Here is a 72,089-nt window from a genome sequence, read left to right on the forward strand (position 1 = left end):
TATCGACGAAATCGAAAAAAGAGATGCGATTTGGAATCTTAACTCTAAGGATTATTCAAATAAAATATTAAAAAGAAGGTCTTGGGAAGAACTAGTTTTAATTTTTTGCAAAAATGATGATTCCGAAGAAAAAAAGAAAAATTTGGGTAAGTTGTTTTTTAATTAGTTTTATTTATTTAAAATAAGTTTTATAAAATCATCACCTATTACACCATTTTATCTTGCCAATCTAATTTACCTTCAGTAACAAAATAATTTGTGAATTTAGTTCGAATATTATCTACTTCATGGATTGCTCGTCCACTGTTAGTTGGATTCACATTAGGTAATGGCGCTGGATTGATCATATCATCCTGATTTATACCATCTCTCATCCTTACCAAGTTATGTAAAACACAAATAGCTTTGACGATATCAACAGCAAAATCTATCTTCACGTCTATTGGCCGGTGTAAGATACGCCACTTGTTACACATTATGCCAAATGTACATTCGACATACCTTCGTGCTAAAGAAAGGCGGTAGTTAAATATTTTTTTTTCTTTTGACAACATTTTACCACCATAGGGTCTCATCAAATTTTTAGTCATAGCGAAAGCCTCGTCAGCTACAATTACGTATGGTAGTTTAAATGCATCGCTCTCATTATTTGTGATAGATCTAGGCTCTGGTAAGTTCAACGAATTTTCTGAGAGTTTTTTGAATAATGACGTTTCCTTGAAAACACCCGAATCACTGTCTTTTCCGTAAGCTCCAACGTCTATCCATATGAAGCAATAGTTAGCATCACATAAAGCCATTAAAACTAATGAGAAAAAGTGTTTATAATTGTAATACATTGATCCTGATTCTGGTGGCTGTATTAAACGAACGTGTTTGCCGTCCAACGCTCCAACACAATTTGGAAAATATGCTTTATTTTCAAATTGTATAGATATTTGTGTCCAGATTTCTTTTGTTGGTGGACTCATGACCAAAGTTTTTAAATTTCTCCAAAAAACTTGGCACACTTGCTTAATTATACCCGATATCGTAGACTTGCCAATTTTATAACCATATTGTAACTCTGCAAATGAAGAACCAGTTGCTAGGTACCTGTAACATAATAGTTATTTAAGATACACGTGCATAAAGTAGATCTTTACCGAATAAGTGCTACAGTGAAAACACAAGCATAGCGAGTGTTTACAGTGTGGCACGCGAGCATAAAGTGCATATGCTCACGTGCCACGATAAATATTCCATTTCTATTCCTACTCCTATTCCTCGTCAAATTCCTATTCCCATACCTATTCCTACCCCTACTTACTCCTATTCCTACTCCTATTCCTATTCCTAATTCTATGTCTATGTCTATTTCTTTTAAGGAAATCTTTACTGAATAAGTGCTACAAAGAAAACACATTCATAGCGAGTGTTTACAGTGTGGCACGTGAGCCTAAAGTGCACAAAGTACAATTTGCATAAAGTACGAGTAGGTCATAAGGACTCTTTATGCACCCGTATCGTACAACATTTTTCAATAGTTTTGCAATGAAAACTAATAATTAATTATTTACTTTCTAGGATCGATTTTGCAAAAAAAATGGAAAAATTTACGAGATGCCTATGTAAAAGAACTTAAGAAAACAAAACATTTGAAGTCTGGTTCCTCAGCATCAACACCATCTTCATTTTCGTATTTCCAAAGATTGTCATTTCTTAAACAAGTTGTCCAGAAACGAAAAACTGACAACAGCCTTGATGTTGCGGAAGTTACAGAGAATCCTGATTTGGATAGTGCAGTTAACAGCAGCGGCGTTCAAGCTTCAACAGAAAATGTGCCCCGGAAAAAATTCAAACTTCACCCTGCCGATGAACATTTTGCAAATCTTTTACAACAAAGCATAAATACTCGAAATAATAATGCAGCAGAAAAGAAAGATGACGATGAAGATAAATTATTTTGTCTTTCATTGGTTAGGGAAATAAAAAAAGTTCCTGAAAACCGGCGTTTAAAACTGAAAATTGAAATTTATAATTTATTAGAACGATACCAAGCTACACGAGCACAGCCACTTGAAGATTTTAACTACCCGTCTACTTCATATAGCTCACAACGACCACCCAGAAACTATCATGCTTCATTTCAAAGTTCTCAATATAGCAACCCAATGCAGTACTCTGATAGAGAATCAACACAATATGGCTATACAACTAGTTCATACACTTCACCTCCCACAAGTTCATCGCAAGCAACATCACCCCCGGGTGATGTTACTTGTGACCCGTCATACGAAGATTCTCAAGAATTAGATCTGTTCAATTAAACTAAAAGTTAATTTGCCAAGAAGCCTCGCTCATAATTTCTTATTTTTTATAATTTTTACTGTGATTATGATTAATAAACAGTTAACTTACCGCAATGTTACAATGAGTTTTTCTTTTGGTGATATGCAATATCTTACAGCATTTTCACTGGATTTTAAATCATTTTCAATGAAATCGTATAAAAAATCAAAGGTTGCAACTGACATACGGAAATAATTAAAAAAAATTTCTTCATGTAACCTCAACTTAGGGTATAAGGTGACAAACAGGCTTGAAGAAAGTCTGTCACTTAATATTGGATGCACCCAGTATCGCCTTTGTCGTCTTCTGCGACGTCTCAGTCTTCTATATAAAATCCACAAGCAAATTGCCTCCTCCACGTCCATTGTATATCAATGTTAATGCCAGACTGGCGCTCGTATATACCCTGTCATGTGAACTCTCACATCGCGCGTCGGCGCGCGGTGCCGCGCGGCCATATGAACTTAGCTTTATTTAAAAAACATCTGCAGTTCATACTGATTCCAAAAAGGTATAACAATATTACATTTTACAAAAAAAATAACTTAATAACCAATTTTAGACTCCAATTGCGAGAAACATTTAAGCGCTATCTATTCTGAGAATTATTTTGTTATCGAGAGAGAGATAACACAATATGCTATCTCTTTCTCGCTCAGGTACCTTTTTCGTTTACGGGGTCCTATTGGCCGACGCCTATGATCCCCACACCCTAATTTTTCAAATTATTCTTAGTTTCATCAGAGACTTGCTCATAGCTCGTAGCTGCACACGTGTTTTTTACTTCGCTACCATTACGACTCTTTTTTTTGGTGACTGACGCTTGAATTGGACCTTGTTTGTCTTTGTGATTTGGATACTGTTTGCCCGGATTTTATAAAATGCCTAATACCTATACTCCTCGTGAATATGCTGAGATGTATTTTATTTACGGTCTGTGTAATGCAAACGCTCGGCAAGCAGCCCGTACGTATCGTGAGCGCTATCCTAATCGCGACCGCTATCCGGATCATCGAATTTTTCTCCGTGTAAATAACGCGTATTTAGAAGGCAGAATTCCCGGAGCTGCAAACAACGTGGGAAGACCTAGAAGAGTCGATGAACTTCAAATACTGGCCGAAGTGACAGAAGAACCTTCTACGAGTGTTCGTCGTATTTCAAGACGTACTGGTATAGCAAAAACAACAGTACATCGCATTTTAAAAAGAAACAGTTTATACCCTTATCATATTCAACGAGTGCAGGCACTATTACCTGCTGATTATCAACGGAGGATAGATTTTTGTGCAGAGATGCTTCGCCGATGCCGACAAGATCCACTATTTTTCAATTCAATATTATGGAGCGATGAATCGTGTTTTAAAAGAGTTGGAGTGTTTAACATTCATAATTTACATGAATGGGCTGTTGTGAATCCACGTATTGTACGAGAAGATAGATTCCAGCACCAGTTTGGAGTCAATTTGTGGGCTGGAATCTTAGATGGTAAACTTATTGGTCCATTTGAGCTCCCACCGAGGCTTAATGGTGCTCGGTACTTGCAATTTTTAAGAAATGACTTAAGTAATTTATTAGCAAATGTACCACAGGAGGTATGTGAGAGGATGTGGTTACAGCATGATGGCGCACCCGCTCATTATTGCAGACAAGTGAGGGAATATTTAAACGAGTCTTACCCAAGTAGGTGGATTGGACGAGGAGGTACAATCCCATGGCCAGCTCGATCACCTGATCTTAATCCATTGGATTATTTTTTATGGGGATATTTTAAAGAATCCGTATATGAAACCGTTAACGATAACGAAAGACAGCTAAGACAAAAACTGAATGTGGTGAGTGAAAAAGTCAAAAATAATGAAAGGGCGTTAAAAAGTTTAAAAAGAAATTTTATAAGAAGATGCCGGCTATGCCTTAGAGTAAGAGGAAGACATTTCGAACATTTATTATAAGAAATAAATAAAAAAATTCTAACTATTTACTTTTGTTTTATTGTAAATTCCGCCAAGAAATTGCTATCTAATGTTGATTTAAAATAATTATTGTCTTTTATTGTTTCACAATAATGATTAATTATACCTTTTTGGAATCAGTATGAACTGCAGATGTTTTTTAAATAATGGTCCGCAAGGCTGTCATACATTTTTTTTGCACTAGCTTGCTTCAAACATCACGTTGCAAATTTAGTTATTTGATATTTGCGCATGTTTTGGTTTTTAATTTTTAATTTGGCAATATTTATTCACAAAAATGGATTTAATTGTGAAGACACATGTTTCCTCAGCCACCTTAAGTTAAGAAACAGGGCAAAATAAAAATAAAAAATATTTTTTTTCAACTTTTGTGTTGATAAGGGTAGAATTTTCAAAATAATGCTTAAAAAATCATATCTTTTGAACTACTGGCCCTAGAACAGTAAAATTTGGTGTTTTCGATAGATGATGACCACCCCTATCACGGGTATCCCGTTGGTCCACTGATTACGGGACACCCTGTAGTCGCAGCCCTTCTAACAAAAGATTTTATCACAAAACTAAAAATTTCACAGATTTTTTCAAATAGACAGTTTTTTCTCCTTTGAAGATGGTAAAATTGACTTATGAGGTGTTGTTAGCTAAGGGAGGTTAAAGAGCTTTGGTCGAATTGAAAAATGTGATTTGGTTGATAAGTTCAGTGCCAGTTACGTTTCTTGCAATAGTAATTTTAGTGTATGACTTCAATTCTATGGTGTCAAGATCAGAATTTATTCATAATTCCATGCTAAACCTACCAGTGAATCCATTAAATTTGTGTCACACACATTCGTTCTCCTGGCTAACAAACTGAGTTACAATAAGTATATGCATACTGTCTGCTTTTCTCTCACACAGATCAATCTTCACACCACTCCACTAATGTACCACTAGGGCAAGTCTCTTAGTTGATCTCTCTATGACTTGACCTTTGCTGCAAATATCAATATTATATCGACTTTGTCGTTAAAACAAGTGAGCGACCAAATTTAATGAAACGAAACAAAAAGGCCTATACTTTCAATGTATTCTGGTCATACAACAAACAAGAATTTTGAAGTTAAGCATTAGCATCTACCTAATAGCTGGTACCCTGGACCAGACATCCTTATTATCTTCCTAAGAAAAAGAAGACAAACCGAGACAATGATTTTTTCCACAATTATTTATTACCTAAACCTTTTATAACATTTCGCCCCTTTAATGCTTTCAGCAATGGGTACAACAATTATTCATCACATTTTAAATGTTGTTTTTAATTTTGGATATTATGTGAACAATTCTTGATAAACAGCTTTTTAAAAGTTCCGATACCTCAAATTTGTTTGTTTGTTTCAAATAAACTAACACCGAAGTTGTTTAAAGTGACCAATAAGACATTGTCATTGTTATTACATCTGTGTTTGCAAGGCATATTCCACCATGCCTGCTACCCTCTTTACCCGCCCGCGCGATCCATAAATGCCACACATCACACAAATGCGTTAATATGAATCACGTGACCAGTTTAGTGTTCTTAACCCATTTTGATCCAAACCACAATCATGTGGTTTGGATCATTTTTCTGGAATTACGTCCAATTGTTATCCGAAACTTCTTGTCTAGTAGTATACATAGAAGTCATTGGCATTAATCTATGAACATGGAGTCGTTCGAATGATAAGTACCAATAATACTGGAAAGAGGTTCGACAAAAACCAAACATGATTCAAGAAACAAATAGCAAACGAACCACATATGAGTTATGACCACACTAAAGCAGAAGTCGGAACACTGAATAATACCGGGTGGTTAAATTTTACGGGACGTTGATGCATGTGAACTATATCTGTTTTTTTCTGCATTTCATTTAACATTTCTCAATTTCCGACTAACTCAATTTGAACCATGGAAAGATACACAATCGAGCAAAGTTATTCAGGCTTATTGTGAAAACGGGCGTTCAAATCAAAATCAATCATATCGTGCACTTCGTGGTTTTTTCGGTCAATTTAATAGTTAAAATGTGCGTACAATCGGAAAAATCGTGCATAAATTTGAGCAAACCTGGTCTGTAGGAGATTTGAAAACACCAGTGCATGCTCGTACAGCTCGTACAGCAGAAAATATTGCTGCTGTTCGCGAGAGTGATAGGCTGAAGAGCCTTCCACAACTTGTCTCTGTGCCCAAAAACTGCACCTCTCACGCTTCTCGTTGATGAGCATTATGCATAAAGACTTGCATTTACACGCTTAGAATGTGCAATTGAATCAAGAACTAAAGCATCTTGACCATTCCAAACGTCATCAATGGTCAGAATGATGGCAAGAAATGGCAAAAGCGGATGATCAATTTTCGAAGAAAATCATCTTCAGTGATGAGGCACATTTTCACCTCAGTGGATTCGTCAATAAGCAGAATTGCCAAATTTGGGCGAAGAGTGATTGTCGAAAAACCAAAGCACCCACAAAGAGTGACTGTTTGGTGCGGTTTATGGGCTGGCCGTATTTTTTCCAAAATGAGGCCGGTCAGGCAGTTACTGTGAATGGTGTTCGCTATCGTGAGATGATAACGAACTTTTTATGGCCCGAATTGGAAGTTATGGATGTGGACGATACGTGGTTTCAACAGCACAGTGCCAGTTGCCGTACAGTTAACGAAACAATGGCTCTTTTGCGCGACAAATTCAATGGCAGTGTTATCTCACGTGGTGGCGATGTCAATTGGCCGCCAAGATCATGTGATTTGATACCGTTGGACTTCTTTCTTTGGGGTTGTTTGAAAGAAAAGGTGTACGTCGATAACCAGCAACAATTATAGACCCGGCATAGACCCTCAATTATGCCTCAGCGTCATCGAAAATTTCGACCATCGGATGGAGGTCTGCCGTGTGCCATTTGGCCTATATTTTGTTCCAAACAAAATTGAACCACACCATTTTATCATAATAAAAAGAAATAACGATAATTTCCTAAATAATTTGTGTTTTATTCTTATTCTTTTATGTTAGTACTGATATTGATATGTCATATGAGACATCATAAAAATTAACCAAATGGTAAATACCAACTTCCTAGTTATAGCAACAAAACTAGCCCTAAGTCGAAAAATCCATGAAGCAAATCTATCAGTAGTCAACAACTAACCATTGTATATTATTACCCTCGACATGTCCAAACATGTTTGGACATGTCGAGAGAATGAATGAGGAACGATTGACGAAGAAAGTGTATAAGGCCAGTGTGAATGAAAGTGTTAGAAGGGGTACACCTAGGCGGACGTTTCAACATCAAATCAGGGACGTCTTGAAAAAAGGCCAGGTCAAGAGTACCCTAAACCAGAGAGCATGTATGAAAGGAATAATGAATGTGGACGAAGCGAAACAAGTATGTAAGGATCGTAGCAAGTGGAATGAAGTGGTCTCTGCCTACCCCTACGGGAAAGAGGCGTGATTTTATGTATCTATGTATGTATGTATCAATACTCTACAGAGTATATTATACCATGTGCAACTAAGATCCCATTTCACCAAACGAGAAAAAAATTTATTCCAAGGATGAAGCTTGTATTTACTCTCAGATAACTATTTACACAAATAAAATTTGAAAACAAAAAACCTGCAAGTTGAACAAAGCATACAAGATTTTATGACGATACGTCACTCGAACGGTTAGCTCAGTTGGCAGAGCACTGGCACTGAGCACCAGAGGTTGAAGGTCTTTCATACAATTTTGGTTTCAAGTTTTATTTGTGTTGTATTAATCAAGATGTGAGGGTTATCATTATCACTTTAAAAAACATAACGAATTGTTTAGATTAACAAGAGCGACCTCTCAAGTCAATTTTGTAATATGCAAATATTGGGGTTGAGCAGGTTATTAACTGTAAAGTAGATCCTGTAGACAAAGCCACAACCTGAGAGTTGGACAAAGCATACAAGATTTTATGACAATATGACACTCGAACGGTTAGCACAGTTGGCAGAGCACTGGCACTGAGCACCAGAGGTAGTGGGTTCGAGTCCAGCATTGTTTATAAAATGTTGATTTCAAATTTTATGTGTGTATTAATCCTAGAAGTGAGGATTATCACTTTAATACATAACAAACCATTTCACCAACTACTTATCCTAAGAATACCAAAGTTATGCACGAGTCACCACCAATTTTGAAAGGATAACTGGCTTACTCTGTTATTACTGTCAAATTTTTATGCCAGCCATATGTGAGCAACTATTGATTGTGCATATTGAATTGCAATTCAGAGGAAATATTAAAAGAATGCAGCGTTTGAGAAGAATTTTATGGGAACGGTGAAATTTATAGTTAAGCTGAACATTAGGGCAATATTAGACAGTTCATTTTTGCTTTCATTTTCTGTCTTTCATCAATGAAGCATCGAAAATGTATGTCAATTCATTCCTTTATGATGAAACCCACTAAATACCTGATCATCAGTCTTTCCTCAGTCATTTCTCATTGGAAAATTAATGATAAATGAAGTGTGTAAACAGCGCCACTCATTTGTTACACTGCAAGCTTTAATGCCTATATTGTTTTAGTTTGCCAAATAATATGGTTTTTATAAGGTGTGATAAGCACATGGTAATATTCCTAGAATATTTTAAGTGCCATAATGTCTTTGGAATCACCGTTTGGCAAACTAGAAAGATCGCAAGAACCACAAGAATGTGATTTCATGGTTGAAATCTGATTGAAATAAAGAAGGTGTCATCGGATATAAAACTGAACAATCTGATACATTGTGAGACGTGTGTTAAAACAAAAAGTTGTTCACTAGTCATCATTCACCGACAATCATCAAAAGTGATTGATTTTTGTTCAACCGTCTAATATCTGCAATGCCTTTACCACATTATTTTGAAATGTCCGCGAAAAGAATTACTGACAAAATGATGATGTTTAGATTTTGTTTATCTAAAGCAGCATACAATTTACTATTAAAATTGGACATCAATTGGAATTAGTATCTAAGAGGTAAGTACAAGATAGCTATAATATAGACATAGGTGGATTAATGTTGACTTGACATTTTATTCAACAACAATAAGTTGTATAAATTTTACTATGTGAATAGAAAATGTTATTACTTTTTATCAATGATAATAATATCAATCTAGCCAGATAGCCAGGAGAAATGGAGCAAAATTGTTACAAATTGGTATCCAAGAGGTTGCACACGGAGCCAGAGGAGACCTCGAACAAGATGGGAGGGTGAACTCAAACTCACAGGGGGTCCGAACTGGAGAAAAGTGACCCACAACAGACTCCAATAGAAAGAGCTAGAGGAGGCCTTTGCCAAGAGCCATACTGAGTTAAGAGACGAACTCTAACTCTGAATAAAAAGGGCTTAATAGATAATAGAAATAATATTAAGGTTTGGATTTGACCAATTATAGTACAAATAATAGATTTACAGTTTGCTTTCACCTCATTATACAGTTTATTAATATGAGGCTGTTTGTTCTTTCAGAAACTATTCTACATCCCCTATTGACCAACTCTTATCCACCTTAGGACTTTATGCGACCAACAACACAGAAATAACAACTGGCGACTTCAAACGGCTTAGTGTATCAACAGCATATAGAATAATTCACAAAGTTAACTTTGTGAATTATTCTATGTGCATTATTACACAACGAAATACGAATATATAAAATTTCCTACTACAATACAAGAAATAAGGCAAGAACAAATATTTTTTTATAAAATAGCCAAATATCTTAGAACAATAGGAGCTATGGACTGCATTTAAGTTCGGATAATATCACGAGGCTGAAATTTACAGAAATAGACAAGGTTATTTTAATAAGAATGTCCAGACTATTTGCAATGCATGGAGATTGTCGACATTATGGCAAGATGGCCGGGCTCGAGCCATGACAAAAAGGGGTCTGTAACCAGATCGAGAAATAACATTTTTTCCTATAACAGGCAGTTGGCACACCGCTTTCTATCAGACATTTTTTAAAACAGTAAACAAAACAACACAAAGCAAACTGAACGAAGATAAAAGACCAAGCAGGCAGCAGCACGAATTTACAGACAGTTTGGATGAATTTATGAAAAGGAAAGAGAATTTGAACACTACGTTCATGAAAAGTAGCACAGAATATGTGTGACACAGTTCAACTTCAAACTTCAAACTGGTTCAAACAGACGACTAAATTATAAGGTTCTGTTAAGCTCTTAGAATAATTACACTATGCCATACTGTAATCAGAAACGACAAGCCTATTTAATTTGTCTGTACTCTGTATTCAAACTTCGTTTGTTTATCACTTCACAGAACTTCACCTGTAACATGCCACAGATAAAAGAAACACTAATCAAAGAATAGTTAATACACTCAAGTAACTTTTTGGGTTTACAAATTAGTGAAACGTACTAACGTTTAATTAACGTTCTGAGAGTAAATTAGAATATTGACAGTATAGAAGTACGTGCCCCTTTTAGAGAGCAATACAATGCAACAATTACCACTAACGGAATCATACGACACAATGTCACATACTCAACAGATGATTGGGAATGCAAATGAATTAAACACAATAATGAAAAACATTTGATAATTATTAGGATCATAACATTACAAAAATAATTTCATTAAAATCACGATTGTCTCTTAAAATGTTGTGTGAATACTACAGTCAGAACTCTAAAAATTATCAGGAATAATATTGTGTTATTTTTTATTTCTAATCGCGTTTATTTATTTTCTTTCGTAAATACGCATCTCTAAGTAACTGTCGTTCAACCTGATTACGAGAACCGTCCACTTTGCATTTTCTTATAAATGTCTTCTGCCGAGTACTTTTCTACCATTTGGAAATTAGCTGTTATAACCCCAATATTTAAGATCAGACTCTAAAAATTATATCGTATATTACCGTCCCATTTCTATATTTTCTACTCTACCCAAAGTCTTCAGAAATTAATACATCACTAACTTTATTCGTCCTTAAAACACAATCTGTCGGCTTTGGTAAACGTTAGTCAACTTTGGCTAATCTTCTTTTTTTTTGTCGATTATTTATGTAATCGATCGTTATTATTAATCGTAAAAAACAAAACAAATTTTATGAAACCGTTTGATAAAGTATTTCGTATTATACGATGATAACTTAAAAATATATTTAAACATACCTTATCCTACTAGTATTACGGTTACCCAAGACGACCTTAGTAGATTAGACCAGTACAGACTGTATACGTAACAAATTGTTCTTAGCATACAAGAATTGTAAACACTCAAATTGAATCATTCAAATCGGACCAGTAGTACCAGAGATTAGCGCGTTCAAACAAACAAACACTGCAGCTTTATAATATTAGTATAGATAAGCGTGAAATAAAAATTAATATTATGCCATTCTTGACCCTAAATATCTAATGTCACTTAAATTATTATTTGTCACTTATATTATTAAACTGGAGTGCAGGCGTGGTTTAAACGGAAGCGGCATATAGTTGAGATTATTGTTTTATTATGTTTTGTTATTTTATTTTGAGAACTACCACTATTAAATTAAATACTGTTTTTTTATGAATTTGTCAGTAATATTTCAGAACATCAATAATTATTAATAAAATATGCTCCATGTTGTTTTAATGAAATTGTTTCACAGCAGAACTGTCAAACCGTGTGTCAATAAATTCTCTCATAGAAAATATGTCCATACAAAACAAATATTGGAAAGAAAAAATAATTATGGGTCCCAAATTGAAATAAAAACTATCCTGCCTCTCAAAATGGCCTAACTGTACTCCATGGAGTAATCCCCATTAAAAATCCGTTCATTAGTTTAGGAGTTCACTGGAAATAACATCAACACTGGAATTATATATATTATGATTATCTACCAACAGAATACACATAGAGTTATTTTTAAGACTATACATATAGAGTTATTTTTATATGGAAAAGTAGGACAAACGAGCTTATGGGACGGTGTATCTGGTGTTAAGTGATCACCGCCACCCACATTCATTTGCACCATCAGAGGAATCCCAGGAGCGTTGCCGGCATTTAAGGAAGGTGTACTTTTTTTGAAGGTACCCATGTCGTATCGTACCGGAAACAAGGTGTGGAATGAACTTCCTTGTGCGGAAAAATATACTTGTGCCTACGGCACAAGGAAGTGTACTGTACGTAGAAGAAAGCTCCTTGAAAATTGCTCTGTGGAGGACTGCCACACTTCCAGATGGTGAGGATGATATCCTAATTTGTGGCGTGTCATACGAAGGTGAAATTCTGCGGCAGGAATCAGGTGAAACAGCTCTTCAGAACACTCCTAGTGATAGTTAATGCGGTAGAAGACACACAATGAAGCTCGTCATGAAATGAGCGACGTCTCTACACAACGCCAAATGATCCAGCCGTTCACAAAGCCAGTCAGAAGTCCCTGTCAATTCCAGCTGCTCTGCGTTGCAAGCGGTCAAATGGATCGGAGCTGATATTGGAATGTTCATATAAACGCTTCTTTACCTAAATAAATATAGCTAATTAATAATACGAGAGCACCAATTTAGTCGAGTCAAGTCATTAACTTAACATAAGATTGTAAGAAGGATTTTGTTGTTTAATTTTTTTATGCTGCAGGCAGTCGTTGTGAGAGGACGTGTATATATTATTATAGTGTTATAAAATAATTTTACTTTTATCTCAAACATCTTAACTAAACAACTTAATTTCGAGTGCGTACTGCAATAACCGTGTTTCGTTGTGCTACCTAAAGTGCTTATTAATCAACCATTAGAGTAAAAGAAACGCAGTTAAAATCTGGCACCGATGCATCTACCTGAGAGATTATAAAGGTGCGTATTAAGTACTTAGCGGGATGATAAGCAGGGCAATAAAAAACTTATCAAAAAAAATGAGTGTCTCTAATTCTCCTACTAAAAAGTTATCAGAGAAGATGATATCAACGGGAAATAACAGCAGTTCCCAACCTGATCTGTCTAAGCTTCTATTAGACGTAGCTGACCCGGTATCAAGAAATGTCTCATTGCGAAAAAGAAAAGCACTTGATAATGACTTTTTAGCCAACTCAACACATTTAAGAATGATGTTCTAGATATACTAAAAGCATCTAGCAGACGTCATAACGAGAGTATCACTACAGTAAGTGAGAATACTACCTCCATCCGAGAACAGTTACAGGACATCAAAACCACAACAGAACACCTACTCACTGAAAATAAGAAATTAAAATCGGAAATGGTAACATTAAAAAATACAGTAAAGCTCAGCGAAGAAAAAATTTCTGAACTACAAACTGAAATCTCAGAAATAAAGACGTGCTTTCAAACAAACTTACAATTGCAATCTCCAGTAGTAAGTTCTTATAACGATGTAATAACGGAAATTCAAGAACGTGTAGAGCGAAGTAAAAATGTAGTAATATTTGGTATCCCCGAACAGCACCTGGAAAGCCGGGAAGCAAGACAAGAGGTCGATAGTTCTAAGGTAGACGAAATCTTAAAATGTATTTGCCCTGATCATTTACCAAATGTCAAGAAAATCCTACGTCTTGGAAAATATAATAATAAAAAAGGACGACCGTTAAAAGTATGTTTTACATCAGAAGAAACGGCTTAATTAATACTACGTAACAAAAACTCTATCAACTTAGAAGGAGTCCGAATCTATTTCGATCAAACTCCGCAACAGATAAAATACTTAACAGAACTTAAAAATAAACTCAAAATACGACAGGAGAATGGTGAAGAGCACCTAACTATTAAATATATCCAAGGAAATCCAAAAATTATTAAACAAGCATCAAAAAACTAAATAAAGACCAAGAATCAACAGATCTAGATATCAATACATACGAAATAACTAATAATTATGCCGACGTCACAATCACAAACAAAACATTAAAATTTCTATACGCAAACGCTCGAAGCTTAGTAAAGCCTGGTCAACACGATGAACTTAGATGTATCATAGAAAGTTTTAAAGCAACATTGAATGTTATCATTATAACTGAGACATGGATTAAAAATGAACTAGACGCTCAGAGACTTACCAGCCTTACCAAGTTACAATCACTACTATAACCATAGAACTACAACTGTAGGCACATATACGTGCACAAAAATTTAAAACAGGAATTTCTAGATGATGAATGTGAAGACTTAAACCACTTTCTATGGATTCATTTGAAAAATCTCTCTCTAGACATTGGGGTCATATATAAACAACCTTCCTCAAATGTGAAAAAGTTTTTGGAGACCTAAATCTAAATCTACTCAGTAAAACTCCATCAAAGAATATAAGATAGTACTAAAGGAAAATGGTATGAGAGTATTGAATAAAATTGACAAAGATCACTGCACACGCAAAACAGAAACCACTGCAACGTTATTAGATCATGTGTGTACCAGCTTAAAAAATAACACTTTCCATATGGCTCTCATCGAAAGTTCTTTTTCAGATCACAAACAAATTTATCTTGAAGTAAAGAGAGTCAAACCTGAAGCAAATAAATGAGTACAGTATGAAGCCGTTAATTATAAACAATTATTTTTCACATTAAAAGACATGACTGAGACTAATCTGTATAAAGACTTTAACTTATTAGAGTCTACTCTATTAAAAGCAATATCACAAAACAAGGCAACGAAAATTAAAGTTCAAAATCAACCCCAGAAAGATTTGATTATCAAGGATTTGATTGCTTCTATAAACAAAAGAAATATTCTCTGGCATCAACTAAAGCCTTCTCCTGAAGACAAAGAACTAAAACAAAATTTCTTGCAGGAAAGGAGCTCGGTACATGTTGCTATACAAACTACGAAAAATCAGTACTACTATGACGCTTTCAATAAGTGTGAGAAAAATCCATTAAAAATGTGGCCACTTATAAATAATTTAGCACATAATAAAATAAAAAAAAACCTAATAACACCTGCAAAACTAGGTACTCCTTCAGGCCAAATTACAGAAAGTAAAGATATATGCGAATATTTTAATACATATTTTTTCTAATATTGGAGCTGAGCTAGCTGGCCAAATTCCTCAAAAATATCATGCAACTCAAAAGATTTTAACGGCTGATAATACTTTACAAAATGACTCAGCCCTACATAAACTGAAAATTGCCACTAAAACAAACTAAAAACAACTAAAGTAAACGAGGTAGAAAAAATAATAAATAATTTGGACTCAAACACAAGTTCTGGTATAGACAAAATTACAACTAAAACCATAAAATGCGTTAAATCTTTAATAGTAGAAAGTCTCACTCATTGTATAAATAAGTGCTTTACTGACGGCCATTTTCCCGATTCTTTAAAAATTACATAAGGCAGGAAGTAAAACCAATCCGAGCAACTACAGACCAATATCAGTACTACCTATATTATCAAAAATATTTGAAAGAATTTTACATAATCGCTTAAACGAGTACCTTTCATCTAAAAATTTCTTATTTAAAAAACAATATGGTTTCCGGCCTAAATCAAATACTGTTACTTCGGCAAAAGATTTAATTACATCATTAAAACTCAGCATAGATCAGAAACATATAATTCTTGGTATATTCATCGATTTAAAAAAGGTGTTTGACACTGTTAGCGATGAAAAACTTTTAACTAAATTAAAATCTATAGGAATAACTGGATCGGCCTATGAAATCTTTCAGTCATACCTCTCAAATCGATACCAAATAACGAAATTAGGAGATACCCAGAGCAGTCCCCAATTAGTAACTTATGGCGTTCCACAAGGTTCAATTATTGGACCGTTATTATTTTTAATTTACATAAATGATATTCATGAAATCGGTTTACAAGGAGATATAACATTATACGCTGATGACACAAGATTATTCTACACGGGTCAATAAATAAATACCATAGTAAAAAAACCACAACATGACCTTGATCTCCTACATTAATGGTTGCAAACAAATTTACTAACCATAAATACAAGCAAAATAAATTATATTATATTCGCTGCAAAAAATAAATAAATTGGTTATTACAACCCATTGACTATAAACGGTCAAGTTATTAAAAATGTTAACAAAGAGAAATACTTGGGATTAATTCTTGACCCTCAATTAAAGTGGAAACCGAATATAGAAAGTGTACGGAGCAAACTTATATCCCTAACAGGAGCGCTTCGTGGAATGGCCCGATGCCTCCCAAAAAAGGTGCGGTATTTAATATATAAATCCATGATAAATTCACATATAGAATATTTAGTAGAAATTTGGGGGAACGGCGGAAAAAACTAACTTACAAAGCTTACAAATAAGTCAAAATACAATTATTAAAACTTTGTTTCGATACAACTACCTAACTCCTACTGTTCAAATATATCGGGAAACAAAATTAATGAATTTAAATCAAATATATAAATATAACACATGTATTCTCATAAGAAAAATTTTAACTAAGGATTTACATACACAAATTACATTCACAAAAAGAATAAATATTCAAAAAATTCTAACAAGACAAGCCCTCAATATTTGCTTAATAAAACCTAGAATAAAATATGGAACGAGAAATATAATGTACGAAGGGGCAAAATTGTATAACAACCTACCAAAAGATATTAAAGAATTACAATCATTAAATGTTTTTAAAAAAAACCTTAAAACACCACATTTTGAAGGATTTCTCATAACTTATTTTGTTAGACCGCTTCCGGCTATGACTATGAACGAGACCTTAAACAAATACCCTCATAGCTGTCATTATAACAAATAATAAAATAGTGTAGGTATTTTATTCATTACTGTAAACATTTATTTTATACGTTACCCACCTATTTCGTTATTAATGTATCTACCTAATTAGTATTTATTGTAACTCTGTGTAATTATTGTAACTTTAAATATAACGTCTTAAATTGTGTATAGTATATAACGATTTGCCGCTCAATATATGTATCATGTTAGTTTAAGTATCTCAGTAAGTGAATTTGTATTCTTTTTGAGATAATAAATATTCTGAAATCAAAAAAAAAAATGCAGCTTCGGATTTACTTGGCATCTTGGCAATGGCAACACTAATTTCGTTCTGGGTAAAGCAGCCATTTTGTGGTGTCCCTGTTGCATTTACTTGAACTTTAAAGTATTTTCGTCTATTTTACATGGAAGCATAACTTTTGTTGTGATTTGCAAGTTTATTTTGATTTTTCATTTTTCAAGTTGAAAATGGAGCAAGATGTTGATGAATATATAACTATATGCAGCTTATGCTTGAGTTCGGGACGTACTCTGATTTCATTAAATTGTTCATCGTCTTTATATTCAATATTCCGATTATTAATGAGCGAGTTCGTAGGAGAAGAGGTAAGTTTTAATTTTTCACGATCACACAGCAGAAAAATAAACAATACACCCAAAATTTCAGTTTCAGTAAAGAACTTACATACTTTCCTTTTATTATCCATTAACAAAAAAATACTTCAAAGCGCAACTCGAATTTATTGATAAAAATTATTTTATTTTTTAATGCTTTCCAAAGTGCATTTCAGGCACTTTGCCTTAGATCGAAACGTTATAAGTTATATATTCAATATATATATATATAGACTAGCTATTTATTTTACAAGATTTAGCTGCTTGTTCTAGTACTTTTGGGTAGAAATTATTCTGACCATAAAAGTCCTGGTTTTCTGTTAAATTCTTTGTATATGAGACTTATCCAGCGGACCTTGCAAGGTTTCATATAGGCACCTTCTATATGTTGACAGCAATAGTAACGGACAAGTAACAAAAGAAGGACTCCACACCGTGATATTCGCAAGTGAAGCACCTTTATGGTAGTGTGTGTGCGGTTACGGGGTATACCAGTTACACAATTTTTTCTCCCTTAAATAATCATATATCCACAAATACTATTATATTATTGTTTTTACACATTTTCACAATGCATGACAGCATTTTTTAAATACATTAATGCGACACAAACGGATCTGTTACAGACAATGGCAAATCTCATAATAACGGCTGATTGGCTTGTATTAGTGTGGGGCTATGTATTTACACGTTAACCAACTTATTTTGGTGCCTCACTGTTCTGCAGCCATTTTCAATAACCTATCTATCCTTAGTTTAACTTACTAGAGGTAGACAAATCGAGGTAGAGATAGCATTGGACTATAACTATATTGGACATAACTATGGATAGATAAGATTTTGTCATTAAATGGTGACAGCAATGTATCCGTAAAGATGGATAGGTTATTGAAAATGGCTGTTAGTAATTGAGATTTATATGATTTATGGCTGACAATTTAGTTCATAGAGTGTGCACTTATTACTGTATGTAGAATTATGTGCTGATTCAAACTGAAAAACTGATTGCATTGAGAGATCACTAGTGTTTCCGGTGGATTACAAGATTCAGGTATTAATCAGTTATGTAACAGAGCACCTGCAGTGTGATTTCATGAACAAACATGAATGTTTTTTTAATTATTTTACATACCAACAGCATACAATAATTTTCAATAAAAGTCTAATAGTAACTAAAAGCCAATTAAAAGTTCTCTTGGATAGCAAATGTTTGGTTATTAGTTATTGGCATCTGTTAAAAATTTTAAATGATATTACCACAATTGGACGTAGTTCCTGAAAAACTTTCCAAGCGACAAACATTTTTTTTTATGGAATAGGAGGACAAACATGCGTATGGGTCACCTGTTGTTAAGTGATCACCACCGCCCACAATCTCCCGCAACACCAGAGGAATCACAGGAGCCTTCCCGGCCTTTGAGGAAGGTGTACGCGCTTTTTTTGAAGGTACCCATGTCGTATTGTCCTGGAAACACCGTACAAGGAAACTCATTCCACAGCTTTGTAGTATGTGGAAGAAAGCTCCTTGAAAACCGCACTGAGAAGGACCGTCTAACATCCAGATGGTGAGGATGATATCCTAACATCACATTTTATGGAATTCGTGTTTAAAGTTGAATAAATATTAGTGTATTGTATGTTGTCATTCAAAGAGTGACAGTATGGCTGCCATGTTTTGTCAGTCCGTATTAAATTAATTCTGGTCACATGATTCATTAATATGAATCAATTTTCTGTTCTTAACTCAATTTTGACATGATTGTGGTTTGGAATGTTTTTCTGGAATTACATCCAATTCATCAAACTCTTGTCATATTACATGCTCACAAAACAAAAAAAATATAAATTCATAAGATACCAGTAGGCTTAAAATAATGAAAGCTCTAGAACTTAATATCTTGTGAGATTTTTCTTAGAGAATATTTACACTAACATTTGTGTACATACTTGGAAATCGAAGATGGCTACCACATACTATTAAAAATGTTTGCACGTACTCTTTTGCATATCCCACTACCTAGGACTTAGTGCTAAATCTGGATCTTATTTAAACAGTACAATTTAAACAGTGGAACCATCAAAGCTCTTGCTGTGCTGCTATGTGGCTGAAAAAAAGGGAAAATAGAGGTATTCTTCACTTCTGGGATTCACTATATGACCCAAATAGCCCAATGGTTAGTGACCCTGACTTCTAAGCTAGAGGTCCCGGGTTCGAATCCCGGTAGGTGCAATCATTTATATGTATTTATGTATGTTTAAGTAAGTATATTGTATTAAATATATCGTTGTCTTGTACCCATAGTACAGGCTATGCCTAGTTTAGGGCTAGATAATTTGTGTATAAGTGTCTCAATATTATATAATGCAAGTTAAAGAACAATGGCGAAGTTTCATACTACAAAATATTTGAAATTGAATGGAAGTGTCTCAAGAACTGACGTGTACTAATTAATTCTCTATAATTTTCTGCATCTACTGACATTATTCATTTTTAATTTGGATCCGGGATAATGGAGAAATAAATGATTATTTTGTTTGAGTTTTTAGGTTAGGTTTTTATTTTTATTACTTTACCGTTCTAACTATATTATACTTATCTATTATATTCCAACTAACATGTTCCAACAACAATAACACTGAATAACACCAATTCCAAAAATCTTTAAGGATAGGAACTAGTAACCATAGGCAAATAGTTAGTAAATACCTAATTCCTAATGTCTACGGTACTGTCTACAACTCTATTATGATAAAATGGAAACCTGTTAGGTACTTGATGCAATGGTAATATAGTTTATTTGCAACAAACCAGAGTTGGTTGTCCATAGCTTTATAAGTAATTTTATAAGAGGGAAGTCAAATGCGCAATCCATAGTCGTAGGTACTTCTAAAGTGTGCCTAACCTACGCCCGAATTTAAGGCTCGGGTCGACTTTAACTAAGTACTTCCATTTTTTATAATCTTAAAAAACTGGTAAAATAAGTACCTAGTTTTCTAATGTCTTTTTCTAAATCCAAGATCTTATTTTGTAGAAGTAGGTAGCAGTAAATTAAACAAGCAAAATATTTTATTTTGTTTATTGTTATAAAAACAGCGTACGTTAGACCAAATCGTGGGGCATATCATAGTCCGGTAATGGAGAGCAGAAGTAGTTCAAAATGAGGTTCAGAATTTAAAACGAGAGAAAGATATTATTCAAGTCCAAAACCAAGCCAGGTAAAATAGAAACTACTTATTAAAAAAAGAAAGCACAAAACAACACAACAGCGGTAACTATAATTGATAGGTATTATTAGTATTAGGTAGATCATTGGTGACAGGTATAGAAATTAGAAACTCATTGATCACTTGCTGTCAGTCATATTGACACATAGCTTTCCTTGATCTAACCTAAAATGGATGTGATTTCATAGTTGTGACAGCATATAATGTGAAAATGAAATAAGTATTTTATTTATTTCTCCCGTTCCTTTTGCAATACAATTTTATCCAACAAGTCAATTTATCTACGAAGTTTTTTTTTGTAACTATCCTAACATTAGACGGTTATTCCTATAGTCAGGTAAAATTTCGCCATTGTTCTTTGTAACTTATGAGGGAATCAAACCAGCTACCTCTCGGTTGCCATCCGAGCGCTCTTCTAAACAATTTGAAAGAGTGAGATCTGAACTCAATTTCCTAATATGCAATTATTCGGGTTGAGCAGTTTATGAACTGTAAAGTATAATTGTAGACATGGGAATTTTTAATAATTTTACCCAACAAGACATCTCAAATGTGATCACTTTATTTATGAATTTAAAAATGATGATTTCTATTTATCCAATAAGAAATTCATGGTGCTTTCTAAAAGCACAGTACCAATTAGTATCAGGAGAATTTACTTGGCATTATGGCAATACGATTTTGTTTAATGACATACTTAATACCTTAAAAAGCATTAGTTTTTCTAGAGTTTGTAAGCACTCATAAACACTAAATTGCAAGAAGAGACTGCTTGATATACTCAACTCGCCAAAAACTAAGGGTATGTTCCGATATGCACTTCGACCACTGTACAGTGTGACATCAATTTAGTATACCGTGAAGCCGTTCCTTTATAGCCAGTTATACTGGTTACTATTTAAAACGGAACGCAATCCCTTATACTGTCAGCCGTATTTTTTGACGCAGCATTCAAATGAGTGTATTAAAGTTTTCTAGTTCATTAAAAAAAACTTGTTGGAGTACTGTCAAATTAAAAAAATAATTAATATTTTAGGTACTCGAGTGGTTTTGACTGATCACGTGATCAAAGTACTGCGAGTACCTTACCTCGAAAACGCCAGTGCTCACAGTAGAATATGACGGCGATTTATGACGTCATATATTTACCTAGAGTACTGCGGCAGTCCATAACGGAACGAATTTTTCTATAGTGATAGCACTGTGTAGTGCTCGCAGTGCATATCGGAACATACCCTAAATTTCTTTATGATTTTTCACAGAATATAAATTACCTATATGCTTGTAATAAAGTGTCATATAAATATTTCAAACATAAAATTGTATTGAGTGTTTTAACAATAAGTTTCTCTATATTTTAAGTTTTAACCATATCAATTTTGTTTGTAAGTTTTGTGTGCATTCTTTTTGTGATTTTTAATAAATATTCTTTTGACAATTAAAAAAAAATAAGTCTTATAAATGTGAAAAATGATTTTGTTACAGGTAATTGCCAGTTTTTTGCAGATGAATATATTTATATGTTGGGAATGTATGGCGATGCTGAAAAGAGTTGGCAGATTCAGGAAACAGGTGCAAAATGCACAGCAACATTTGAAAATATTTTCAATGAATAACTCGCAAGAGGTAATATTTATTTGATTTTATTTTATATCTATGTACAAAGGTTCTTAGGTTATCTAAGGGCTACATTTCCCCGGACACCACGGTGGCGCAACCGTACCGAACTAGACGCAATACAGTACCAGAGTCATGCCACCAAATTGGTTCCGCAACCAATCGGACAGCAGGTTAATAACTACCTATAGTATATATTTTGATGGTAGTGGTGACTGGATGCGCCACCATGGCGTCCGTAAGCTAACAAACTAAACACCATAGAGAGTCATGACGCGTCCGAGCGATCTACCGTTGAAAAGCCAGCTTGCTCTTGATGTTGAGTAGTAAGGTCAGGGTGGCTAATTCCGGCATAGTTTTTTTTCACCTTATATTGGAATGCCCATTTCCGATAAATGTTTTGATTTAGGATCAACGTTATGGTTCAATGAAAATGATAATGCTTTAAAGTTTCAAATACCGTGATCTATCTATATATATATATAATGAAACTATCACTAGTACTAGAATATACAACTTTTTTTAAAACTTGAACAGTGGACGGATTTTCCCTTCGAAATCGGGAAAATCCGTCACACTAGAAGTATTTATTGAAATCCTTTGTAGTTTCACGGAAGCACGTAATAAAGACATGCGTTATCAGAAAACAGTCAATTCTGTGCTTAAGGATCTTATAAATAAGATCTATGTAATGTTACATAAATAAAAATCATTTTCGGGGGCAATTTCGGCATATCTTAACAAGCTGTGGTTGTCAACATTTTTAGGTAGTTTAGTTTGGTTAGGTATAGGTATTAGTAGTAGTGTAGTCTAGGAGCTGGACTGTCTCGACATTCACATGATGATGAAGTCTATGTTGATGAGCTTCAACGCATTTTTGAATTATTTTATCAACGAACTCGATGTTAGGGTCCCGATGGAGATCGCTGTTTTGAATGTACCAAGGTGCGAATATAACTTACCTAACTTGTAAATAATAAAATAAATGAATATATAACTCGGCCAAACAAATGAATCAAAAGCCACCAAATTATTATGTAATACTAGGCGAACCCGCGACTACGTTCACGAAAATTAATGTGCATTTATATGATTTTTTTTTATTAAAACCATAACCTTTTGGACAACAAATACCCTTAATGTTGTTCCAGACTACGATGAAGATATTCGTGAAAGTTTTATGAAAGTCTGTCAAGTAGTTCCAGAGATTAGCGTGTAAATTTTTATTTAATTATTGTACTTATGTGTTCATCTACACTCCTTTCTCTACTCCTACCTTCTTAATAAAAAATAGCACACATTTGGTATCGAAAATAGTTTTATTTAAGTAACAATCTTTTAACCTAAAAATAACAAATGGTATTTACCTACTTAGTCTTATAAAAGTTAACAATCAGTCTGATTATAGAAACTATAAAATCAACAAAATATTAAATGAAAAGTATCAAAGATAAACAATATCAAAAACAAAACATTTAAAATAGAACGAAAACTAATTAAGTAAACATAACGGTCGCTTAGCGACTAAAATAATTCGGTAAGTCAAAATTTGTATTACTTATAGAAATTTTTAAACTGTGTCGAGACTGCATACTGTACTCGGCATGTAGTACTTACTACTATCATAATTTTAGATAACTATTTACTGTCATGTACCTACTTGAAGTATTAGTATGTTGTTTGAATATGTTCTTTTAATGAAAATAGAGCTCATCGTCTTCACAATAAAAAATGAAGGCATTTAAAATTTGTTCATCATTATGTAAACTGACCTTTTTGACGATTGATCCATCGGGCACATTATCTAGATCTATTCTTTTAGCCATTTTAAACAAAAGCTTAGGACTTTTAATAGTTTTATAAAATTTGACAGAATAATAAATCTCTTCACCTTGAATATAATTATTTTCTATAATGGCAACATAGTATGTCCACTTATTCCTGTTATAGTACCGTACTAAAACATGGTCATTTATAGAATATAAGTATTCAGGTGTCTTGAGTTTTGTATCATTTTTATAAACGTTACGCTTATTTCTTAAGTTGATTCTTAAACTACTATTTTTAGCCTTACTTTTTTCAGTCTCTTCGTTGCTTTCGGTTTTTGAGACCTGATTTTGTGAGTTATGTGATTGACTCTCAAAATCAGGTACTTTAATTAACGTATCTGAATAAACATCGTCATCATATACATAATCAGAACTTACACTAGAACTAGATCGAGAAATTTGTTTTTCTCGTTTTATTATTTTCGCGTGCTTGCTATGGTCCAAACTCTTGTCATTCTTCTCTAGGTGAGGTATTTTATTTTCTTTTCCTTTGCTCTTTTTGCCAATTCCTTTTCCTTTAACTGTTGTTACTATTTTCTTTGCAGGAATCTGAATTGAAGTAGTGTTAGTATTAATAATTTTAGTTTTCTTTGCAGATTTTAATCCTGAAGGTCCTGGTTTTATATCCTCATGTGGTGTCGTTGCGGCTTTTATAATTACGTTGGATGTAATTTTAACTTTAGGGGTATCAAGTTCGTGATTTTCAAAACAATCAGGCATATCCTGGCTATTTATTGCGGTAAAAGGTTTTGACTGAGAGCTGTCCCTTGCTAAATTACTTAAGAGAACTACGCTATCTGTATTTTTCTTCACCAGATTTGACTGTATTTTTCTTTTTATATTTTTTTTACTATTTTCTTCATCAATTTTGAACTTGACCACGTCGTCGTGACTTCTGCACCTGATGCCACTTTTCGTCTTTTTGGTTTGGAAATATTTTCGCTGCGTTGAACTTTTTGGAGAAGTAGCTCTTCAAAAGAGATTGTATTATTCTCTGCTTAATCATTGGATAAATTTATTTGTTTTTCATTACTACAAAATTGGTTATTGATACTGTTAAGAGTGATGCATAATAACGTCTGAGGATCCTTTCTCAACTGATTATGTGGGTTTAAAACATTATGTTGCCAACGTTTTAGTTGTAATGGATCGAATAGCCGTTCTTCAATTTCATTTCGATTTGTTGGATAGATGCCTGCCTTTCTGAACCCATTTCGTAAAATTTGAGGATTTATGTTGGTCCATATTGATCCAATCAATCTGGAGAAATCCTTTTTTGGCAATGGTTTACCAATATTTAGCCTTTGCCACTGGACTAACATTATATCCCATTGATCCTTAAATGATTTCATGACTGAAACATCCAGTGGTTGTAAGACGTGACTGGTATGGGCCGGTATTTTTAATATCGTCACGTTAGCTCTGCGAGCTTCTTGTATGATATTTAAGCCAACATGCGTAGAGTGGCCGTCATAAATTAAAAGTGCTGGACGTTAGTTTGCCTAACGTAGGCAAAAAAGTTTTTTTAAAAAATGCTTCGAAGACTTCAGACTCCATCCAGCCATTCTTAGTAGCGGCATATGGTGTGCCCGGATAAGCGTCTGGAGAAGTCCACTCATCCCATACGTTTTTACCTTTAAAAATAATGAGTGGTGGTGTTTTTTGTCCAGCCGCACTAGCACCTAGAAGAACCGTTGTATTATCTTTTCCCGGCGTTGCAATGACCCTTGTAGCTGCGTAGCCTCTCACACCAATAGTTTTTGTTTTTGATGGGTCTTTCGAGAAGCTTGTCTCGTCCAAGTTCCAGATCAGATGAGGTTTATCTTGTAAATCTAATTCTTTTATAGTTTTTTCTAAGAGATCAAAATATGGATAAACTATATACGGATCTATGGCAGTTTTACGAGCATACTCCACAGCTTGGGGTTATTTAATCGATAAATTATGGCGTTTTGAAAGAAACCAATCTTTGCCTGGTGTCCCATTTTTGAATGACTTTATACAAATTTAGTTTTAGAAAGATACATTATTTACTTTTATGTATTCTCCAACCATATCTAACACTTCTGCTCTTGTCAATCCAAAGACATAAGTTTCCATAGTATGAAGACAGGATGCCAGACTCATTTCAACTTCGGAAGATAGAATGGTTTTCCGCCCAATCATATTAGAGCTTCTTTTTTTATGTACGTGATCCATTATTGTCATTCTTGGTATTTTGTATATTTGTGCAGCTTTATAACCACTTAACGTGCCATTACGCACTGCCAAGACGGCTTCACGTAGTTGAGTTTTATCATAATCACCTCTATTTGTATGTCTTTTATATTTACATACCATTATGAATGACTGTGACGATGATGATATGAATTGAAACAATTTAATCAATACAAATTAAGATTCAGCGAATATATAATTTTAAATTTAGTACACATACAAGAACTATTTTTGATCTTCAGAATAACAAAATAAGGTTTCATTAATCGATTGTGGTAGCGATTCTTCTATAACTGTTGCAAATATTACATGAAATATATTATCTTTCAAATGAACTTTCTTTGAACTCTAAGTATGTACCATAGAAATCAGAATAAATTTCTTATTATTCCGATTTCTATGGTATGAACCTACCTAGTATCTATGACGAATATTCATTGGTTCACTTTTAAATTTACAATTCGTCATGTGACGATTTAGCCCCTTTCAAAGTAGACGGAATTAAGCACTTAACGATTTTGTGGTTATAAATTTGTAAAGTTGAATAAATCCAATAATTTGCAGCGTTATCTCGCAAAATAATACACGAAACCTTTACAAGTACGCTCAACTATATATATTGAAGTCATTTGATATTGTAAGTAACATAATTTAAACTTACCTTAGAACATACGGCAGTGTATTGACACTCACATTTCACTTTGAAAAATCAACTGAACTTTGAACACTGTTTTACCCGTTTTTATAGCGACTAGCACCATCTAGGAAATTTTGTTAGAAGTCAATAGCAATGTTGTTTTACCGACACGTTTACAAACGCTACAGCTCGACTATAACGAACATAATTTCAAGTAGACGGCTTCACCCCATAGACGGAATATGCCACCCTGACCTTATAAATTATATTTGTGTATATTCTATTTTTTTTTTATCTAAGTCGGATCTGCGATCAGTCACAAGACTATAAGCGGATGAGTTGGGTGAGTATGACGTTTAGACGAAGAGACCAGTGTCTCATCTGCCTTCCTATAACACATCCTTCCTTTTCAGCCTTTTCGTCGCTCTGGGACGGATTAGGAGATCATTAGCCAGGGTATTTGGGTGAACCGAGAGGCGATCAGCGTATTTCCTTTTGAATTTATCAATTTCCGACTGAACACTGGGAACGCCAAGATATTGTTGGATCTCGTCATTTCTGGAAAACCATGGGGCACTTGTGATGGTACGCAGGATGTTGTTTTGCACACGTTGGATGAGCATGATGTTGCTTTTGCTAGCAGAGCCCCACAGTGGGCTTCAATACAGCATTGTAGATTAGAAGCTTATTGTCAGTAGACAGGACAGAGTTTTTACCCATGAGCCAGTGAAGGTTTCGGAACCTATGATTAATTTCATCCCGTTTCTTCTTTATGTGAGAAATCCAGGTAAATCTTTAGGTATCAGGTATTTCACTTTCTCAGAATCTGGTAGAACATCAGAGCCAAGTTTGACAGGAGGGCAATTTCCCCTTCTCAACGAGAAGGTGATGTGGTTCGATTTTTGAGCACTTGCCCGAATGCGCCATTTATTCATCCATGCATGGGTCTCGTCTAAAAGTTGTTGGAGCTTATTACTAGCCTGTGCTGGGTCTTCATCGCTTGCAAGGTAGGCTACATCATCGGCATATGTTGCTACGGTGACGTCTTCAGATACCGGTAAGTCTGAAGTAAATATGCTATACATTACGGACCAGTACTGAACCCTGTGGAACGCCGGCTTCAATTTTTCGTAGCGTAGATCTGGCATCTCTCTGTTTCACTTGGAAAAGCCTGTCTTCCAGGTAGGACTTGATGATGAGGTAGAGAGAGTGTGGAAGTTTGTCTTTAACTTTGCACAATAGCCCTTTGTGCCAGACTCTGTCAAATGCTTGGTGAACGTCTAAAAATGCCGCAGAGCAGAAAAGTTTCATTTCAAAGCAGCGTCTGATCTCGTGATGAACCCGATGCATCTGCTCAATTGTCGAGTGCTGTTTCCGAAACCCGAACTGGTGCTTTGGAATGATGTTGCAGTTTACCATGAGTTCATTCAAGCGGACTAAAAATATTTTTTCCCATAATTTTGATATCACTGGAGTTAAACTTATTGGTCGGAATGATGAAGCTTCATGAGGAGGTTTTCCAACTTTGTGAATCATAATAATTTCCGATACTTTCCAGATTATGGGAAAATATGAAGTTCTCATGGTAGCATTAAAGAGTGAGGCAAGAAATGTTATGCATTTTCTGGGAAGATTTTTAAGAACTGTGGGAGTAATTAAATCAAATCCAGGTGCCTTATTGGAATTCAGTCGTCTAATCTCATACGCGATTTCCTTTGGAGATGTGGGTCGGAGAGGCAGGCATAGCTGGAGATCTTGTCCAAGTACTTTATCAATCTCAGATTCATCTCCACCATCATTCACCTTGCATACATTTTCAAGATAATTGGCAAATACTTCTGCTTTCTCAGCGTCCGTTCGAGCCCATGAGTTTGATTGTTTGAGGGGAGCGTGATGTTCTTGCGGCTTTGCAAAGGATTTAGCAGCTTTCCAAAGCGACGTTTCGCCCTTTCCCTGAGGTGACAATCTTTCGAGAGTATTTCGGAATGAAGAATTTGCCTGATCTTGCAATAGCTTCTTTAGCTGTTTTGCTGCTCGGTTGAAGGCGGTTTTATCTGCAGGATGGCGAGATTGATGCCAGATTCTTCGTAGTCTTCGTTTCTCTCTAAGGCTTTCTTTAATATCTGCTGATTGTAGTGACATCTTTGGAAGGCGAGTGGAGACTGGTGACTTTTTCCACGCCGATACTTGGATCAGGTTTGTGAGGTACAAGCAAGCATTGTCAATATCCTCCGGAGTTTTCATAGGAACATTTAACTGGATATATTCGTCCAAGAAATTACGAAAGCCATGCCAGTCAGTTTTTCCACTAGATAAGGAGTCAGATGGCTCGGCATGAATGACTGAAGTACTTAAGGTGAGGATTACCGGCGTATGATCAGATGAACCGTCAAGGCTCGATTCTACAGTGGAGTAAAGATGGCTGATCCCCTTGGTTACAAAGAAGTCCAACAAATCTGGAGTCTTGTTAATATCTGTTGGCCAGCTCGTCGGTTCTCCCGAGGATATTGGAGTGAGGTGGAGACTATCAAAGCAGCTTTTAAGCGCTCGGCCTCTAGGAAGAGTCATGCGAGAACCCCAATATGTATGCTTAGCGTTCCAGTCCCCTCCTGATATGAATTTGGTTCCAAGGTGAGAAAAGTAGTCTTGAAACATTTGATAGGTTATTTTATGCTTAGGTGGGCAGTAAACGGCGGACAATGTAATCGGACCTGCTCCGTCATCAAGTCTTATGGTAGTAGCCTGAATATGTTGGGTAGAGTATGCCTCCAGCACGGTATGTTTAAGGTTTGATCTTATCACTATTGCGGTGCCCGCATGAGCTTTGCCTATGTCAGGATGAGGCGTAAAGTAGATGTTGAAATCCTTCATTCGGTAGAGACTATTTTTTGAGGAATGTGACTCGGAGATAAGAACTATGTCAAGATTATTATTTTTAATTACTTCTTATTAATGTATTATCGTATATTTTTTTAAGTAATGATTGATATATTTTTTTATGAAAATAAGGGACGAGACCATCAGGACGTTCAGCTCATGGTAATTGATACGCCCTGCCCATTACATTGCAGTGCCGCTCAGAATTCTTGAAAACCCCAAAAATTCTGAGCGACGCTACAGCTGCGCTCGTCACCTTGAGACATAAGATGTTAAGTTTCATTTGCCCAGTAATTTCACTAGCTACGGTGCCCTTCAGACCGAAACACAGTAATGCTTACACATTACAAATAGGCGCCGTTGTGGTACCCATAATCTAGCCGGCATCCTGTGCAAAGGAGCCTCCCACTGGTAAATATGATATGCTTATTGGTCTGTAGTTTTGTAGGTCTATTTTTGACTTGCACCATGTTTCATCTTCTGCGGTATGGACTCTGTCGAAAATTCATTCTTAATAGAGTAAGAGCCCGTGAACCCCAGACCTACGTTATTTTATAAAAGCTGAAAGTTTGTCAGCGCATGCTCCCAACACTGATAAGAACGATGGACCATTATGGTGTTTGGGTTGCAGTGGCTTTGGCAGGTAAACGGTAGTAAAAGTGTGTAAAAAACCGATCTAAATACATCAAATAATAACTGCGATTTTTCGGTATTACCTTTAGAATATTATTAATAATAACGTTATTCATTGCCAGACACTTAACATCGTGTCAACCCCTTGCCAGACACTTAATGTTCATGAAATTATAATTTTACTTACGTCATAGTATAAAAGCTGATTTTATATATAATACTTGGTTAATAAGTAGATGATGTTTCCTCATTAGCCAGCACTTTTGATAGTTCTAACCCCTTGCCAGACAAGCATGTAGGGTAGCTGTAGGAGAGCGCGAGGCAGTACGCATATGGGTGAGTGCGAGTGAGATGGCGAGTTAAGTCTACCGCGGTCCCTCACTGCGCAGTTGTTATTTCTACTCCGCATGTATTCTTTAGTACTCAATACTTGTTTACATCAGCTAAAATAATGTTATATACTATCTTCTAGTAATATTAATTTAATATTCATTATTAATTAACAATATAAAATATTTGAATGATATACGATATGATACGTAGATTATATGTATACAATGTATTTTACACACCTTTAGTTCCGTTTACCTGCCAAAGCCACTGTAACCCAAACTCCATAATGGTCTATCGCTCTTCTGTGTTTGGAGCATGCGCTGTCAAACTTTCAGCTTTTATAAAATAACGTAGGTCTGGGGTTTACGGGCTCTTAGACTATAACCTTTTAAATGTGATTAAGGGTTTATTTTTCGGTTATTGTTAGTAAGTCTTGTTTTTGTATACGTTAAAACACAGCTATAACAAAAATGATATAAGTGCGATTCAGTGGGAGGCTTCTTTGCAGAGGATGCGGGCTAGATTATGGGTACCACAACGGCACCTATTTCTGCCGTAAAGCAGTCATGTGTAAGCATTATTTTTATGTTTCGGTACGAAGCGCGCCGTTGCTAGTGAAATTACTGGGCAAATGAGACTTAATATCTTATGTCTCAAGGTGACGCGCGCGCAATTGTAGTGCTGTATGTATGCTTAGAATTTTTGGGTTTTCAAGAATCCTGAGTGGCACTGCATTGTAATGGGCAGGTCTTATCAATTACCATCAGCTCAACGTCCTGCTCGTCTTGTCCCTTATTATCATAAAAAAAGATTCAAATGATACGCATATTAATGCAAACGGTACTGATATTTTGAAGTATGTCAGGATCTGACGTCATTAAAATGGCGGCCTGCACCTTATCAATTTGCGGGATTTATTAGAAAAGTTTGGGTGAACTCGTATTATCTGATGATGATAGTCAATCAATATTTGAAATTACTGACTCGATCACAGACAGACATTCCGTTTTTTAAATACTATACCTATAATTTAAGACGATCCAAATAGCCGAATGGTTAGTGACCCTGACTAATCTAGAGGTCCGGGGTTCGAATCCCGGTAGGTGCAATGATTTATATTATGGTGAATATGGATGTTTGTTTCGGGTCATGGATGTTTATATGTATTTATGTATGTTTAAGTAAGTATATTGTATTAAATATATCGCCGTCTTGTACCAATAGTACAGGCTATGCCTAGTTTGGGGCAAGATAATTTGTGTAAAAGTGTCTCAATAGAAATAAAATCACCTTTACTATAGTTACAGAGTCTAGACCATACCTACATGTCCCAATCTCTGTCGTCACTCGAATGCGTCGTAAAACGAAACTACGACAGGGTGTTTGTAGACACAAATGAACAAGTAGAATGGACGTCACACTATATAGCTATAACCCCGCAGGATGTTAAGAACGAAAGCTTTGATGTGAGCACTATACAGGAGGCTGTTAGCTACATGGACGACCAAATTATTGGAGGTTTGTAATTTACAAAAAAAAAAGTGCGTGTGTACTTATGTATGCACGCAAGAAGTTATACTTCTTTGGCCCGCGGACTAGTAAAAAATAAGTACTCCGTGTCACCTTACATAACAGTATAGCACCGAAACAAGCCGATTAACGTGTAAATACATAGCCCCACGCACACACTTACACTACTACAGGCCGATAGGCGGCCATTATGAGAATTGTCATCGTCTGTGACAGATCAGTTTGCGTCTCAATTATTTTTTTTTTAAAATGCCGTCGTGCGTTATGATAAAGTGTAAAAACAATGCTATATAAGTATTTGTGGCCATAAATGATTATTTAATGGAGAAAAAATTGTGTAACTGGTATGGTATGGGTGTGTAATGGTACCCCGTCACCGCACACACACTAGCATAACGGTGCTTCACTTGCTAATATCATGGCGCGGAGTCCTTATTTTACTCGTCCGTGATTTACAACCTTCACGCTGCAATGGTTCGAAATGACCAGAGGGATGCAACTTTCGCACATTGGCACTGCCATCTATATTATTAGGTACGCTGCAAATTCATCACGATGGCGATCATTTTACATACATTAAAGATAGATAGATGGAGCTAGTGATAGAAAAAAACTCACTTAAGTTTCTTATTAAAACAAAACTTGAATATCGTATGGTAATCAAACTAATTAGAGGTGTGTCATTGAAGGTTTTTAAATTAATTTAACTGTTTTTTGTCAATGGTCAACAGGTTGAAAAAACTGTTAACTCGTCAACGGGTTTTGTAAAATCGGTTAATTCATTTATTAATAATTTAGGTTTTAGGTTTTCATTACGTCAATATAATATCAAGTCAACGTTTTCGTTCGCAAATTCGTCAACTATTTTGAATTAAGCTGTTTTAGTGAGGCATTCAATTTCTTCATTTATTGTGAGTTACGGGCGAAGACGTTGATTGAATTTATTAGCTTATTATGTTCAACAGGTTTTTTCGTTGAAGGAAACAGTTAATTCGTTAACGAATATAAAACTGTTAATAAATACAGTTTATTGATTTAACAACCACCTCTAAAACTAATATGACACCTATAAGAATTTCCATCCACAAGTAAAGAACAATCTACAATATTAGTCAATTTCGCGATTTGCAATCAATTTAATACAACAAAAGACTAAAGAGTATAAACATAATGAGCGCCATCTAGCGAAGGTAGTCGGTACCCTACTAGCGTAAATTATTTTTACTAAAAATAATGCAGCGCCATCTCTTAGCCTGGGCACACTGATTTTACATAATAAAAACATCAGTGGCACATCTATATCTGGTATATAGTGTATTATCTATAGAAATGACTAGAGACGCGGCGCACGGTGTTCGGATGCCGCGTACGTCGTCAAAACGCCAGTGTCGTCGTATGAAAGAGACCAGAACAATACGTTCAGAAATACACATAAACTAGCTGACTCGACAGAGGTTGTTCTGTATATAATAAAAAATATACTGTTTGATAGGAATTTGCCAATAATATTTCAAAACATCAATAATTATTTCGTAAAATATTCTGTTGTTTGTTATAATGAAATTGTTTCACAGCGGAACTGTCAAACCGTGCGTCATTAAATTCTCTCCACACAAATATGTCCATACAAAACAAATATTGAAAATAAAAATAATTTTGGGTCCCAAATCGAAATAAAAACTATCCTATCTCTCAGGTTGGACCAAACTGCGCTCGATGAAGTAATCCCCATTAAAATCCGTTAATTAGTTTAGGAGTCCATTGCGGACAAACAACGTGTCACGTAATTTATATATATTAAGATACTAGCTGACCCGGCAAACCTTGTATTGCCATATAAATTTCAGATTTCGTTTCTACTTACCTACTTCACGCTTATTTTATATTTTAGATAATTCACACTATAGTTTTATAAATTACAGCCTTTGAGTTATTCTGGTGTGTAAGCTTTATTATTATAATGTTTCATCAAAATCCATTCAGTAGTTTTTGCGTTAAAGAGGTACAAACATACATCCAGACATACAAACTTTCACATTTATAATATTAGTAGGATACATATAAATATACAGAAATATACTTATTCATGGTTTACACTTTACAGTGCCCGGAACGCGTTGCGGTATACTGTTATTATTCACTTCGTGGATCAATGATACTAATTTAATTTGTATGTTTCATGCTTGCCTTATGAATTTGAATCTTCTTGATTGCAACACATTCATTTCAAAGTACTCAACAACTTGTTTTTTTTTTAGTCCCCGAATTGGTGTTAAAGAATCCATTGACCGGTGTTATGTCGCACATAGTTGTCGGTACGGATCCAATAGTGTCGTCTTCTCAGAATATTAAAGCGGAATCTAATGACTACATAATTAGGTGAGTTTATATTATTATTTTTGAGAAATTTGCAAGAAAATTAGCTTTATAACAGAACACCGTTTAACTATACCAGTGGGAGTTATACTTTGCACAGGAAGACTATGGGTACCACAACGGCGCCTATTTCTGCAGTGAAGCAGTAATGTGTAAGCATTATTGTGGTTTAGTCTGAAGGTCGCCGTAGCTAGTGAAATTACTGGGCAAACGAGACTAGACATCTTATGTCTCAAGGTGACGAGCGCAGTTGTACTGCATTGTAATAAAATATGTAGCACTAGAATTAAGTACAAAGAGTTTTCGTGGCAACAAAAGTAACAGTATACAATGATTACAAAGTCATTAAATATAAAAAATATTAATTAAAGTATTTTTTTTATGTACGGCTACTTTTATTATTTATTTATTCATTTAGGCAATAAACAAATTACACTCTTTACATGCTTAAACTTAAAATATGTTAATTCACTTATAAGCTACCACAGCATTCATAATTTTTACTACGTTTATAAGACAGTACATTTTAACAATTTAAAAACTAAAATGTATAAATGTCGTAATATATAATCGAAATATGAAACCAAGGTTTCTATGACACATGTATGTATGTATTGAGCAAGCGGAATGAATAAATAAATGTTCTGCGATTTGGCCAGTGAGTTATATGATCTACAGAGCCTAGAAATAGATGCATTTTGATCCAGATTAGTCCTAGATTGTGGTACTACAAACAACGAATAGGCATTTTTTCTTATTAATTTTGGAGGAACAATTATTTTGAATTTTGATAACAAGTTTGGAGAATCTATTTTACCGCTAAAAGTATTGTGTGAAAACAAAAGATCTATCACTTTCCTTATTATCCAGTAAGTACATTATGGTTAGGTAATAAGTACTACAGTGCCTACCTTGCCAGAGAACCGATACACGCCCTTGGCACCTCATTTTTTTTATGAATATAAGGGAGGAGACGAGCAGGACGTTCAGCTGATGGTAATTGATGCGCCCTGCCCATTACAATGCAGTGCCGCTCAGGATTCTTGAAAAAACCCAAAAAATCTGAGCGGTACTACAACTGCGCTCCTCACCTTGAGACATAAGATGTTAAGTCTCTTTTGCCCAGTAATTTGACTAGCTACGGCGCCCTTCAGACCGAAACACAGCAATGCTTACACATTATTGATTCACGGCAGAAATAGGTGCCGTTGTGGTACCCATAATCTAGCCGGCATCCTGTGCAAAGAAGCCTCCCACAGCATTCTTGGATTCCACCATTGACTAATATTAGTATATTCTAAGTCAGTGGTCGGCAAACTTATGAGCCAAAGAGCCAATTATGAACATTACAACAATTAAAAAAAAATTGGGAGCCAAATCTGCTTGTTTAGTCATTTTTTATTTCACTAAATAAGTAATACACTAAGTAAAACTAAATGTGCTTGCATCTCCTTGGAAAGTATTAGTAAATCAGGTTTGTTTGTATGTGTAATGTTAGGTAAGCATGATTCCAAGCTCTCATTCTCTCTCACCACTTGCGTTGTGAACTAAGATCACATTTTTCCGTCTCCCATATTTCCAATTCAACGCAAAGTCGTTCGAATATAAAGCGCCATATCTCATTGTGTTTTGAATCCAGCAATCATATTTCAAAGCTACTTTTGTGCCAGAGCCGCACTCGAGAAGCCAAAGAGCCGAATACGGCTCTGGAGCCGCATTTTGCCGACCACTGTCCTAACTCTATGGATTCCACTGCTGGTGACGAACAATTTGAAAATATTTTAATTTTAAATTTCAGCACAATCTCATACAAGGAGCCAGAGAAGCCTATTCAAGTTCAAAAGCAGCCGACAGATGATTTCATGGACTTGAAATGTGGATATAGTATGGAATATATGTCAGAAGAGAATATGCTGGCTTGTAGGTAGGAGAGCTTTCTTCATGTGAAATCTTTCCTTACAAATGTAATATGTAATATTCAAGTCTTACATAATTTATATGTCTATAGGTACATATAGAGACACTTAAGCTTAGTGTGCGTGACAAGCTACGTCTTACACTCGCGTTTTGTTTGACACTATGTGTAAGTGTGCGTGATTTGTTCGAAATAGTAGTTCTAAACTCAATTTCTTTCGACGTTTTCACAGCTGTCATAGTCTCTCTAGATGTATAAATGATCTAAGATTCGAGTTTGCTTCTAATTAGTGTAGGAAAGAATCTTTTCTTAGTATTAAATTTCTTAAAAGGCTTTTGCTTTTATAAATGATCTAAGATTCAAGTTTGCTTCTAACTAGTGTAGGAAAGAATCTTTTCTTAGTATTAAGTTTCTTAAAAGGCTCTTGCGTTTATCAATGATATACGATTCAAGTTTGCTTCTAACTAGTGTAGCGAAGAATCTTTTCATAGTATTAAGTTTTTTAAAAGGCTCTTGGGTTTATAAATGATCTAAGATTCAAGTTTTCTTCTAACTAGTGTAGGGAAGATTCTTTTGTTAATATTAAGTTTTTTTAAAGGCTCTTGCGTTTATAAATGACCTATGATGCAAGTTTGCTTCTAACTAATGTAGCAAAGAATCTTTTCTTAGTATTAAGTTTTATAAAAGGCTTTTACGTTTATAAATGATCTAAGGTTCAACATTGCTTCTAACTAGTGTAGCGAAGGATCTTTTCTTAGTATTAAGTTTTATAAAAGGCTTCTACATTTATAAATGATCTAAGATTAAAGTTTGCTTCTAACTAGTGTAGTGAAGAATCTTTTCATAATATTAAGTTTTATAAAAGGCTTCTACATTTATCAATGATCTAAGATTCTAGTTTGCTTGTAACTAGTGTAGCGAAGAATCTTTTCTTGATATTAAGTTTTTTAAAAGGCTCTTGCGTTTATAAATGATCTAAGATTCTAGTTTGCTTGTAACTAGTGTAGCGAAGGATCTTTTCTTAGTATTAAGTTTTATAAAAGGCTTCTACATTTATAAATGATCTAAGATTCAAGTTTGCTTCTAACTAGTGTAGGGAAGAATCTTTTCTTAATATTAAGTTTTTTAAAAGGCTCTCGCGTTTATAAATGTACTAAGATTCTAGTTTGCTTCTAACTAGTGAAGCGAAGAATCTTTTCTTGATATTAAGTTTTTTAAAAGGCTCTTGCGTTTATAAATGATCTAAGATTCTAGTTTGCTTCTAACTAGTGTAGCGAAGAATCTTTTCTTGATATTAAGTTTTTTAAAAGGCTCTTGCGTTTATAAATGATCTAAGATTCTAGTTTGCTTGTAACTAGTGTAGCGAAGGATCTTTTCTTAGTATTAAGTTTTATAAAAGGCTTCTACATTTATAAATGATCTAAGATTCTAGTTTGCTTGTAACTAGTGTAGCGAAGGATCTTTTCATAGTATTAAGTTTTATAAAAGGCTTCTTAAATGATCTAAGATTCTAGTTTGCTTCTAACTAGTGTAGCGAAGATTCTTTTCTTAGTATTTAGTTGTTTTTTTTTGTATGGAAAACGAGGGCAAACGAGCGTACGGGTCACCTGGTGTTAAGTGATCACCGCCGCCCACATTCTCTTGGCCTTGCCTTTAAGGAAGGTGTACGTGCTTTTTTTGAAGGTACCCATGTCGTATCGTGCCGGAAACATCGCACAAGGAAGTTCATTCCACAGAAGCGCCTTGTGCCACGATCAAACCTTCGCTATATCCAGGCTAATTGCCAGGCCTTCCCCCTTGCTTTCAATAGCCGCCGCCCATCTATGTGTTAGGTATACCAGAAGATCGCCAGTCGACCGACCATGGCGAAAGCCGTACTGCCGGTCGTTGATCAACTGGTGACTCTCAAGGTATACCAAGAGCTGGCGGTTAATTATGCTCTCCATAATTTTGGAGACTCTGTTTTCGAGTTTGTCCAAAGACGATTCCTGCGAAGACTTTTATTTAAATTTAACAGAAAACTTGTTAATTTCTCTTATGAGGTTAAACTTAAATATTTTAAACTTGATCCTCTATGCTTGTGCCGTGTGCTGCTTGACACGATGCTACTTCATAAAATAATACTCAAAAGGATACTTCATTATTACCAAAAATAAATTTCAATTGTAAAATCCCTAAACGTACAGTTTGTACCAACAACATATTTAAACATAAACATCTTAGCCGTACTAACCAAGCATATCACTCCTGCATCAATCGTATTTGTCGCCAATTTAATACACTTTCTCAAAATAATCATCAACTCAATTTATTTAATTCCACATCAACTTGCCTTCGTCATAATGTCATTGACAATGACTCACTGCGTAAGGGAGCTAATTTGTAGAAATTACTATTATTTTTGTAACACTACTTACAATAATCTGTGTATCTCTAAATCTTTTGTACACGCCAGTTATTGATATTTTTGCTATGTGTCTTTTAGTTTTAAGTCTTCCTTTTGATAGTTTTACATTTGTGCATGAATATTGTGTCAAATAAAGTAAAATAAAACATTGATAATGTTTTTCTCTTATTTATATTCACTTTTCATACTTACACATATAATTAACTATGCAACTAACGCAGGCACTTTTAAATAAATTCTTTTTTTTAATTCTCTGATCGTAATTTATTGATGGAATAACACTATTCATGTTTCATTTTTTTTCTTTATTACTGTTAACACTGCTGTTCTTTCCATTAGGGAAACCGTGGTAGTAAATAATTGGCTATGTTTTTGTATTTAATGGATAAAAATAAATGATCTAAGATTCAAGTTTGCTTCTAACTAGTGTAGCGAAGAATGTTTTGTAAGTATTAAGTTTTTTAAGGGCTTCTGCGTTTATAAATGATCTAAGTTTCTAGTTTGCTTCTAAAAGGCATAAAAGGTGATCACTTAACACCAGGTGACCCGTACGCTCGCGTGTCCTCCTATTCCATAAAAAAAAGCATTTATTTTCTCAAAATTGATTTCTTTAGAATTCTTTAAGATGTCATTTCTAATATACTAGATACTACTAAAGCTCACTAAGCGGCGCCAGAAACTCTCCCAGCATTCTTTTTTTGCGCTCTTTTCAATAAAAATATACAATATTGTACAGTCATTTCTATCGCTATATAATAATCACAATCTAGTCCCAGGCTGTCCGATCACTTAGATATTCAGCTGTGGATTAGTAGGGTTTACGACAGACCCATTTTTGAATAAAACATTTAAATTTATTTATAGATAATGCCTGAACAGTGACTGGGACTTTATTATAAAAGTGTATACATTTAACCTTAAAGATATTATGTATCTTATGAAGCCTACTAGAATTAGTTACAATCAATCCCTTATTTCTAGTGTTATAATAATGAAAATCACTATTAAGAGCAAAAAGGTGACGATTTTCATGAAAGTATATGAAATTTTCATAAAAGTACTGACAATGAATACTCATAATATTTATTTCTTAAAGAGACTGTCTATAAGCAAGCTGATATATAACACTATATCAATGTCAGCAGCATGATCCCACAGTAAAATACCGTACGTCATAATGCTGTGAAAATAACTGAAGTACACTAATCTAGTGGTCGCAACATTCGTGTGCTCTCTAATCTTTCTAACGGCATATGCCGCAAAGCTGAGTCTATCTGCTAGTAGGGCAATATGTGGATCACACTGAAGCTTTTTATCTAACGTGATACCCAAGAAGACCGTAGTGTCCACAAGTTCCAATATCTGGTCATTTATAAGTACGTTGGTTTGTACCTCCGCAACACACGCTCATCTATGCATTCGTTAAATATTGCTAATTCAGGTGCTATAATGTTAAATATGTATTTTACAATATTAGTCGAATGGCCCCATAGGTTATTTGTATTTTTTAGGTTAATTAATTTAAAGATTTTAAGTATATTGCTACCTTTAACATACTTAAATTTCAAATCAATGGAAGATACTGGAACATGTAATTTAAGCATATCATGTGCTGCTTCTGGTCTAACTAGTGTAGCGAAGAATCTTTTCTTAGTATATATATTATAAAAGGTTTCTGCGTTTATAAATGATGTAAGATTCAAGTTTGCTTCTAACTAGTGTAGCGAAGAATCTTTTCTTAGTATTAAGTTTTTTTAAAGGCTCTTGCGTTTATAAATGTTCTAAGATGCAAATTAGCTTCTAACTAGTGTGCGAAGAATCTTTTCTTAGTATTAAGTTTTTCAAAAGGCTTTTGCGTTTATAAATGATCTAAGATTCCAGTTTGCTTCTAACTAATGTAGCGAAGAATCTTTTCTTAGTATTAAGTTTTACAAAAGGCTTTTGCGTTTATAAATGATCTAAGATTCCAGTTTGCTTCTAACTAATGTAGCGAAGAATCTTTTCTTAATATTAAGTTTTTTAAAAGGCTCTTGCGTTTATAAATGTTCTAAGATTCAAGTTTGCTTCTAACTAATGTAGCGAAGAATCTTTTCTTAGTATTAAGTTTTACAAAAGGCTTTTGCGTTTATAAATGATCTAAGATTCTAGTTTGCTTCTAACTAATGTAGCGAAGAATCTTTTATTAGTATTAAGTTTTTTTAAAGGCTATTGCGTTTATAAATGTTCTAAGATGCAAATTCACCAGTTGATCAACGACCGAGTACGGCTTTCGCCATGGACGGTCGGCAGGTGTTCTTCTGGTATACCTAACACATAGATGGGCGGCGGCTATTGAAAGCAAGGGGGAAGGCCTGGCAGTTAGCCTGGACATAGCGAAGGCCTTTGATCGTGTATGGCACAAGGCGCTCCTCTCAAAACTTCCATCATTTGGGCTTCCCGATAGCTTGTGCAAGTGGACCTCCAGCTTCCTCACTGGGCGTAGCATACAGGTCGTTGTCGACGGATATTGCTCGAACCCGAAGCCCGTGAATGCTGGAGTGCCCCAAGGCTGTGAGCTATCTCCTACGCTGTTTCTTCTGCATATCAATGATATGTTGGACACCTCCAACATTCATTGCTATGCAGATGACAACACTGGTGATGCCGTATACACGGGCCATGCAGGTTTCTCTCGGGAAATCGTCGACCAGTGCCGGGAGAAACTTGTGTCTTCTATCGAGTCCTCTCTCGAGAAGGTCGAGGAATGGGGTGAATTGAACCTTGTCCAATTTAACCCCCAGAAGACTCAAGTTTGCGCGTTTACCACTAAAAAAACCCCATTTGTCGTATCACCGCTCTTCGAGAACACTTCTCTTAAAGCCGCGCCTAGTATCGGAATATTGGGTCTCGAAATCTCGAGCGATTGCCAATTCCGTGGCCATCTGGAGGGCAAAGCCAAATTGGCTGCGAAGAAGCTGGGCGTCATCAATAGAGCACGGCAATACTTCAAGCCGGCCCACATTCTAGCGCTGTACAGAGCGCAGGTCCGGCCACACATGGAGTATTGCTGTCATCTCTGGTCTGGTGCACCCCAGTATCTGCTCGATCCATTTGAACGCGTGCAACGTAGAGCAGCTCGAATTGTCGGGGACTCAGTGCTCTGTGAACGGCTGGATCACTTGGCGTTGCGTAGAGACGTCGCTTCATTGTGTGTCTTCTACCGCATTTATCACGGGGAGTGTTCCGAAGGGCTGTTTAACCTGATTCCTGCCGCCGAATTTCACCTTCGCACGACACGCCACAAGTTACGATATCATCCCCACCATCTGGATGTGTGGCGGTCCTCCACAGTGCGGTTTTCAAGCAGCTTTCTCCCTCGTACTACAAAGCTGTTGAATGAGCTTCCTTGTGCGGTGTTTCCGGGACGATACGACATGGGTACCTTCAAAAAAGCGAGTACACCTTCCTTAAAGGCCGGCAACGCTCTTGTGATTCCTCTGGTGTTGCAAGAGAATGTGGGCGGCGGTGATCACTTAACACCAGGTGACCCGTACGCTCGTTTGTCCTCCTATTCCATAAAAATAAAAAAAATTAGCTTCTAACTAATGTAGCGAAGAATCTTTTCTTAGTATTAAGTTTTTTAAAAGGCTTTTGCGTTTATAAATGTTCTAAGATTCAAATTAGCTTCTAACTAATGTAGCGAAGAATCTTTTCTTACTATTAAGTTTTTTAAAAGGCTTTTGCGTTTATAAATGTTCTAAGGTTCAAATTAGCTTCTAACTAATGTAGCGAAGAATCTTTTCTTACTATTAAGTTTTTTAAAAGGCTTTTGCGTTTATAAATGTTCTAAGATTCAAATTAGCTTCTAACTAATGTAGCGAAGAATCTTTTCTTACTATTAAGTTTTTTAAAAGGCTTTTGCGTTTATAAATGTTCTAAGATTCAAATTAGCTTCTAACTAATGTAGCGAAGAATCTTTTCTTAGTATTAAGTTTTTTAAAAGGCTTTTGCGTTTATAAATGTTCTAAGATTCAAATTAGCTTCTAACTAATGTAGCGAAGAATCTTTTCTTACTATTAAGTTTTTTAAAAGGCTTTTGCGTTTATAAATGTTCTAAGATTCAAATTAGCTTCTAACTAATGTAGCGAAGAATCTTTTCTTACTATTAAGTTTTATAAAAGGCTTCTGCGTTTCTTGACAAAAACAATCATTTTAGGGATCTTTGTGCAAAATTTCAAGTATAATACCCTAAGGGCTTAGGTTTTCTGTTGATGAATCATTCGGTGTGCCTGCATTGCTAATAACTTACTATAAATTTATAATATACTAGCTGACCCAGCAAACGTTGTTTTACCATATAAATTATTTTTAGAGTTAGACTGTTTCTTGGTCATTGCAACATTACTTTATTTTTCTAAAATGAAAGAATTTTTCTTAAATAGACGTAGCCTAAGTTACTCCTTATTGCATCAGCTACCTGCTAATAAAAGTCCCATCAAAATCGATCCATCCATTACAGAGATTAGCTGGAACAAACAAACAGACACACAGGCAAAATTTGTAACAAATGCTATTTTGGTGTATGTACTGTATATATAGTCATATGTACATATAGTAAAAAGGGTTATTTCAATATTACAAACAGACACTCCAATTTTATTTATATGTATAGATAATAATATGGTAGTTTTTTTTTCAGACAAGAGCTAAAACAACAAGTACAATACGCCAGCGCGGTTTATAAATGTGAATTATGTATTATCGGATTTTATATGCAACAGCAGGTAGAGGAACACTTCGAAAGCGCTCACAAGGAGGTAATTGTAATAATTCATAGGCCATTGCAGAAGCCCTTGATGAAAACTTATTGGAAAAGGAAGAGAATGTAACAACAATGAAAGGGAATTGAAAGGAAATAGTTATTTGTTCAACAAGTGAGCAAAGTTATTTTTTGCTGCGAGTGCTGACTTTAAATCACGAAATGGCGAAGTAGTCTAGAATTGAATCACGAGCGTAGAGATTGATTCTAATATAGACTACTGAGGTAGTGAGTGATTTAAAGGCACGTGACAAAAAAAAATTTGCTCTCGTGTGCAACATACAACTTTTCACCACGACTAGCGAGAAAAGTGTTATAGTAAGAGAAACAATTAAGATAATTTACTAGTATTTATTTTAAATATTAAGTCTTTAAAAAGGCAATAGTAAAATTTATAAATCTTAATTTCGATAAGTGACATAATATAAAGTTTTGTGACAGTGAGATAATATGCTAGGCTGAAATTAGTTTCGGAACGCACCGGATCGCATTATGATTTTTTTTAACGTGGAGTATTGGATGGATGGTCACGTGGGGTTCGAAATTTAAATCACTTTGCCTCACGCTCGCAGCAAAAATCGTTTTTGCTGTGAGTTCTCACGTAGCAATAGCGCCCTTTTCGTGCTGGAGAGGTGAAAAATAAATTACGGGCGATCTGAGGTCGGGAAGTGGAAAAGGGCAAAGGGAAAACACCCCCCCCCCCCCTTTTCCACGTTGAAATCTTTACTTTCCGATGGTGCGAATCCGAGCGGATCCGAACATTTACCATTGTAATGTATATTTTTTTTTACACCATCGGAAAGAAAAGATTTCAACAAATAGAATGCACAAAAACTTTGAAAAAAGCTAATATTAAGCTGGTGAATTTTCGATTGAAAATAAGGGTTCTTATCCGATATTTGAGTCAAAATTTCAAAAACATCCTTTTCCAATAAGTTTCATCCTATTATTTTTTTGGTTTCAAAAATTATCGACCCTGGTCTATCACTGTTTCTATATTATTCCTGATACTATATGTTTTCTGATAGAGTTGCGTTTCGATGATAAAACCGAAAAGAAGTAGTAATGAACCAGGGACGATAATCAATATATGTAGTTTAACGCACAAAAAATTAAAAGTGGGTAGATTGGTAACTGCCACCTACTCGCTACTACAGGTGACCCGTCAGCAAGACGTTTGAAACTATGACCAAATAGTAAATCGATATCTGACAATAACTGCCACCTACTCGCTACTACAGGTGACCCGTCAGCAAGACGTTTGAAACTATGACCAAACAGTAAATGGATATCTGACAATAATTGCCACCTTCTCGCTACTACAGGTGACCCGTCAGCAAGACGTTTGAAACTATGTCCAAATAGTAGATTGATATTTGCTAATAACTGACGCCTACTCTCTCTTTACTATCAATAACTGCCACCTATTCGCTACTACAGGTGACCCGTCAGCAAGACGTTTGAAACTATGACCAAATAGTAGATTGATATCTGACAATAACTGCCACCTACTCTCTACTGCAGGTGACCCGTCAGCAAGACGTTTGAAACTATGACCAAATAGTAAATCGATATCTGACAATAACTGCCACCTACTCACTACTACAGGTGACCCGTCAGCAACACATTTGAAACTATGTCCAAATAGTAGATTGATATTTACTAATAACTGCCACCTACTCTCTCTTTACTATCAATAACTGCCACCTATTCGCTGCTAGAGGTGACCCGTCAGCAAGACGTTTGAAAGCATGACCAAATAGTAGATTGATATCTGACAATAACTGCCACCTACTCGTACTGCAGGTGACCCGTCAGCAAGACGTTTGAAACTATGACCAAATAGTAGATTGATATCTGACAATAACTGCCACCTACTCTCTACTGCAGGTGACCCGTCAGCAAGACGTTTGTAACTATGACCAAATAGTAAATCGATATCTGACAATAACTGCCACCTACTCACTACTACAGGTGACCCGTCAGCAACACATTTGAAACTATGTCCAAATAGTAGATTGATATTTGCTAATAACTGCCACCTACTCTCTCTTTACTATCAATAACTGCCACCTATTCGCTACTACAGGTGACCCGTCAGCAAGACGTTTGAAACTATGACCAAATAGTAGATCAATATCTGACAATAACTGCCACCTACTCGCTACTACAGGTGACCCGTCAGCAACATATTTGAAACTATGTCCAAATAGTAGATCGATATCTGACAATAACTGCCACCTACTTTCTCTTTACTATCAATAACTGCCACCTATTCGCTACTACAGGTGACCCGTGAGCAAGACATTTGAAACTATGTCCAATTAGTAGATTGATATTTGCCAGTAACTGCCACCTACTCTCTCTTTACTATCAATAACTGCCACCTACTCTCAACTACAAAAAATATACAGTGTAAAATATATATTTTTATTTGTATGTTTAAAGTATATATTTTATTTATTTCAGAGACCGAACACAGAAGCATGTAAGATCTGCTATGTGTATATAGATGTAGGTTCCTTGGAGTCTCACACGAGGTCACACTACACTCGATACACCTGCAAGATATGTCCCAAGAGCGAGATGAGCCTGCAGTTGATAAAACACCACGTAAAATCGCACCTGGTGAAACCGCTGCCAAATAATGTGTTCAATATTGAAGAGGCTGTGATGAAGAAGGTATGTTGGACCAGTGGGAAGCTCCTTTGCACCGGATGCCGGCTAGATTATGGGTACCACACACGGCAGAAATAGGCGCCGTTGTGGTACCCATAATCTAGCTACCGAAATCTATCTATCTATCTACCGAAACACAGTAATGTTACACATTACTGTGTTTCGGTCTGAAGTGCGCCTTAGCTAGTGGAATTACTTAGCAAAAGAGACTTAACATCTACATCCTCATCGGAAGGCCTAAAATTAAATTTTTTGGTGGTAAATATGAGCACTATTCTATAGTTCTGCAGACGACTTTGAGCATTCTAACTTCTAATCGATAGTTCTAGAATATTTCCGTACTAAAAATTTACTTATTTGGATGTACTCCTAGAATATACTGCCCAGTACCAGCATCTTCCATTTGACTGAATACAACGAAGAGTTGTTCGAATCATCGACAATCAAGTCATCTCCGATCGGCTTGATTCGTAGAGATTGGCATTGCGTAGAGATGTGGGTTCTCTCTGCATCTTCTACCGCATTTATTACGGGGAGTGCTCAGAGGAGCTGTTCGGGTTGATTTGAGTTCGAGTTCATCGCACCACCGGACATTAAAAGGCATTTATTTTCTCAAAATTGATTCCTTTAGAATTCTTTTTGATGTCATTTCTTATACTTAAAGATACTACTACCGCTTCGGAAACAAATGGCGCTCTGAGAGAGAAGAAGCGGCGCAAGAAACTCTCCCACAGCATTCTTTCTTTTGCGCTCTTTTCAGTAAAAATATACAATATTGTACAGTCATTTCTATCGCTATAAAATAACCACAATCTAGTCCCAGGCTGTCCGATCATTTAGATATTCAGCAGTGGAGTAATAGGATTTACGACAGAGCCATTTTTTTTATAAAACATTTAAATTTATTTATAGATAATGCCTGAACAGTGGACATTACGTGCAAAGTACCAACCACATTACGTAGACATCTGGCATTCCACAACCGCGCGTTTTATTAGAAATTTCTTACCTCGCACAGCCACTTTGTGGATTCAATTACCGGCTGCGGTTTTCCCGAATAGATACGACTTAAGGGACCTTCAAGAAAAAAGCATACTCTCACCTTAAAGGCCGGCAACGCATTTCTTGACACACCTGTTGTTGCGGATGTCCATGGGCCAACGCCCATGCACATCAAGTGAGGCAACCCTCACCTCTCCCCGTCGCGTGAACCTCTTTACCCCTTTGCCCTCTTTTATATATAAAAAAAAAACCGTACTTAAAAATTGACTCATTTAGATGTAACTTCTTAGCACTTTATTCGATAAAGTTTTAAAATTATGAGTACTTCAATGATGCCCTTTTCTGTCGTGAAGCAGTAATGTGTAAGCATTACTGTGTTTCGTTCTGAAGGGCGCCGTAGCAAGTGAAATTTCTGGGCAAATGTGACCTAACATCTTATGTCTCAAGGTGACGAGCGCAATTGTAGTGCCGCTCAGAATTTTTGGGTTTTTAAGAATCCTGAGCGGCACTGCATTGTAAGGGGCAAGGCGTATGAATTACCATCAGCTGAACGTCCTGCTCGTCTCGTCCCTTATTGTCATGAAAACAACATTTACAAATTCACGCGTTTTAAAGCTTTTTCACAATTTAATTATTTTTTGATAACTCCTTGTGACATCCCGAAAATAATATTATTTATATTTTGTAGACCAAGAAAAGAAAGAAAGATAGCAATGAAGATGGAGGAACATCGAAGTCTGGCAACTTGAGGAAGCTTCTCTCGAAGACGACAATAACTGGTTACAAGTGTTTGGAATGTGATATGTTCTTTAAGTAAGTTGTTTGATATATTTGTATGTAATAATAGTTCATCATTTCAGCCGGAGGACGTCCACTGCTGGACAAAGGCCTCCCCCAAAGATTGCCATGTCGATCGGTCCTGCGCTGCCCTCATCCAACGTTTTTTTTAATGAAAATAAGGGACGAGACGAGCAGGACGTTCAGCTGATGGTAATTGTAGTGCCGCTCAGGATTCTTGAAAAACCCCAAAATTTCTGAGTGGCACTACAGCTGCCCTCGTCACCTTGAGACATAAGATGTTAAGTCTCATTTGCCCAGTAATTTTCCTAGCTACGGCGCCCTTCCGACCGAAACACAGTAATGCTTACACATTACTGCTTCACGGCAGAAATAGGCGCCGTTGTGGTTATCATAATCTGACCGGCGTCCTGTGCAAAGGAGCCTCCCACTGGTATTCCGGCGATCTTGACCGGATAGGGAATAATAGTTAAAACTATACCATATTATTTTATAAATACAATGGGTCAACTCCATTTTTTGTCGGTATATACCTACAACGGGTGTCGCTTCTTAGGGATTGCCACATGAAGAAGCTGGTCGTCATAAATAGAGCACAGCAATACTTCCAGCCGGCCCACATTCTAGCGCTGTACAAAGCGCAGGTCCGGCCACACATGGAGTATTGCTGTCATCTCTGGTCTGGCTCACCCCAGTATCAGCTCGATCCATTTGACCGCGTGCAACGCAGATCAGCTCGAATTGTCGGGGACAAAGTGCTCTGTGAACGGCTGGTTCACTTGGCGTTGCGTAGAGACGTCGCTTCATTGTGTGTCCTCTACCGCATTTATCACGGAGAGTATTCCGGAAAGCTGTCTCACCTGATTCCTGTCGCCGACTGCCACATTCGCATGACCCGCCACAAAGTAGGATTTCATCCCCGCCATCTGGATGAGTGGCTTGCGGTTTTCAAGGAACTTTCTTCCACATATGACCAAGCTGTAGAATGTGCTTCCATGTGCAGTGTTTCAAGTACGATACGACATGGGCACCTTCAAAAAAAGCGCCTAAACTTTTCCAAAGGGCCGGCAACGCTCCTGTGATTCCTCTGGCGTTGCAAGAGAATGTGGGTGGCGGAGATCATGAGATGACCTTTACGCTCTTTTTTCCTCTCTTCTATAAATAAAACGCTATTTTATACATATTTAAGGTAAAAATGTACTACTAATCGTTATTTGGCATGAACACAACGCATCAACTTATTTCGTGTACATGACACGCCCACATACGAGTACCGATTCGTAATGGGACGAGTCGGTCCGACCTACCTACGCGGGCAGGAGGGGGATGCCGCTCTCATCCCTTCCGTCATTGTTGTTCTGTTTAGTTGCCGAGTTGTGTAACTATTTTTATTAATCACACTTACGTTAAAGCCAATCTTCTGTAGTTCATTCGTTCATGATCTCACATCTTATACTACAAATCCTTCCCTTGGCAACTTAACTCATAAACCAGACTGTGAGTTGCGTTTTATAGTGTCGTAATATAGTAAAAGATAAAAATGACCTAAACGTGATATTTATAGGCCGGGACAAAGCCGGCTACATCATAGTCAGGATCTTAGATGTTGTCCATTGTAGAGAATGTTGAACACTACAGCAAGTAAGGCAAAGTCTTGCAATGAACGTTACCATCGTAAAAATAGGGACACTACACAGTAATTAAGATAAACATAATAATAACGTGGTGTTTCCGTCATGCGCGTACGGCACAACCGCCTCGTTCGATAGTTCTTCCCTGACTGCCTGCTCGGCGCCCCCTCTGGCCCGCACTCGCACCGCATGCTGATTACACCCGAGCTAAGACGAAAACCGAACCATATTCCTACTCGCTTTTTGGCTCGACATTCTTGATTACGACATATTATATAATACTCGATTGGTCGAAACTGTAGAAAAACAGTCTATATTATAATAAAATTTTTGACTTCCGATACCAGATTACCTAATAATAATTGCTACACTTTATACACAAATTAACTTGTTCCAAATTAGGCATATATAGCCTGTTATGGGTTGCAAGACAACGATATATTTAAAACAATATACTTACATAAACATACATATAAACATTAATGACTCGTAAACAAACATCCATATTCATCATATAAATGCTTGCACCTACCGGCATTCGAACCCGGGACCTTTAGCTTGGTAGGCAGGGTCACTAAACACTCGGCTATACAGGTCGTCAATAGATTCAACGAAATGTTGCACGTAATTTGTATAAAGGTATTTGTGTTGTTTCAGGAATTCCCGTGCCCGAAAAAACCATGTCGCCAGATTCCACAGAGAAGGTTTGCAGTGTGACCATTGTAAGAAGAGATTTGTTAACAGGACTACACTGGCAACACATCTTAAGTATGTTCCCTTTGTTTATATGGAATTAAAGAACAAATTTAAATATTTTTATTCAAAATCGTATTAAATGTATGTATGCTGAGATGGTTTGGACATGTCGAGAGAATGAATGAAGAACGATTGACGAAGAAAATGTATGAGGTCAGTGCGAATGAAAGTGTTGGAAGAGGTAGACCTAGGCAGACGTTTCGAGATCAAATCAGGGACGTCTTGAAAAAAGGCCAGGTTAATCAAGAGTTCCCTAAACCGAAGAGCATGTATGAAAGTGGACGAAGCGAAACAAGTATGTAAGGATCGTAGCAAGTGGAAAGAAGTGGTCTATGCCTACCCCTACGGGAAAGAGGCGTGATTTATATATATGTATTATAAGTCACTTATTGAACTTCAAAATCAACGGAACGTCGGATTGTAACGGAGTATCCGACCAACTGGCAAAAAACCTCTAGAACTGAGTGTGCGGTTTTCAAGAAGCTTTCTTCCACGTACTTCAAAGCTGTGGAATGAACTTCCTTGTGCGGTGTTTCCGAGACGATATTACGACATGGGTACCTTCAAAAAAGCGCGTACACCTTCCTTAAAGGCCGAAAACGCTCCCGTGATTCCTCTGGAGTTGATAGAGAATGTGGACGGCGGTGATCACTTAACACTAGATTACCCGTATCATTTGTTCTCCTTTTCCATAAAAAAACTAGTTAAGTCAGTCTGCGCATATTCCAGGAGCTGGGCTTGTTAATTAAGGAGTCTTCTTCTAATTAAAGCTCAACCTTTTCCGAAGTGACGGTACATATAAAAAGAAAAAGAAACTTTAGACATTTTCCTTGACCTACATGAATAAAGTGATTTTGATTTGATTTGAAACGGACACTCATCGCTCACAAACTGGCAAAAGTCCAAAAAAGGAGTTAGCTCAGTCTGCGCACATTCCAGGAGATGTGTTAATTAAGGAGTCTTATTGCGGAAACAGGAATCCCCATTGCCTAAGGTTCTATTTTGATGATTATTGTTATGGGTAACAGATTACACGAAGGGCCACCCCCGCGCAAGGAATGCCCCATCTGCGGTAAGATGGTGCGCGTGATTCAGCTGAAGTACCACATTCAGCGGCACCAGACGAGTACCAAATACGAGTGTGAAGACTGCAGCAAGGTGTTCTCTCACCTGGCGACCTACCAGGCACACCTCAAGTACTCCAGGGCGCATGCTACCGAGATGGTGCTCAAGTAAGTGTTCATTAATAATTCCTTTAATGCTTTTCACTCGGAATATATTTTAAAATTATGTTTTAACCGACTTCAAAAAATTTCTCAATTCTGTTTTTTTTTTATGTTTGTTACCTCAGAACTTTCAAAGTTAAAGTCAAAAATATTTTAGTGAAATAAAATCAAAAGATTGCTCGTGAACGTCAATCACAAATAATACAATCTAGATACATTTTAATTATTTAAGTTTTCTTTATTGTTAATTCTCTAATGCCTCTACACGAGGCATCCTCAGGACGTGTTGTCTCTCCAAAATCTGGCACGAGACTCTTGATTATTAGATTAGATTAGTCTCGTGCCAGATTTTGGAGAGACAACACGTCCTGAGGATGCCTCGTGTAGAGGATTTCCGCAAAGTAACGCCTAATTTAATAAATTTTCTTAGATTTTAATTAAACAATTTTTAAAATAATGCAATCCAGTAAAACAATACAAGGCTGGCAAAAAATCCATAAAAAAAAAAACAACTATGATACTATTCAATTCCAAATTGTAATATCGTTTACGTAATCTTTAATACTGTAATAAGCCTTCGACATAAGTCTGCGTTTAATAAAATAATATCCGGATGACCGAGCCTTGCTCGGATTTGTAAGAATGTACAAAACTTGAACTAAAGAAAAACTAATAGAACATCTGGATTCGGACCGGGGTCTTCTGCTTTCCGGATCACCCAATGTCCCATCTCATCTGAGCTATTACAGTCTTGTATATAGTGGCGAAATTAACCTTTGTATTCTAATGTTATGGTAGCTGTTTCTCATTAAAGCACGGATAAAACTACGTTTTTTTTAAAGTGAAACCTAGCTACATCGATTTATCGCCCCCGAAATCCCGTGTATACTAAATTTTATGAAAATCGTTGGAGCCGTTTCCGAGATTCAGATTATATATATATATAAGAGAATGCTCATTTAAAGATATAAGATTAAAATTTATTTATTGATAATCCAGATACGTTTTTTGGCAATTTATTGTAAAATTTTATACCATTGCATGCAAAATAATTGTTTATTTTACAGAGCCTAGTAGGGGGCACTATAAGCTTGTAGTTATTTCTAGTGTTTAAATTATGGTTGTCGCTTATTTTACTGTATAAATTATAATGTTTATGTAAAAATATGTTGCCATACATGGTCATATTATGAATATTCTTGAATTTTTCCCTTAGAAGTTTCAACGGGGCGAACCGATTTTGATATTTTATTCTTATGAGAAGCACCTGCTTTCAAGCTTGTGCTTATCATTTGGTCTAGCTCTGACAATAGCATCCATAAGAAAACCCATAAAACTCTTAAATTTGCATGAAGTATGTATGCGGCAAATGGACGAATAACTCTTATATCACGCCAACCGATTTCGATTATTCTTTCTTTATTGAAATTAATGAGAGTTTTGTCAGGTTCACAGAGGAGGTGATGAGAAAGATCTAACAAATAACGTGTAAAATAATTGTTATTAGAATAAGATTGTATAAAAAAATAACGCAATTATTTTTATACTTTTTAGTGCAATATTTTATCTATTGTTTTGTCAAAGTTTTTTGAAGTCGGTTGTTTTTTTTTTTGTTTAATTATTTATCTTGTAGTTTCTGACGTTTAATGAGTGATATTTATTGTCTTATAAACATCATCATATCGTAATTGTAGACTACAATTACTACAATTTGTAGTACATGCGTAGATAATATAATGACTAACGGCCGTTTTCAATAACCTATCTATCCTTAGTTTAACTTACTAGAGATAGACAGATCTATCCTTTTACGCTTACTTACATTTCAATAACCTATTGATGGATAGCATCGGACTATAACTATGGATAGATAAGATCTTGTCATTAAAGGGTGACAGTAATGTTCTCGTAAGTTAAACTAAGGATAGATAGGTTATTGAAAACAGCCGTTTATCAATAAAAGTCATTTGAGAATTGATTCTAAATAAACTTTAATAATCTACTGTCAGTGGGACAGTTTGCGGTGTCACAAAAAGTGGCCCCAATTCTTTACAAGTTAAGAAGTTAAATGGATATCAATATTATTATCGGTACATAACAATTTTGCCAGTTATGTACTTCTATATACTAGATCAAAACAATAATTTTGTTTCTATTAACTTTCATTGTTGGTTTAGGAGTTTGCATAGACCTTAAAAAAGCATATGACATGGTTAGCTATTCATTGTTTATAAAAAACCGAAATGAAGGTCACTGGTACAGCATAAAACAATAATATTTAAGTAACAGAATTCTATTAGTTAAAATAAACGACACTCAAAGTAAGCCCTTGCATATTTCTGGTGGAATTCCGCCAAGGATCAGTATTAGGACCATTAGTAAATAATAATAGAAATAAAAAAGCCTTATATTTCTTACTAAATTAAATAATTTGTACATATTCCTTAAAAATTAACATATTATATACAAAATAAAGTAATAACTATAACTTTTAATTTAAAAATAATTTTTTATAGTAAGAACCCCTCGTTCTCAAAGGTGAAGGCCACCACTAGAGATTTCCAACTATCCCTGTTCCTTGCAGTCTCCATCCACTGTTCACCGGCCACTTGTATGATATCATCAGACCACCGGGTTGATGGTCGACCTCTACTTCTAGTACCTTGTGGCCCTTTCCATCCTGATATCTTGTGACTCCATCTATTGTCTGCAAGTCTAGCTACGTGACCAGCCCATCGCCACTTAAGTTTTCTACAGTGAGACAGAGCATGCAACGTTTGTCTTATTTCTTATAATTTTGTGAGATATTTTATGGATTCTTTTAATTTTCAGGATGCTTCGCTCCATTACTCTTTGACATGACCAAATTTTTGATTTAATCCTATTAGTGAACTTCCAAGTTTGACTTGCGTAGGTTAATGATGGTAGTATACAGGTATCCATAACTTTTTGTTTAATTTTAATCGACATGTCACTTTTCATAACTTCTTTTAAGCTCCAAAACTTCTTCCAAGCATTTGAGATTCGCCTTTCTATTTCATGTTCGTTTCTTTGTTTATTGAACGATATCTGCTTACCCAAGTATATGTATTTGTCGACATACTCAAGCGTTTCATTTTCAAGGTATACAGGATGTTTTTTGGAGTTCGTCATAATGTTTGTTTTATTTCGGTTAATTTCAAGGCCTACCTATTGACTTGCCGCATCGAGGTCATTTATCATTGACTGCATTTCAGTGGTATTCTCAGACAACAAAACAATGTCATCAGCGAATCTTAAGTGGCTTAAATTGTGATTGTTTATTTTTAAACCAACCTTTTTCCAGTTTAACTGTCTAATGACTTGTTGTAACACTGCTATAAATATTGTTGGAGGGATGACATCCCCTTGTCTTACTCCTCTTTTGATGGGTATAGAAGGTCCGGTTGTCTCCAATCTAATTCTGCTGTCACAATTCTGTTACAGATATTGTAAAACTTTAAGATACACTGGTTCTACATTTTGGGATTGGAGAGTCTGCCATATTGAATGATGGTACAAAGTGTCAAAAGCTTTCCGATAATCGGTAAATACAAGAAAAGATTAGGACCATTACTGTTCCTTATTTATACAAATAAGATCCACGATATAAGTTTACATGGTCAGGTTACCCATATGCGGGAGACAAATCTATTTTATTTTGGATCCTTGAGATATACTATAATGTTAAAAACGTACCGTGCTCGAAATGATGATCAATAGTTTAACTAACACACACCCGCAATCTTCATAACCTTCGAAATTGTGTTTCGGTTTGAAGACAATATCTTATACCTCAAAGTAACCTTACCCCGTTTAGCAGTTATTACTTTGTTCCACGTTCAACCGACAAAAGATAGACTGTAGACAAGTTTGTAATCTTCCAAAAGAGTGTAATTTGTGATTGTACTATTAGAGTATTTACTAAAAATATATTCGATGTTTCTGATCTTTAAAACTATTTTACAATCGTTTTTTACGTATTAATATAATAATTGTAACTCTTAGTTTTGTATCGTTTCGTATTCCAGATTTCCTTGCCCAATGTGCAACAAGGGGTATCCGACAAAAGAAGCGATGCAAGACCATTTCAATTATCAACACCTGGGAAAGACAACTCACAAATGTCCGATATGTGAGAAGGTATATCATTTTAGATAATATAAAATTATTACTTCAATAACAATGTAACATAATTTTGACATGTATATCATACATGAATTATATTATACTAGAAACAAGACTCTCCCAATCGCCGATTAAAAAAAGATCGTCACAAAATGTCCGATCCACGCTGTATATACATATACAGTAACTTGTACAGAAAACATTAAAACATTCATTCAAATAAACACCTTATTTCGTGGCAGTCATGTTTAAAGTCTATTGAAGCCCGTTATTCGCTCGTTTATCGCTCTTTATTAGAAGCTCGGACGCGAACACGAGGCAAGAACATTTTGTTTTCAGCAATATAGATATAATTATTTAGCAAAATGATTAAAAACTCAAGTTAGTTACACAATTTTCACTGAACACTTTGGTCATTGCGTGACGTCGTATTCAAAGCGCGGTCGAAACACAACTAAACAAAAACTCTGCCTAATAGACGCTTAGGTAGTTTTGTATCAGACATTTTTTGAGCATGATTTGGTCTAGTTGTTTATTCTACGTCAATGATGTTTATGCAAATAAAAGCTTAGACTATGAGTTTTATGTAAATAATTTTTACTTATAGAAAATTAAATTTTTTTAATTGTCAGCCAATTGCGTCGAAAGCTAACATCGAGAAGCACATAATGCGAGTCCACAAAGAGAAAAAGGAGAAACCGAAGAACCACGTGTGCAGATTGTGTGGAAAAGCATTTTCGGTGAGTTGCCCCAAATGGAGTAAATTACTAATTTTATTATGGGTTAAATTTTTAATTAACATATTTATTTAATCAAAATAATTACAATTATATTATTATCTATACATTGCTGCCATATAATAGGAAGGTCATTAAGGCCTTTCCGATAGAACTGTGGTGATCTAGATTCGACAAACTGTGAAAGCATTTTGTACTGCATCCTGAGAATAATACTTCACGTAGAAAATAATTGTTCAAATCACTAAAAAAATGGTAGTCCGTTGGAGCAAGGTGTGGCGAATGGTTTCTAATTGCAGTTCCTGTAAATTTAAAACGGTTTCTCGTGCTGTATAAGGTATCGCGTTATCATGGAGTTATAATGGTGAAGATCGATTCATGAGTCGGAGCTGTTGACAAATGTCAAGCTCGTAGTACACTCGACATAGTTCCTCATTTGAATTGGACGAAATTGAAAGAAAAACGTTCCAAACCACAATCATGTCGAAACTGAGTTAAGAAGACAAAACTGGTCACGTGGTTCATATTAACGGACTGACAAAAAATGGCAGGCCTACTGTCACTCTTTGAATGACATCATGACTTAGTAGCCCAACCCACATGTATGGAATACACTAATATTTATTACACTTTAAACACGAATTCCTTAAAATGTGATGTTTGTGGCTAAGAAGTTGTTTTTCAGGAACTATGTCCAATTTACTGGTAAATTATTTAACTTTACTAATATTTTTTTCAGGATAAAAAAGCGCTGAATCAACACGAGGTGATCCACTCGTGCGAGCGCCCTCTATCGTGCGATATTTGCTCGCAGACCTTCAAACAGAAGGCGTCGTTGTACACGCACAAGAAACGAGTTCACAAACACGTGACGCCAAAACGTGTCGTCGAATTTATGGAGAAATAGTACCGGCCCGTCAAACAAACCTTTTTCAGAGAGTTTTCATTTTCATCAAAAAATGTGTACATATTTTGATCACATATTTTTCAAGTACCGTCATTTTTATGAGCTGTGACAAGAACAGATTTTGATCCTGAATTTTTTACAACTACCGACATTTTAATTGATATTTCGTAGTGCAGTCATTTTTAATTATTATAGGGTTAAGATATTGCAAGTCAAACTTTTAGTTGATTTTTTTAAATACAATTGGTATTATGCAGAATTAATATTGTTGATAATAATGTATGTCGAAATATATTATTGTATATAAAACGAAATAATAAACAGTATTTTACTTTTGTGGTTGTTTTTTTACTGAACAATTGAGCATATATTCAATCTTATTGAAAACAACTTTATTGGAGTGATAACTTCTTATGGCATAAACTGCTTCGTAACGTAACGCGTTACGGCGCCAGTCTGTCTGGCTGTCTATCAGTCCCTTTTTCTTTTCTTTTCATACAACAGTGGTAGGCTGGCATACGATTATATAATGATACTTATGTGCATATTCAAGAATTGTAACTAAGAATAAAATGTAATTTATAATTAATTTTAGATTTTATATATACGACCGATATAGCTGAATTAGTGTTAGTGACCCTGACTACTAAGCTAGAGTTCCTGGGTTCGAATCCCGGTAGGTGCAATCATTTATATTATGATGAATATGGATTCTTGTTGCCGAGTCATGGATGTTTATATGTATTTATGTATGTTTAAAGAAAGTATATTGTATTAGATATATCGCTGTCTTGTACCCACTACAGGATATGCCTAGTTTGGGGCAAGATAATTTGTGTAAGTGTGTGAATATTATTATTAATAAAAAACATTTCATAACATTATATTAATATATATAAAACTTAAGTAACAACCTAAGCTTTTCTCAAGTTAAACAATTTCAAATGAAATTAGTTTAACTATCACTTCTGTCGGGCTTCCCGAGACGCACATATGCACTTATCATATCATTAAAAAAAAAGGTGTGCGTGTTTTTGAAATAATTAACAGATACATAAATACGTGAAATAACCGTGTTACCAACTAAACACTCACATGTTGCTGTAGAACTAAGAGCATTGTTAGACTTTTTTGCTATTTATTTTCTCGGAAACGCTGACGATATACCTCATCTTTTCAGCAAAGTTGGCATTTCATTGTCTAACTAGAGTGAAGAAGATCCTTGTAAATATAGACTGTTTTCCAATTCCAGCACTAGAGCGCATTATGCGGCATAATTCTCAACGTTGAGTGTTCCAACTACAGCAACGCTTCGCACAATCGAGCACTCTCAAAAATGCTGCTTTCGCGTGATGCGTAGAATAGATACCAACTGAGTAGCAGAAAATTAACTTGTGTATTTTCTATAAGTTGGTATTGATCCAAATTGTATTTACTATCGGTAGTAATATTATTTATAATTCATAAATACCACTTGCACGTTTTAAAATATTCACTCAATAAATAAAATAATTTAAAATAGGAAATTGATGGTTAGATTATTAAGTACCTCAAATCAATATGTTTTATTGAATATTAATGATTATGGCTGTATGGGCTCGAATCCTTTGCCTGTCCTAATAGTGGACGAAAAACAAAAAACCGATTGGTACAGAAACGTGACGCCATCTTGCCGTAACGGACTTCCGGTTCCATTGCATTGTCGTCCAGTTACGTCATAGTCGCGCCTAAAGAAGTTTTACAAAATACTTATTCAGGCGCGCTGACAACTTTATATAGGGATAAAGAGATTGATGGGCGGGTCGCTCCCTTCCCTAAGATATGGTCAAGGGGGCCAATGGCTGGTCCATGCGTCATAGATACTCGTGAACGGGTGCTACTTGTAGACGGATGATCATATCATCGAAAACTGCTTTATGTTGTCAAAATTAAAGTTTTTAATATATTTATTAAAGACTTACAATTTGACGTAATTCCAGAAAAACGTTCCAAACCACAATCATGTCGAAATTGGGTTAAGAACACAAAACGGTCACGTGATTCATATTAACGGACTGAAAAAAAAATTGCTGCCCTACTGTCACTCTTTAAATGACATCATGACTTAGTAGCCCAACCCACATGTATGGAATACACTAATATTATTAAACTTTGAACACGAAATCCTTAAAATGTGATTTTTGTGGCTTGGAACGAATTTTATTGAACTAATTATTATACTAGCTTAAAGATGACCAGACAGCCCGATATAGATAAACAAATAAAACTATTGCGATACATTAAAATTTATTTTATTCCTGTAAGTACATACATTACTTTGAAGTTCTATTTAGAAATTCGTTTAAAATTGGCATGTATTGCTTCCGGGATGCTGATAAATTGAATTGTTTAAAATACACGTATTCTGGTGTAGCGAGCGTGTTTAATTGAAGACATGGATGTGACCAATCTTCCAGCAACTTTATTAGCTGGAATAAAAATAGTTTTTTACATAAATAATTATAAAAGTATAATAGGATATGAAAATTACAATTCTCCGCGCCTCTGGGACCCACGGGCCAAGTATCTCGACACAAAAATTAACTCACTGAGACCGACATATTTGCGACTTTTGCTGTCTTCGGCAGTCGAAGCAACAGACCCAGCATCAACTGAAGTGGGTTGGGCATGAGAAGGAGCCAGGGTGTCGACGCAAGTAGCGTCCCACACCAACGCCCTTCCGAATCCTGAAGACACCAGGGTCATTCCATCAGGGTACTTGCCATCGCGGCGGCTAATACCATTTGGCTCTAAAATAGCTGGTAGTAGGTAGAGTGTAGAGTTCGGCCTGAAGGGTGCCGCAGCTAGTGAAATTACTGGGCAAATGAGACTTAACATCTTATGTCTCAAGGTGAAGAACGCAATTGTAGTGCCGCTCAGAATTTTAGGGTATTTCAAGAATCCTTTGCGGCACTGCATTGTAATGGGCAGAACGTATCAATTACCATCAGCTTGAACGTCCCGCTCGCTCGTCCGTTATTTTCATAAAAAAAACGATCCTCGACAATTGGAGCAGTTCTGCGTTGCACGCGGTCAAAAGGCGACCTTCTAAAGAGAGGACTCGATAGAAGACAAGTTTTTTCCGGCATTGGTCGACTATTTCCCGTGAGAGGACAGTGTGGCCACACGAGTAACTAGGTGGGGCCATACAGGTCGTTTATGCAGGAATGGGGCATCTCCAGTACTGTCGTCTGCATTGCAATTACGTACGTATGTTGGAGGTGTCCAACATGTCATTGAAATGCAGAAGAAACAGTGTAGGACATAGCACACAGCCTTGGGGCACTCCATCGTTCACGGGCTTCGGGTTCGAGCAATACCCGTCGACAACGACCTGTATGCTGCGCCCAGTGAGGAAGCTGGAGGTCCAAGTTATTATTACACACCGTGAGATGGTCGGCAGTGTTTTTCCGTTGTCGTAAAGAGTCGAGTTGGAGGCAAAAAGAGTGCACAGAAGATCGGCTTTCTCTTTTGCTGTATGGGCCAGGGTGTCATTCCTCATGTACATTGGCTGCAGCTACTTTCGACAACCGCCAGAACTTGCGTGTTCCAGTCGGGTAACTTGAAAGCTGCTCGCCGATTTTGACGACTTGCTTAGATTCTCCAATTCAGAACATCTAATATAAACTAATTTGCTTTAATAGGTATTATAAGATAAATTAAACTTACTATGTCAATTTCTTCGTTGCTATCACTGATGATGGCCCCATCTCTTCTATGACCCTTCTTTAGATCGATACCAAGAAGCAAGGCTATGCTACAGTTATTAGTTATGAGGCTTCTTTTCACCGATTCCAAAGCGTCGTCCATTTCTAAGTACTCCTGTAAGAAAGTTACAATACGCTAAAAGGCAAAAGGCATTTATTTTCTCAAAATTGATTCCTTTAGAATTCTGTTTGATGTCATTTCAAATAACTACTAGATACTACTACCACTTCGGAAACAAATGGCGCTCTGAGAGAGAAGAAGCGGCGCAAGAAACTCTTTCAGCATTATTTTTTGCGCTCTTTTCAATAAAAATATACAATATTGTACAGTCATTTCTATCGCTATAAAATAATCACAATCTAGTCCCAGGCTGTCCGATCATTTAGATATTCAGCAGCGGAGCAATAGGATTTACGACAGGGCCATTTTTTTTAAAAAACATTTGAATTTATTTATAGATAATGCCTGAACAGTGGCTGGGACTTTATTATAGAAGTGTATACATTTACGAAGCCTACTAGAATTAGTTACAAGCAATAAACGTTACTTAAAAAACCAATAAACAATGAAATGTTTAAAGAATATGGCAACACATTGTCCTCGAATGGTAGACTCATTGTGATCGTTTTAAGTCAATATCCCGGAGCAACAGGTCCTCGAATTTGAAGAAGGGAGAAACGCCATCTCAACAGAGACTTTCGAAGAGCGCAAAATTAGATAGAACGCTTGCGTCATGTTGTATTGCAGCAATGAACGTAAGCGCATTGCAATTTGATTACAGACAGTTAGAAATTCTGCCGCAGATCGCACCATTACTGTAAACCGTTAAGGAGTTCCGTTGATCATAATATATAGTATGACGACCTGTATAGACGAGTGGTTAGCGATCCTACCTTCTAAGTTAGAGATCTCGGGTTCGAATCCCGGTAGGTGCAAGCATTAATATGATGAATATGATGTTTGTTTCCGAGTCATGGATGTTTATATGTATTTATGTATGTTTAAGTAAGTATATTGTATTAAATATATCGTTGTCTTGCAACCCATAACACAGGCTATATATGCCTAATTTGGGGCAAGATAATTTGTGTAAAATGTGTGTTATATTAATATGATTATTATCATCATATTCGACTACGACAATTAATTGACCTTAACGACTTTACGTGACTCAAATATCCGGATAGGATATAAATGATTCGGCAGATTATCGTTATTTTACACCGAAGAAATCCGTTACTTTGTCATGAATCCCATAATTTCCCTTTCCAATTGTTGAAATCCTTACGATAAATTATATTTTTTAACCGACTTCAAAAAAAACTACGTTTAAAAAACAAAACCGACTTCAAAAGGTACTTCCTTCATTTGACTTGGCTGACTTGAAAGCTATCAATAGGTAGCACATACAAATAATAGTATTTTATTAATATTAAAGGTAAAGGTGTATTAAATTAAATTTTTAGTTATTTGATACTTTTCAGTTTTTGAAGTTGGTTTTTTCAAACGTAGTTTTTTTTTTATTTGTAAAACATTTAAGTAACAAATATTTAGGTAACCGTTAAGTTTGTTAACATAAAATATCTAAAATACTTATGTTTATCATTATCTGTTACTGTTTTTTCTCCAATAAATAAAACAATTAATATGAGGTAGAATTTCAACCTTAAATATGTTGTAAATTTAATTAAAAAGAGCGCAAAAAAGAATGTTGGGAGAGTTTTCTGTGCCGCTTCTTCTCTTTGAGGGCGCTGTTTGTTTCCATAGCGCTGGCAGTGTTAGAAGTGAGATCACAAAGAATTCTGAGGAGTCTATTTTGAGAAAATAAATGCCTTTTATGCCTTATATGCAAGAGGTCCGTACGACATACATACAGGCTGGGTATAATTATCACGCAAGATATATACATAGTATTTTTGTTTGTCTTATATACATAGCAGGGATATAATATAAACTGTGATTTGATCAAATCTCGGCAGATGTTAAAATAACAACACGGTTTTATCATTTCTCGAAACAAATCTAGTGATTTGACCAAATGCCAGAGTTGGTTTAGAGAAATGTAAAAATAATCGTGTTATTCTTTAAACATACTCCGTGATTTGATCAAATCACTTAGGGAATTGACCAAATCTCTGTTATTATCATTTACCTGCGACATATATAAAAAAAAACTCGTGTCTGGTGTTTCTTACCAAACTCCTCCCAAACGGCTCAACCGATTTGTATGAATATTTGTGCACATGTCGGGTAGGTCTGAGAATCGGCCAACATCTATTTTTCATACTCCTAAATGACAAGTGACCCACCCCTAAATAATTTATTTACAAAGATTAAAAAATACATAAAAATTCAAATTTTCACCCGTCTGCGATAATTTTTTGTATCGCGATTTTAATATTATTCTGTTCCAACCACAGATCCGCAAGAGGGTTGCAAGATGGCAATCGAATACAATAATTGCATTACGATATATTTGGTAGGTAAATTTTTATTATTATTTTTTAATTACTTTACATGGCAATACAACGTTTGTTGGGTTAACTAATTATTTGATTTAATTAATAAAATCTAATGACGTTCTATACAGACAACCTGTATAGCCCAGTGGTTAGCGATCCTACCTACTAAGCTAGAGATCGCGGGTTCGAATCCCGGTAGGTGCAAGCATTTATATGATGAATATAGATGTTTGTTTCCGAGTCATTGATGTTTAAATGTATTTATGTATGTTTATATGAATATATGTATGTTTAAGTAAGTATATTGTAATAAATATATCATTGTCTTGTAACCCATAACACAGGCTATATATATGCTTAACTTGTGGCAAGATGATTTGTGTAAAAAGTGTGTCAATATTATTATATTATTATACATATAGACAAATCACGACGTAAAAAAACAAAATCGATACATAGGAGCATGCGTCAAATAACACCATAATAATCTTCGAATGATATATGATCTATACATTGCCTCATTTACTCCAGTTGTTTAAAATAATCTTGTTCAATTAGCAGCAATGTAAACATTTATTCAGTTCAGGTTTGATTCTGACAGTGACAGTTGACACACGACTAAGGAGAAAAGTGTGCTTATATTGTCTTTTAGCACACTTTTGCCGTTCCGCTATCAGACTTACTTAGCAGTGGGAGGCTAGTTTGCACAGGAAGCCGGCTTGATTATGGGTATCACAACGGCGCCTATTTCCGCCGTTAGCAATAATGTGTAACATTACTGTGTTTCGGTCTGAAGGGCGCCGTAGCTAGTGAAATTACTGGGCAAATGAGACTTAACGTCCTATGTCTCAAGGTGCCAAGCGCAATTGTGGTGCAACTCAAAATTTTTGTGTTTTTCGAGAATCCTGAGCGGCACTGCATTGTAATGGGCAGGGCGTATCAATAACATCAGCTGAACGAATAATAAAAAGAATATACAAAAAGACTGCGAATGATATGTCCTTATATGTGTATAAAATTCATTCAGTAATTGTTAAAATCACATAAATAACAGATAGTGTTTGCCAAGGAATTATAAAGGACTAGATTATTGTATATCGATATCGGTAAACAATATCGATATACAATCGAATGAACGACATGTCTAAAAAGCGCCTTATAACCTTCAATTGACATTGAATTAAAAACATACCTAATTATTGTGGTACTCAGTCACACGTTTATAATATTAAAATAAGCATTAATTAATCTCCAAAGCCGAAACTAATGAATGCAATTAAACGCATAATTACTCTTGACGAAGTAAGAAAAGACAATTATAATATATTTATAGTAAGATTTAAATTTGATAAAGCCAAAACGGTCTGATAATTGCATTTTTTGCTATAGGAATTTTCATCGAAATAAGATCTTACTTGTGGCGTAAATCTAGGATAATATGTTCCGATATGCACTGCTGGCGTTTTCGTGGTAAGGTACTCGCAGTACTTTGATCACGTGATAAGTCAAAACTACTCCAGTGCCTAACGTTTTATAAACAATACCTACAGTTTAATGCCAATTAATTTTAATTTGACTGTACTCCAACAACAGTTTTTTTTAATGAACTAGAAAACTTTCATCCACTCATTTGAATGCGTCTGACAGTATACGGGATTGCGTTCTGTTTTAAATAGTAACCCATATAACTGAATGGCTATAAAGGAACGGCTTTACAGTATACTAAATTGACGTCACACTGTACAGTGGTCACAGTGCATATCGGAACATACCCCTAATCTTTATAATATTCTTACATCAATTTTAGCTCTGCATATATCTGTATGAAGTGAAAAATTATTTAGCAACGTTGAGCACTTTTCTTGGGATGGGTATAAAATGTTAAACTCGCGTCAGGACACATGTTCTGAACAAATATTTTGGTACCAGGCGATCATAATTGAAGAAGAGATTGTCTTATGTATTATGACGCGAGTATACATCAATTTATTCTGACGTCATTTGCACGAAGTATTACAACATAGATACCAAGAGAACATAAATATGGTAGCGGTGATAGTAATGTCTTTTAAAGTGTAAAGTTCTTTAGCCGCGTTGAGCTATTTTCTTGGGATGCGTATAAAATGTTAAACTCGCGTCAGGACACGTGTCCTGATTCGAAAATTCGTAAGATAGTCGATTAAATTATGGATAAAAGTTGATTTTTCTGAGAGATAATAATAATTGATAAATTATTTATTTACTTAATATAAATTTACATTTTTGTGTACGATAACGCAATAAATTAATATTGTATTTAACCACATATATGGTAGTACTTTTATACTGATAAATAAAATAATACGTGCTAAATTATTCCCTAACCATTCAAAAATGCACATCGTTAATGGTTAATATTTTCACTTCCGCCGGCACTCCCGGAGTGAAACCCGTTAGTTTTTACTGTATGACATTTGCATAGTATCAATGTATTTGAATTGTATTTTTCTTTTGATAATTCAATCTATTTTGATATTAATGTCAATACCGAGTTTTGACTTTCAATTTAAATACTTTTTATGCTAATAATTCAATATACCTTAAGGTTAAAATGGTTTTACATAAATAAGTAAGAAAAGGGAATGTTAATCATATAAAATCCTTCCGCCTTACAAGTGAAAGGAAATTACATGTTTTTTTTTTATATAATACTAGCGGTCCCGACAGACATTATCCTGTACACAATTCTTAAATTTTAAAAATTGGACCGGACGTTAAGAGGAGCTCACTAGCATACATACACATGGGCAGGACAATTTATATATGCACAGAATTGAGAATCTAAACCATTCTCAAAGTCACTGGATCACACTAAAAAAATCATCAAAATCGGTCCAGCCGTTTAGGAGCTAATTCAATTGTGAATCTAACCCATCCTCGAATCCACTTGAACACACATAATAAAATTCATTCAAATCGGTCCATCGGTTTAGGAGGAGTTCACTGTCAACACACGTACAGAAGAAATATATATATATATATATATATATATATATATATATATATATAAGATGAAGATATGCGTCGCCGCACGTATATAGGCATTTTCTCAAAATATACCTTCAGAAATATTTTTAATGTCCCTTCTAACTTCCAATGGCGCTCTGAGAGAGAAGAACCGGCGCAAGAAACTCAACAGAATTCTTTTTTGCGCTCTTGTTAGTTATTGTTATTGCTATAAAATAATCACAATCGAGTCCCAGGCTGTCCGATCACTTAGATATTCAGCTGTGGAGTAGTAGAATTTACGACAGAGTCATTAAAACATTTAAATTTATTTATATTCAACGCCTGAACAGTGGCTGGGACTTTATTATAGAAGTGTATACATTTACCCTTAAAACTATTATGTATCTTATGAAGCCTACTAGAATTAGTTACAAGCAATTCCTTATTTCTAGTGTTATAATAATGAAAATCACTATTCATGGCACCGACTTCAAAGCTACCAATATGTAGCACATACAAATAAAACTATTCCATTAATATTAAAGGTAAAGGTTTGCATGAGAGGTGTATTAAATAAAATTTTTAGTTATTTAAAAATTTTTAGTTTTGAAATAGTTTTTTTTCCTTTTTAGTGTCAGTTAATAATAATCAAACTGAATGAAAACTCCTAAAAAAGCTGTAGACAAAAAATAATTATATCATCCACAAACATTTTCATAAAATGAAAACTACTGGACCCAAAGTATTAAAATTTATGGCACCATAATATAGCATTACCAGTGGGAGGCTCCTTTGCACAGGATGCCGGCTAGATTATGGGTACCACAACGGTGCCTATTTCTGCCGTGAAGCAGTAATGTGTAAGCATTACTGTGTTTCGGTATAAAGGGCACCGTAGCTAGTGAAATTACTGGGCAAATGAGACTTAACATCTTATGTCTCAAGGTGGCGAGCGCAATTGTAGTGCCGCTCAGAAATTTTGGGTTTTTTCAAGAATCCTGATCCTGGCACTGCATTGTAATGGGCAGGGCGTATCAATTACCATCAGCTGAACGTCCTGCACGTCTCATCCCTTATTTTCATAAAAAAAATTTATTCCGCATCGAATTAAAGAAGAATACGTAAATCGGATCATAAATCTCAGAGAAATCGGTGTACATACATAAAAAAATACCGGAGGTTCTCAATTCGATGAACTTCTTCGTTCTCAATTGAGAACCTCCTCGTTTTTGAAGTCGGTTAAAAAAGGTGACGATTTTTGAGAAGTATATTAAATTTTCATAAATCTACTGACAATGAACAGTCATAATATTTATTTCTTTAAATTTTTCTTTGAACGACCGTCGTAACCAACCTGAACTAAGATGGGAAAGGCCGGGACCATAATGTTTCCAATAATTTTCAAATCTTTTCGCAGGATCTGATCAGGTGTGAGTGAAGATATGTCACTCCTGGAAGCTATCAATCGCTCAAACTTTCTGTTCCTGAAAGAATTATCTTTAATTAGTGTTTAATTGATTAGTAATTATCAAACTCAATTAGACAAATCTAATATATAAAATTCTCGTGTCGCGGTGTTTGCAGTTAAACTCCTCCGAAACGGCTTGACCGATTTTCATGAAATTTTGTGTGCATATTTGTTAGGTCTGAGACTCGAAAAACATCCAATCCCCCTAAATTTTAAGAAGGGTTTTCCACCCCAAATTTATATTGTTTATTTTTTTGACAATTTTTTTTAATTTTATTTTATTATAAGGGATAAGACGAGCAGGACGTTCAGCTGATGGTAATTGATATGCCATAGTTATTTATACAACTGTTGTGTAATAAGGGGTATTAAAACACGAATGTGGATTTATCACGAGGCGAAGATAATAGTATCACATGAGTGTTTTAATACCTAATTATCAACAGTTGCATACAAGACTTTATCTACACCCAGAATATGAATCCTCTAAAAGATTCTGAAACAGTTAACTTCCTGCTAAAATTAAAACAGCCACTCCTAGTAGTAACCTAATATCATCCATTACTAAAAATAAACTAAGTACTTATTAATGAAAGAATTATTTATTTTAGTAGTAATTTACATTTTGTGTAGCGCAATAATTAAAATTCACTTGAATATAATGTTCTTTTGCAGCGTTTAAAATGAATCGCTCATTTTTTGTTAACAAAACAATAAAAATATCGAAGAAAAATGGCGGATGGATTCGAATAACCTACTGTTTTTTTACGGCGCGCGACGTTCTGGGAGTGTGGAACGCGCGTAAAATAAAATGTTCTTTTTTTGAAATTCATACAGATACCACACATCGAGCAATAAGAATGTGGCTGTCTGTTAAAACTCGTTGAGCATGAAGGGATTGAAAAAAATATAGGAGTGTTGTTATGAAATTCAGTACAACATTACAACACTCTTTGGATGATGTAATGGTTATTAGAACATTGGGTGTTTTAATGTTGGCAATAAGCTAACTGTTTCAGAATCTTTAATATAGGATTTAAAGCATGGGTGTAGATAAAATATATATTATTAGCTATGATACTTGCCTCTCCGTCTCATAATCACTAATATCCAATATTCTTTCAAGGTACTCTATCATGTGCACATCTTGCGGCCTCGCTTTGTCCACGTCTCTTGAGAAGTTTACTGTATCAACCAATATGACACCTAAAAAAATAAAAGGCATTTATTTTCTCAAAATTGATTCCTTTAGAGTTCTTTTTGATGCCATTTCTAATATTCTAGATACTACTGCCGCTTCAACGGAAGAAGCGGCGCAAGAAACTCTCCCAGCATTTTTTTTCGCGCTCTTATCAATAACAATATACAATACTGTACAGTCATTTCTATCGCTATAAAATAATCATAATCTAGTCCCAGGCTGTGCGATCACTTAGATATTCAGCTGTCGAGTAATAGGATTTACGACAGAGCCATTTTTTTATAGAACATTTAAATTTATTTATAGATAATGCCTGAACAGTGGCTGGGACTTTATTATAAAGCTATTATGTATATTATGAAGCCTACTAGAATTAGTTACAAGCAATCCCTTATTTCTTAATAAACCCACTCTGTAGGTGCATTCTGAAGGGCATCAATGGAATTTCGAATATCACCCAATCGAATCTACAATTTCGCATTCTCTAGTTAAATATGAGAGCAGTTCATATCATTTGCGCAACAGCATTTGTGAGCCACTAGCTTAGTTGTAATTAGAGTTTCCAAGACTCGCAATGGTTTTACCGAATGCGCCAAACTTGTGTTACAAACTTACATAATATTAAAAATTCTTATTTTTTATGACGTATATTAAAACTTCCTGTCTTTAGCTCTTATAAAAACTATAAATTTCTATGTTTCACTGAGTAAGAGAGTAGCATTATCGTGTTGTGGCATGAGAACACCAAAACAGTACCGATTCACAATGGAACAAATCGGTACGACCTCAGACAACGCAAGCAGGTGACCGCTCGACTTCGTTGCTCTGTCTAGTGACCGAGTTGACTCTGCCCATTAGAATGCAGTGCCGCTCAGGATTCTTCGAAAACCCAAAAATTCTAAGCAGCACTACAATTGTGCTCGTCACATTGAGACATAAGATGTTGGGTCTCATTTGCTATTTCACTAGCTACGGCGCCCTTCAGACCAAAACACAATAATGCTTACATAATATTGCTTCACGGCAGAAAAAGCATCCTGTGCAAAGGATCCTCCCACTGGTAAATCCCCTTAGCGCCTCTTATTGATACCTTTGGGACTGGGACTATTCTTTTTATTCCCCCTGGGGAAGCACAGGGAAAGAATGCAGTGCAAATTACTTACTGTGCAACAGATCAGCGCAATCTTTATATTTTCTGAAGAAATCATCATTTTTTGCCATCAGCGAGCTGAGATCAACAATTCTTTGAGTGATGAGAGTACAACAGGAGCCAACCGTTTCAATAGTACTTCTTACATCATCTTTGTATCTCCAGCCCGTATTATCAATTGGTCTATGATCTATTATTTCTGTCACATACTGTGCTAAATATTTATGCCTCTGGGAGAGCGTATGATGATCCACAAGTATGACTTTAGTTTTGGTTTTGACCAACTCCGGTAAGTCTATATCATCCCTTAAGAGAAAATTATTTACTTTATTCTTTTTTATGGCAGAGAAAACACAAACAAACCAGCGTACGATTCATCTAACGTTAAGTGATCACTGCTGCCCAAATTCTCTTGTGACCCCAGAGGAATCACATGAGCGATTCCGACGTTTTAGATAAGTTTACGCATTTTGGGGGTAACCAATATCGTTTCGTCCTGGAAAACCGCATAAGGAAGCTCATTCCACAGGTTGGTTAGACGTGGAAAAAAAATCCTTGAAAACCGCACTGTACAGGATAGCCACACATCCAGATGGTAGGGTATGTAATCATAATTTGTGGCGTGTGGAATGCATGTGGAATTCGGCGACAGTAATCAGATGAAACAGCTCTTCGGAACACTCCCCATGATAAATGCGGTAGAAGACACACAATGAAGCGACGTCTCTACGCATTCGGCTTAAAATTCAACACCTTGACACTCAAAAAGGGCAGATTAACGGCCGTTTTCAATGACGTATGTCTAGTTACGGATACATTGCTATCGCCGTTTAGATCTTATCTATCCATAGTTCTGTCCAATATAGCTCAAATTAAATGCTATCTGTCGATAGGTTATTGAAATGTAAGTAAGCGTAAAAGGATAGATTTGTCTACCTCTAGTAAGTTAAACTAAGGATAGTTAGGTTATTGAAAACGGCCGTATATCGGTACAATATCTGAACTTACATAACAAATTGTTATGTTTTGACAGTGATAATCGTCATATCTGGGAATAATACACAAATAAAATTTGAAAACAAAATTTTATGAACGATGAGGGCACTCGAAACCGCGACCACCCGCGTTCCGTG

General features: G+C 35.5%; 2 protein-coding genes across 2 annotated transcripts in view; one reads left to right on the forward strand and one right to left on the reverse strand.

The window, feature by feature from the left end:
• Positions 1-17,389: 17,389 nt before the first annotated feature.
• Positions 17,390-58,136, forward strand: LOC126973770 (zinc finger protein 62 homolog). Its single transcript, XM_050821094.1, has 12 exons — positions 17,390-17,655; positions 22,375-22,515; positions 32,340-32,550; positions 34,821-34,941; positions 43,939-44,056; positions 46,528-46,740; positions 48,434-48,552; positions 50,826-50,936; positions 51,953-52,156; positions 56,200-56,311; positions 56,929-57,036; positions 57,773-58,136. The coding sequence occupies exons 1-12, from the start codon at positions 17,518-17,520 to the stop codon at positions 57,938-57,940; spliced, it is 1,764 nt and encodes a 587-aa protein (XP_050677051.1). The 5' UTR covers positions 17,390-17,517; the 3' UTR covers positions 57,941-58,136.
• A 10,158-nt stretch (positions 58,137-68,294) lies between these two features.
• Positions 68,295-72,089, reverse strand: part of LOC126973780 (exopolyphosphatase PRUNE1) — a gene marked incomplete at its 5' end in the record, with an annotated part of 4,198 nt that continues 403 nt past the window's right edge. The window contains one exon of the mRNA XM_050821104.1: positions 68,295-68,621. Within this exon, the coding sequence (XP_050677061.1) occupies positions 68,450-68,621 (172 nt within the window). The remainder of the gene's footprint in view (positions 68,622-72,089) is intronic.

This window comes from Leptidea sinapis, chromosome 2 (assembly GCF_905404315.1).
Source record: "Leptidea sinapis chromosome 2, ilLepSina1.1, whole genome shotgun sequence".
NCBI classification, from domain to species: Eukaryota; Metazoa; Arthropoda; class Insecta; order Lepidoptera; family Pieridae; genus Leptidea; species Leptidea sinapis.

Coding starts and splice junctions, on each gene's coding strand:
- LOC126973770 (XM_050821094.1), top strand. CDS start 17,518: ATGGAGCAAGATGTTGATGAATATATAACTATATGCAGCTTATGCTTG. Junction 22,516..32,339: donor CAATGAATAACTCGCAAGAG/GTAATATTTATT, acceptor CTATAGTTACAG/AGTCTAGACCATACCTACAT. Junction 32,551..34,820: donor GGACGACCAAATTATTGGAG/GTTTGTAATTTA, acceptor TTTTTTTTTTAG/TCCCCGAATTGGTGTTAAAG.